The sequence below is a fragment of the Leucopleurus acutus genome (genome assembly GCF_964270905.1).
Source record: "Leucopleurus acutus genome assembly, chromosome: 21".
Lineage (NCBI taxonomy): Eukaryota > Metazoa > Chordata > Mammalia > Artiodactyla > Delphinidae > Leucopleurus > Leucopleurus acutus.
Window position 1 is genome coordinate 30,979,261 of NC_139163.1, and position 72,089 is coordinate 31,051,349.

Below are 72,089 nucleotides of genomic sequence, written 5' to 3' on the forward strand. Positions count from 1 at the left end.
TTTGTGCCAGAATCTGAGATGTTCACTGACCCACAAGTTCCATGGACCTAGACCTTGGAAGTAAGAAAAGTCAAGGCTGAACATGCAGGCTTGGATACCTGAGCATAGAATTAAGCATAGGTTAAGATCAGGTGGAAATACATAAGAATACTGAGGTGGGGAAATGGTTATAATAATGCTGCAAATATCTGTACATTTAGGTCTGAAGTAGGGAAAGGAGTCAGCTACTGAAACAGAAAAGATATATTCAGAATGATAGGGAAGGATATCAGAAAAAATAAAATATTAAAAGTGTACTTCCAGAATGAGGGGAAAAGAACATGAGAAAAACAGTATTTACTGTTACCCATTTGATAAGTGCTTTACTTAATGTTCCTCATTTATTCACTGGGATAAACATTACTATTTCCTGTAGATGTGGAAACAGAAGCTTAGAATTTTAAGCCACTTGTTTAAAAAGCCACATAGCTAATAGGAGACGGAGTAGAAATTCACACTCGGGTAGGTCAAGCTGAGTGGGCTGAGTGGAAAGTTCTGGGCTGAGAAGTCCAAATTCTAGTCCAATTCTGATGGTAATACCCAGGGTGACATTTGGTAAGTCATTTCACTCCAATAAACCTCAGGTTTTTCATATTTGCTGAGAGCATTGGACTAGATCACTTATTCCATCATGCTCTTTTTAGTTTGGGTATTTTGATGCCACACTCTTATAATGTTACAGTAAATCCTTAAGAGGCTGCATAGGGAATGGATGAAAAATAACAGGACTAGCATAAGCAAAGATACCTGTGCCTTCTTCTCACCTGAGATTGAAGGAAAAAGCAAGAAGATGATTCAACAAATTAAGTCTGACAAACTGCCTTTAGGAGGCATAAGAAACGAATCTTCAAAACTGGTTGGGTACTGGGCTAAGAGGAAGTGGTTAATTGAGGATGGCTCTTAGGGTCTAATGAACCATAAATCAATTAGGTTACTTTTGACATCCTACCTTCAAAGTTGAACGCTCCATGGGAACAGTTACAGGAGTTATCAGAGCACTTCCTGCTTTAGCTTTTATACTTATCTTAGAGAAAGGGAGGGAGGAGAAGATGTGTATAGAAAAATCAGCTTCCAAATAAATTTGATGACAACCTGACGACCTAAGTTCAGGGTCCAACTGGGCAAAAGGTAGAGTCTTCGGAATTTTCACCGTGCGGATTTATGGCCTGGAACTTATCGATGAGCTCCATACTGATGTGAATTCAAACCACGATGGCACCTTTGACAGACAGCCTGGCAGCCTGATCGAGTGAACAAAGGAATGGCTTGGAGATCAAGCTACCTCAGCTCTAGTACATAATTAGTGGAGTGACAGTGGACAGGATTATTCACATGCGTATGCCTCAGTGTACTAATCTGTACCTGGTTCATAGGTAGAGTCTTCCATCTCAGTGGTCGGTTCTCAAAAGATGTTTAATAAAAGTAGAAGGTTAAATCAAATGATCTGTTAGGCTTTTCTCAAATTCATTAGTGTCTGCTATACCTCATTTGTTAAACTTCACAAAAGTATATATTCTCCTTTAATGTCATAGAAGGTTTCAAAAACAATAATATTTCTTAAGGTAAATCAAAGCAATAATAATCTTTACAATACACTGTTCAAATACGTGCAGAACACTTCTGAGGGTCTGATGTGCGTTCAGAGTCCTCATTCCCACTCTACCCATGGCCCATCCACCGAAATATCTGAATGTAACTAACTTCTAGTTTAAATAGGTTACACCTTTGAAATAAAGACCCAGTTGTCAAAGTTTATCATGGACCAGGTTCCCGTCGGGGTGTTTTGGGATCATCGACAGCTAAAACGCTTGTTCATTTCCCATTTCCTAAAATAGAACAGATTTGTCTCTGGGTTTAAAATCAATCTTCTTATATTCACATATATGAAAAGAAAGGAGTTTCCCCCTCCCCGAGGTGATTTTGTTTGCCTGTTTGTTTTAATCAGCAGTCTTTAATAATTTACTCAGCCTTATGTCAGAGGAAGTCTATGGCAGTGTGGAATTCAACCTGAGAGCAAGGTTCTCCCCTGTTCCCGAGACAACTGTACAGCTTACTGCGAGGAAGAGATGCTGTTTTGAAGTTCCCTTACCCCGGGTCTTTGATGTATTTGGAGCAGTTGTCTCTTTGGCAGCAGCCTCTGCGCAGATACTTCAAACAAAATTATGGAGCCTCAAAGTCAGAATTTGAAGACAGCACCATCTTTGACTTTAGGAAGATTTCATATTTCTGAAGATTATGGCTTTCTTCTTCCAAATCCTCTGGTAAGGATAGGGTCTAAAGCAGGTCAGTATAGATTTCTTGAGATGCTGACTTGGGTGTTTGTTTGTTTAATTGATGTGGTCATTAAGAAAGATGCAATATAAATGCCAAGCCATTGATTTGGGACAGATAATACAAATAAGGCACAGTGTGATTACCAACAAAGGAGAAGAGACCGCAACAGCAGGGGATAGAGCAAATGGAATGTTTTAATGTCAGTTTTTTTTTTAATGGATTGTCAATCATTCCAGCAAATTCGTGAGCCAATGTGCAGTTATCAAAAAAAAAAAAAAAAAAAAAAACGAGAGAGAGAGAAAGAGAGAGAATTTAGATAAAGATCAATTATATGAGTAAATCAGTTTATCTTGACTTGCTAGTGGGAGAGAAAAGAGATCACAAGGGACCATGGCTGTGTTTGAGGTTCGTAGGAGGGATTAGATATTCACAGAAAGTGCTGAGAAGAGGAAAGAACCTTTGAGGACAAACAGTACCTATTTCTTTCTTTTTTAAAATATTTATTTATTTATTTTTGGCTGTGTTGGGTCTTCGTTGCGGTGTGCAGGCTTCTCATCACGGTGGCTTCTCTTGTTGTGGAGCACAGGCTCTAGGTGCGTGGGCTTCAGTAGTTGTGGCGCACAGGCTCAGTAGTTGTGGTGCATGGGCTTTGTTGCACCATGGCATGTGGGATCTTCCTGGACCAGGGCTCGAACCCGTGTCCCCTGTGTTGGCAGGCGGATTCTTAACCATTGCGCCACCAGGGAAGCCCCAGTACCTCTTTCTTAATTGTTCTTAAGGCTCAACCTGTAATGCAATTCCTTTACAACACTTTAATGGTCAGGTCTAAAATGTCAAAACTGCAAGAGTCCTTAGAAACCATAGCTGAAGGCCAGGGGTTCTTGCCCGAAGTTATATTACTGGAAAAAGCAGTAGTACTCAGGACCCTTGACATCTTTTTTCTACTACATTCTAAATAAGGGCCAAGCCTACTCAGCTAAGAATCTAGGGGTCCAAAGTTACAATCACTGCAACCATTTATTAGATCCAGTTTTTCCTTCTAGGGGTCTAATAGGGGGTTTAACTGTGATCAATGATCTGGCATTTAAGGAGCTTTTATGGAATACCTTCTTCTGAGTGTGAATAGAAGAATAAAAATGAAGATAGGATCTATCTGCTGATCCCCAAAGCCCTCTGTAGAGCTGTTAGTTGTGAGACCAAGTCACAGATCTGCAAGTAACTTGATCATTAAAAGTAATGACTCTAGGGTGTTATGCAGAGGAGGGTTGTGGCCCAGAACACTGGACTGTGTTCTCTGACCCTGCCACTAGGGTGATCAAGAACGTCCATTTGCTACAGGCCGAAGGGGATTCCAAGATGCAGGACTTTCCATGGTAAACCAGGAAAGTCCTGGGCAAAACAGAATTATTTAGTCATCCTAAGTTTCACTTACTAACTCTCGTGACCTAGAATGAACCACCAGCATTGCCTGACCCTCAGTTTTCACATGTACTTGGAGAGATTTAGTGCCCCCCCGCCACTGGATTGCTATGCAGTATGAAAGCACTTCCATAAATCCAGTGGAAGGATAGAAGCTAGTTTGCACAACCCTCAGTCCAGTGCTTATTCAAAATTCCATTCTGTGTGTATAACTTGATCCAGGAATATTTCTATCATCCCTAGTTCACAAGGAAGAGTCTGTCAACAGGCCAACACTCTCTTATTGGGATTAAATATATACACTGAGCTGAGAAAAATAATATTTAAAAGTATGTAAACATTGGGTAGGGCCACCACGATTGTGTTCCTCTCTTTGCTGTTTCCTTTCTTATAAATAAGAAAACCAGACGGGAAACAAGAGGAACATCAAGTGTTTGTGACTTTCTGAGGAAACACAGGACTCTATCTGCCCTGTAGTTTGGTTGATGGATACTCCTAAGAAGAAATTTCCATTCTGGAGCTCAGAATTTCCTGGCAAACTGGGCCTACTCTCGCAGTCATGTGTCAGAGTTCTGAAGAATGCGATTCTTTGTTTCAGTTTTAATTTTCTCTCACTTGTGGAAGAATTTTAAACATCTCCCTTTCTGGGAAGAGGAAAGGGAAGAGAGTTTACACCAGAATCTGCCTCAGTTTACTCAACTGATCAGGAGAGAATCTATCACCCGTCATCGGAGAACAGTGGTGTCGCAATAGATCACAAATTGTGAAATAGGAGCCGCTGACTTTGCTAAGGGCACGAGTAGGATTTGTTTGCCTTTAGGTCAGTGATGGGCTGGCTATCCCTTCATGTCAATGAGCCCAAACATACTCTTTCAGCAAGCTTGGCTGTTTACCGTAAATACTTAAAGCATGTGAGTGTCATCATGTACCACAGGTAGTAAATATTTTGTTATATTTCAATGATTTTATGGATATTGGACCAATCTGTATGCTATTTCTAATAGCATTTTTATGACTAAAACGAACAAATATCGGAAACGGTTCTGATTTTTAATAATAACAAAAAAGAAAAGAAAACACAGTCAAACTAATGAATAAGCAATCATTCTGGCTTTGGGGGAAGGGTCTGACTTGGTTTCAAGTACTCCACCCCACTGTTTCTATAAACTCTCAAACACCTCCAGGGTCTAATGTTTCAGTGAGGAAAATGTATACCTTTCAGACCTATGTCCATAAGGAAGCCACAGAAATCCATTGCCAGATCGTGTGTCTGTTGTGTACGTGTGTTGGGGTTGGTGCGTGGGTGAGGAGTAATTTTTCTTTAGACATAAAGAATGTGAGGAAATTTGCTTGGCAGGAAGGGAGGAACCAAGAGAGTTTATAGCACGAGATTAGATTGGAGTGAGACCAAGGGAACTCAAACGTTAGGCTCAGGAATTTGGATTTCATGCGTCTGGTAAGCAACAATGCCCTGGTGTGTGAATATATTCCTAGCAGAAGGTTAAGTGCAGGGTGGGTTCCAGCAATGATTCCTGAACCGCATATCAAAATTGGCTGGGAAGCTTAAAAATTACTGATGCCAGAACCCCAGCCAGGAGTTAATTCAGAACCTCTACCCTAACTAGCTTGGTACTTGAAAACGACAGAATACGTAAAGGACAGTGAAGGTCCAGGTAAGGGCTGAGGGGCTACACGTAGGAGGTTGTTTGTGGAAAGAAAGGTGTCATAACTATGAGAAACAGTGAGAAGAGCTTGGAAGTAGTTTAACTACAAAAACAAAGGAAAGGGAAAAACAAAAACAAATTGTCAGGGTGCCATGGAGCAGAAGAAAAGGAATCGGGATGCCGGGAACCTTGTTCTGTATAGCGGCCAAGCAACGATTTAGGAAAAATAAAGTCATATATAATCTCCTGTAGCAATTCAAAGCACTTGAGAGAAGCAGTGGTTTTAATTCAGATTTTCAAAGTATTAGCAAAATTTATTGATAGCATTCTCCTATGTTTCATTAAGAATGGAGTTTTTCTTATTTCCCATGGTAACTTTCTTATAATATACAATAAGAGTAGTAATTATTATTTAATAGGTGCTCACTTTGTACTAGGCCTTGTGTTAACTGCACATTTCCCATTTGAGTCTCACAGTGATCTTCATTATTCTCAAATGACTCATGTGATAATTAAGGAGTTCAGCCCTGTCTCTGAAAACTGTCTTTTAGCTGCCCACCTTTCTCTTTTCCACCCTAGTCCCATCCACCACTATTTCTCCCTGGACTATTGCCTTGTAACCCGTCTTCTTATTTCCCCTCTTGCCATAGTACAGTCTCCGCATGGCAGTCAGAGCGACCCTTTAAAACAAAAATCAAATCACATCACTCCGCTCTTTGGAGCAAAATCCTATGTTTTAGTGTCGCCTCCAAGGCCCTCTCATGCTGCTTACCCACCCCTGCAAAGTCATCTAATATCTTTCTCCTCTTTAGTTGGCAGCAATGACACACCAGCCTCTTTCCATTGAAACTTGTCTTTTATTTCACTTAAAACCCTCTCCTTCACATTCTACTCTGTCCCATAGTTTACATTCTAATTTTTATGATCATAATATTGTCACCCAACTTCCTTTGTTGACGTTCGCCAGCTTTAATTTCACTTAAACTTTCAGTTTTTAAACTTTCTGTGCTATTTTCTTAACCAGAAGCTGGTTTCATTAACTTAATCAGTGCTAATACAGTCTATTGTTTCTATAAAATACATTATTTTTTTAAAAGTCTCTTCTTTTCTAGATTATAAATGTGTTGAGAAGAATTATCCAAAACAGAGCAAAAGGAGGGCTTTTATTTAGTACCATCCGGAGCCCTGTCTAACTAAGCAGTCTCACCTTAAGATTACTTAACTACCTAAGGGATGCTCCTTTCTTGACATGCTGCTTCCTATCGATTAGGACCGAATCTCCGAAGCTGCACATTAGCTTGCAGCTTTTTGTTCAAAAGAGCTGCCAGTGATTTCCGCTGAGTAGAAAATAAAACCCTAAAGCTTACGACTGTTCTGCCATAGAGGACGTTAACCAATTACTGTGTCTTTACCTTAGCAATTTAATTTTAACATTCTTTTTATCAAAACTCTAAACACTTCAGTTTATCAAGTGCTTTTGAATCAACTGGACCATCCTGCTGAGTTCCTCATTAATAAACTAAATATATTTTGGACACACGTTCCATATTTGCATGAGTCATTTTTTTTAACTTTTTGAAAATTGTACTTTGACAGATATAAAAGTGCAGAAAAAGAATAACATAAAATAGGAAGCTGAAAAAATAGAAAAGAAGGTCATAGATTTTATTATTTGTGTCCATCCCACTTCTGGGTCTTCTGATTATTGGAATGAAGGGAAGAAAAACATGTAACGTTTCTTTTGATTTCTTGTCCCTTCGTACTAACCACCTCCGCAGTCACCGTTCTCCATGTGTTTACTCTCAGGAGGTAGTGGAAAGTACACTGAACTCTGAGTCAGAAGAGGTTTGACCTGACCACTGACCAGATGTGTAAACTCGGGAAAGTTATAAAACTTCTCTGGCTTGAACTTCCTCTATTTTGAAATGGAAATAATGAGATAATCTATCCTAACTCACAACACAAGTGTAGATAGATGAAAGATGTGAGCACCAACAATTAAACTAGAAATTCTCTAAAAGAAACGATATTGGGATGGGAAGAAATTTCTAAGCATCATCGAAAACCCAATGGCATAAATGAAAATGTTGGTTCATTTGACTACCCTGGTATGAATGGCATTGCACACCCGCAAACAAAACGCAATGACCAAAGCATGACAAATATTCAAACTCATTAATAATCACAGAAATGTAAATTTAAACAATAAAATGATAGCATACAAAATTTCTGGAAAACCACTCAAACTTCCAAGGGTCATCATTGCTAGATGAGAATAAGAATAATTTTACTTTCCACTTTATAAATTTTGTGCTTTTTGACTGTCTTGCCATAAATATTGATTACATTATTTTAATCATTTCTGTGAAAGGTATATTTTTGGGTGGTTATTTTATTGTTATTAAATATTGAAATAATTATAGAATTTTAGTGCAGATAATACATATTATATCTTTAAAAATAACAAAAAAGTTTGGTGATGCTCTGTTGTTAGAATCATAAATAAACTGGCACTCCCATTATATATTACATACTATAAATGTGATTATAAATTTATGTAACTTTTCTGTAAGAAAACCAAGAAGTAGCTCTTAACCTTTCTATGTGCAAAATCTTTAATCCAGTAAATCCACATTTATAAATTTGTCCTAATAATGAGAAAACATCTAAAAACACATGTATAAGGATGACTCTTTCAAACTTGTTAATGATAGTGAAAAATTGTAAGCAATTACCAATATTCGTTAATAGAATATTGAAATTGTATATAGGTTTTGAAATAGATGTGATAGATAAGTATTAACTAATACCAAAAGGGGTGCTATTTAGTGAAAAACTCATCAGCTGATCCTGTCCCCCCATACTGTAACTTAAAACAAGATCTGGCAATCAAAAAGTAAGTAACATAATTCAATATTTTATTCAGTCTCTAGAGGAAAATCCCATTGAAAGGGTGAGTACATTTTATTTTTTAACATCTTTATTGGAGTATAATTGCTTTACAATGTTGTGTTAGTTTCTGCTGTATAACAAAGTGAATCAGCTATACGTATACATATATCCCCATATCCCCTCCCTCTTGTGTCTCCCTCCCACCCTCCCTATCCCACCCCTCTAGGTGGTCACAAAACACTGAGCTGAACTCCCTGTGCTATGCAGCTGCTTCCCACTAGCTATCTATTTTACAGTTGGTAGTGTATATATGTCCATGCCACTCTCTCACTTTGTTCCAGCTTACCCTTCCCCCTCCCCGTGTCCTCAAGTCCATTCTCTACCTCTGCATCTTTATTCCTGTCCTGCCCCTAGGTTCATCAGAACCATTTTTTTTTAGATTCCATATATGTGTGTTAGCATATGGTATTTGTTTTTCTCTTTCTGACTTACTTCACTCTGTATGACAGACTCTAGGTCCCTCCACCTCACTACACATAACTCAATTTCATTTCTTTTTATGGCTGCATAATATTCCATTGTATATATGTGCCACATCTTCTTCATCCATTCATCTGTCGATGGACACTTAGGGTGAATACATTTTTAATGGATTATGAACTAGCTTTAAAATCCTTTCTCCCTTTCCTTTGAGGTTCCCACATCAGTGGTTTTCAAACTTTGGGGTATACCAAACTTTCAAACTTTGTAGTTTCACCTACAGGGCTTGCTAAAGCACAGGCAGCTGGTTTCAGGTTCAGTACGTCTGGGGTAGAGCCCGAGAATTTGCATGTCTAACGAGTTTCCACATCATGCTGATGCTGCTGGATGGGAAACACACTCGGAGAACCCAGAGGTTCTCAAAGCTCATGGTTTTCTTACATTTGTGGGGTGATAACAGAGTCCAAAGACTAGAACTGTTTAAAGAAGGGAGAGGATGAAGAGAAGAAGGAAGGAAAAGAAGCCTCTAGGAATCTAAGGGGAAAGAAAAAGAGATATTCAAGAATAGAGTGCTGCTTAGATTGAGGCAAAGTGTAGTATTTAAGGATTCCCATGCAAGCCAGGAAGCAGAAATCCAGGATGCTTGAATTTTTTTTTTTTTTTTTTTTTGGCTATTCATCATGGCTTGCAGGACCGTAGTTCCTCAGACAGGGATGGAACCTGGGCCACCGCAGTGAAAGTGCCAAGTCATAACCACTAGATTGCCAGGGAATTCTCCAGGATGCTCTAAATTAATTCTCAGAATACGATCCCCTCTCTAGGCATCAAAGAAGGAAGGACAGATTTAGTTACAGCTTTTCTTCAAACCCACTTTAAAAGGGGTTCTGAATACTATGAGTCTGCTTCTGTGATTTTCTTTTATAAATATTATATTCCTTTGTCTCTGTAGATGCATTCAGTTTTTGTTCATAAAACATATGCATCATATAGACGAGAAGAAAAACAAGCTGCCAGTTCAGAGTCAGTTTACCATAAATCTCTCTGCCTTTATGTGTGCGAACATTCTCAGCTGGGCCACTGTTCTGTAAATCCCCAAACTCGGGTCAATTAGCGGCTTTCTTCAATTCTGCACTACCGCTGAGCACTGCTAGGGAAAATTATGCCCTTATGCTTAAAATGTTCTCTCTGGGAGAAGAGTAGGGGGCACAGTGGACTCTACCTCTCAGAGGCTGAGGTACTGGATGCGGAATGCATGAGGAGAACGGTGTGATTTCCTCTTTGTGAATATCTGTATTGTTGGGGCCCGGGGCAAGTCACCCACGAATATGCCTCAATGCATATTGATTATTTTGGGTGAAAGTTACTTAAGAAACAGTCAATTTAAGAGGAAATTTGACCCTCTGCTCTGTCTCCCTAAAAGCAGGAAATAAATCTCTCCTATGAAAGGTACCCTCCACGCGTCTGGAGATAGGACACCCTTACCACCAGAGGTAGGGAATTCAAGCCGAGCCGCCTGAATAAATAAAAACCTGTTACTTCTTTAACTGACGACCCCAAGACCAAACTCTGTTTAGATAAGCACCTGAAGCCTAAGTTTCTTTGTCTTGTCCATTCCTTACAGATTTATTGTCTCTTTGTCTACAAAGTACAAAAGCCTGCTTTGGCCACTTCTTAGGTCCCATTTCTATGAGACCTCTGTGCGCACGAACTAACATTTCTTTCTGTTTCTCCTGTTAATCTGTTTTGCGTCAATTTTATTGGCTCCTGACACAAGAACTCAAGAGGAGTAGAGGGTAAAATCGCCCCTCCTGCACAACATCTATATTAAAATGTTAAATTACGATGTTTGGTGTAATTTGATTTGTCGAGAAGGGTAGTAAAGGGTGCCCAATTTGTCCTAAATTGATTCAGGGGCAAAGATAGGAAGCAGAGGATTAAGTAAAGTCTATAATTTTCAAAGATTGTGTATTGGATGTTAGATTCACCTAGTTTTATTTTAGAGTCTGAGAGACAGAGGATCTCCAGCAAGTGACTTATTGGTAACTTACAGATCTACAGCACTCCAAACTTACAGTTTTCAAACTTCCCTGGGTTTTGAAAGTCATTATAGTGTATTATAATACACATATTCTATATTGCAATATATTATGTTGTTTGCATTTTTATGTTTAATTTCCTCTTCCCTTCCCTCCGATAATTAATTGAACACCCACCCCTCTCCCCAAGTCATGTAACCTGAATCTTCACCATTTGCGGAGAAATTGAGTTCATAAGAAATGAATCCCTCAAACTCCAGACTTTCTCCTTCCAGCTCTTCGCAGCCAGGCGCTGCATTTGGGCTCTTCCTCTCCTACTCTTCTTCCTCACGACCCTTTACTTTTAATTATTCCCTCTCTCCTTTCTCTTCAATCTCTGCCTCTTATACACTAGCAGGCTGTAAACCACTCAAGTTTCCCATTCGAAAGTGGAAACAGCTCTCAAACACAAACTGTCGCCTTGTGATGGCTTATGGCTCTCCCAAAAAAGTAATTCACATTTCCAATCTCTGTTTTCTTCCCTCCTCAGCACACTAAAATTTGAACCCCGTTTCCATGACCCTGACCTGAATTTCTATGCCATATACGTGGAAAGACTGGTGTATATATTGATATATTAGTGACTCTTTAGTTTTGTCTTCCAAAGGGGTAACCTTACTTAAATGATGCATTTGGCCATCTGATGAATCCCTGCTTCCGAGAGATCCTCTAATGTCTTGACTTCTATAGGGTGATTCTCTTCTGGCTCATTTAGCCTCTATACATATCTCTTTGTGCTGGATTCAGTTCCTCTGCCTGCCTTGTAAGTATCCCCCCAGTGCGCTGATCTAAGCCTTCTCCCTCCACTTGGCAACTTCTCCCGAATGGTCTTGTACCCACTTGTGGTTTTTACCACAATGCAGAATTTGCACTACTATGACGCCTCCTGATTGTATATTTCTAATATTAATTCTCTCCTGAGCTTCCAACTGTATATCCAACTGCCGAGTACATAGCCATATCTTGACATTCCACAGATGTTTTAGGTTGGACATATGTAAAAACAAATTCACTATTGCATGTCCTCTCTTTGACTTCCACCTGCATTTCTGTTTCAATCTGTCTTCTCAACAATTCATTCAGTCATCTGATTCAGAAACATGGAAATCATCCTCACTTAACTCCTTCTTAACCCAGAGACACAACATTTCAGTCTTGCAGACTGTACTCTGTAAAAGGAGGCCCAGACCCTGGGGACAGGTCACGAGTTGGCAAACTTTTCCTGTAAAGGGTCAAATAGTAAATATTTTAAGCTTTGCAGACCACATGATCTCTGTTGCCATTATGCAACTCTGCCATTGTAAAGTGACAGCTACTGTAGACAATGTGGAAACAAATGAACTTGGCTGTGTCCTAATAAAAGCTTATTTACGAGTGTAGTTTGCTGCAGTTTGCCATTTCTTGGGATAGAGTCAGGGCTGCTGAAATCCAACCTGTGTTCTTCTTGGCTAAACCAACGACTCAGAGTGGGCAAATAAACTGTGCTATTGGGCTAGGGATCACCTCGCCTTTAGCCCCATCCCTGCCTCTAAATTTAATTATTTCAATTTTATTTTCCAAATATTTTTGAATACATACCTTCTCCTTTCCAAATTCACTGCCATTGCCTAAGCTTAATTTTCAGACAATATTTCAAAGGTTTCCTAATCTGACTTTATACCTTAAAATCCCAAAGCAAAGTTATCTTCCTAAAATTCAGATTGAATCATGTCACCAACATACATAAAAAATAAAGTTCTTATGTAGTCAATAAAAAGCATATTTGATCTGATTTTCTGGTCAAATCTTCCATCATCCTTTCTCTTGAACTTTATATTCTAGTGACACTGAATCATCTGTAATCCCCAGAAGCACAGTTATCTCTATTTATCCACTATCTCCTCTGTTTCACTGGCTTCCCATCTTAAAAGTTCCAACTAGAAAAGTCACTTTCAGACCCTACTACTGGCCCCAACTATCATATTTCTATGAACATTTCCCATTATTCCCTAGCACAGTTTATGGAATTAACTACTTCCTCTTCAGCTGGTTGTTAAGCTTACACATATTCTTAATTGAACATATTATACTGCATTGGGTATGTCTGATTACATTTTATTTATCCTTACTAGACCATATGCTCCCTCACCACAAGGACTATATATCAGTCACCTGTGTATCTGCAGTGCCTAGCGTAGGGTACAGCAGATAGTGAATTCTCAATATTTGTTGAATGGAATTGACCTGAATTCTGCCTTAAGACTGAAATCTGAAAACAGCTACTACACGAAGCTGCTCCCCAGAGAGCTCTAAAATACTGAGACATTTTTATTTTTTCAATGCAGAAAGAACTCCCTGATCACTATAGACCTTGGATGGAAATTGCCAACCGACTGCCTCACTTGATTGGGAGTCACCAGCTTCGAGCTCAAGTGAACGAGGTAAAAGGTATTGTATTGTTTTTTGGCGGTACGCGGGCCTCTCACTGCTGTGGCCTCTCCCGTTGCGGAGCACAGGCTCTGGACACGCAGGCTCAGCGGTCATGGCTCACGGGCCCAGCCGCTCCGCGGTATGTGGGATCTTCTCGGACTGGGGCACGAACCCGCGTCCCCGGCATCGGCAGGCGGACTCTCAACCACTGCGCCACCAGGGAAGCCCCAAACATTTTGTATTCTTCTCCTTAACCCCTTCTCACTACCCTATTTTCATCCTCACACCATTTTCCTTTTTCAGCATTGTGGAAGTGGGTCAGCTGACCAATCACTGCTGTTGAGTTTATCCACGAAACTAAAACTATCTCACCCTTCATCATGAGCAGAATGACACTTGCTTCTGGTATGACAAGTGTGTTTCCCTAAAATTTCCAGAGCCTGCACAGAACAGTTCCTGGGCACTCAACAAGCATGTGTTTAAAGAAGAAAGACAGTCTGGTTGAGAAGTGTCAGGAAACTGATGAATAAGACCTAGCTGGGGAAGGACAGGTGTGAAAATTCTCAGTGCCCTCACGCCAAGCCACATGGTCAGGGCTCCCCTCCCCATGAGTGAAGCCACATTGATTTACTGTCGGCGTTTCACAGAATAGTTGAGTCAAGAGACTTTCCCAGTTATAAAGTCAGGGCTGGCAGATTCTTCAGAAATCATTGATAAGTCTGTAAATGCCACATATGAGACAAGATGAGCAATGTTTCCCCAAATTATGTAAGGAACGGTGAAACTCCTTGGTCCTGGGAGAACTGACATGACCCCACAGGAATAAGAAGAAGGTGTTATAGGAAGAACACAGATTTGACTCAGGAGGACCTGAGTTGGACTCTTGGTTTTATCACTTAGTCGCTATAAACTTTGACTTAACGAGTTACTTATTCTGTTTCCATATTTATAAAATGGGAGAAATTCGGGGCCCCTAGAATTGTTGTGAAAACTAAATGACTTTTGCAATAGTGCTTTTGTATTTCCTGCCACACAACAGTGTTCGATATTTATATTTACACTTCCATCTCGTCTCTTTTCCATCTGTTTTAATCTCACCAATTGGCGTGCCATGTGATTTTAGACATATAAGAGGTTTTCCCTCCAAAATTCTCCTTCACTGACGTATGCATATTTCATGTCTATAATTACAAATTCATTTAAAAATACTTATGGAATGCCTGCTAAGTGCAAGCACAAGGTTTAAAACCCTGTAAGAGATGTAAGACACTGTCTTCAGTGTCTATGAAGATGGGAAACTAAGCCTAAGAATTTATTTTCCTGCTGCCTAAAGTCTCATTAAAATGACCAAAGAAATACAAAAAGAAGAAAAAAGGAGATATCTGAGTGAGGGAAAACCAGAGAAATGATGGAATAAAACCCTTAAGGACTTTCGTACCATATTAATCAAATTATATCAGATCCAGAAATGAGTCTATTGTACCCATGCCAAGCATTCAACCAAAGCACAAAGAACACCCCCGAGGCTCCCTCTCCCATCTCAGAGTAAGAGCGCACAGAGGCAAGGGGCAGTTTGCAGGAAGGTAGATTCAAGTTCAATATGTGAACTTCACGGTCCTCTGTACAAGGCTTTCCTCGGGCTTTATGTAACTCAACCTCCATAAACGAAGTGAAGAACTTGTTGAATCGGTGCTTCTCATAGGTTAAGTGTCAATGAGGAAAGGCCAGGAGTGTGCAGCTAATTTCTGGTCACTGTAAACATGGGCATGGGGGATACAGCTCAGTACAGCCATGGAATTAATCCTCCTGATACTTCTCCTGTGTTGAATAGTTTCTCTCCAGAAATTGTGTCTTGGAACCTGTGAAGATGACCTCATTTGGAAATAGGGTCTCTGCAGATGTCATCAAGTTAAATTAGGTCATGTGTGTTGTATTAGGGTGCACTCTAAGTTCGCTAGGACTGGCATGCTTAGAGCAAGAAGGGAATTTGGACACAGAGACACAGATACACAGGTTAGAACATCATGTGGAGATAGAGGCAGAGACTGGAGTGAGGCATCTACAGGCCCTCAAAGTATCCCAAGAGTTGCTGGCAACCACCTGAAACTTGGACTGAAACAGGGAACAGATTCTCCCCCGAGAGCCTCCGGAAGGAACAAACCTCACAAACACCTTAATTTCAGACTTTCATCTCCCAGAATTGTGAGAGCATAAATTTCTGTTGTGTTCCTTCTTTGGGGCAGCCCCAGGAAACTAATATAACATCCGTGGCCATTCCCTATGCTTCTAATTAGTTCTAAAACAACTAACTGGATAAAACCACTCTTTAGACTTCACCACCACAGATGGAGACTGAATCCATTGGAAAACCGTCATGAGAAGCAAATACTGTGGCTTCCAGGACCACACATAGAGCTACAGACTAAGACATTTGTCCTCTTGAGGCCTTTACTTGGCACAGACAAGACAGAAAGTGAATTTGCACTTCTAATCTCACAGTACCTCCAGGCCAACCACCTTACTCTTAGAAAGCCCCCAAGGCCCCTATCCGTATGTTGGTAAAAAACAAAACAAGACAGACAAAAACTTGTTAACTGGCTTAGACTCAACCATCTTCTTCCAGGAAGGGTCCCCCTTCTCCAGCCCTCTGGGACAAAACACTACAGACAGCTGGTGGACTCACAGGAAGGTCACAAGAGGAAGCTCAGAAGTATTCTGGAAACATGATAAGGGAAGCTCTATTAGTTACTAATTCTGATAACCCTGGCCTCCATTCCTGAACACGAATGGATAACCCCAAATGACCAAACGATATGAAGAGAATAAGCAAGTCAAGAAGGATGAGGGAGACACAGGACATTTGGTCTCCGACAGAAGCCAAAAGATGAGATCAGTGCTTTTAAAAATTGCATTAATGTCTTCAGTATATGTACTTCATAAAAATCAATAAAGTTGCTCGGTAAAAGGAACTATTGGAAAGCAAAGAAATAAACAAAAAGCTCAATAGCGACCCGAGTAAATGAGGGAAACATTGATTATAGAAAAATAATGATGATTTAGGGACTTCCTTGAAACGGTTTTATAAAGCAGAAAGCAAAAATTAAATGCCAGCATCAGAAAAATAAAAGTATATGAAAAAGAGAAATGGATGATCTAAATTCCACAAAACAGAAGTCCCACAAGTAGACTAGTGTGAGTGAAGAAAAAGCAAAGCTTTAAACGCATAAAAACAGAATTTTTCAGCTCTTATGAAAGATTGGAGTATTTCTATCAGAAAGACAGTGGGGGCGGGGGACCACCCATGGATATCCTGGTGAAACTTCAGAGTTTGTAGAATAAGATTGAAAGTTTTGCAAGTCTTAATCAGGAAGGAAGAAAAATGAAACTAGGTGACTTACAGAGAAACATAGGACTATGTATCTATGTTAATAAGTACTAAAAGGCGATTTAAAACCTATTTGAACAGCTAACTTTTTTTAAAACTCTGGCAACATCAAACACTGGTGAGGCTATAAACCAAAAGAGACTCTACTTCACCTTGCTGATGGGAATGCAGAATAGTCTGGCAGAATCTTTTAAAGGCAAACATCGACTTACCATATGACCCAGCAATCACATTCCTAAGTATTTACCCAAATAAACTGAAAATTTATGTGCCTGGAAAAGCTTGTGGGTAAATGATCCCGTAAACCGGAAACCACCAAGATGTCCCTCAACAGGGGAATGGTTAAACTGAGTACAATGGCCTGAATGTGTGTGTGGTCCCCAAATTCATATGTTGAAATCCTAATCCCCAACATGATGTTGTTATGGGTGGGGCTTTTGGGAGGTGTATTAGTCAGGGTTCTCCCAAGAAACAGAACCAATGGGAGATACAGAGATGTGTAGAAAGAGATTTATGAGGAGTGACTGACTCACATGATTATGATTATGGAGTCTGAGAAGTCCCACAATCTTCCTTCTACCTGCAAGTTGGAGGCCCAGGAAAGCCAAGAACCAGAGGAGCCAGTGGTGCAATTGCCAGTCCGAGTCTGAAAATCCAAGGACTAAGAGTGCTAATGTTGGGGGAAGATGGCTGTCCCAGCTCAACCAGAGAGCAAATGCACCCTTTTCCCACTTTTCTGCTCTATTCAGGCCCTAAACAGGGTGGATGATGCCACCCGAATTGGTGAGGGTGATGGGCTTTACTCAGTCTCCCAATCTCTTCCAGAATCTCTTCTGGAAACATCCTCAAAGACACACCCAAAAATAATGTATCTGGGCATCCCTTAGCCCAGTCAAGTTGACACATCAAATTGACCAACACAGAAGGTAATTAGGTCATGAAAGTAGAATGGGATATTCATAAATGGGATGAATGCCTTTATAAAAGTGACCCCAGGACTCTCTGGCCCTCTTCTGCTGTCACGTGAGGATGAAGCAAGAAGACAGCAGAACGGTTCTCACCAGCACCCAATCATGCTGGCACCCTGATCTGGGACTTTCAGCTTCCAAAACTGTAAGAATCAAATTTCCATTGTTATAAGCCACCTAGTCTATGGTACTTTGTTACAGCAGTCTGAACGAAGACTCCTGTATTCATACATTGGAACGCTATACAGTGACAAAAATGAATAAGCTATTGATTTATTCAACCATATGGATGAACCTCAAATACGTTTTGCTAAATGAAACATGTCAGAACCAAAAGGCTACCTATTGTATGATTCCATTCATGTGACATTTATATATATATATATATATATATATATATATATATATGGTTGGCCAAAAAGTTCGTTCGGTTAGTGAATATGTTGTTCGATAAAGTTCTTCGTGAAAATGAAAAATGTCTTTTATTTGTACTTAAAACCAAACGAACTTTTTGGCCAACCCAATGTTAGGATGAATAAATAAGTAAATGAATGGTGGATAATATTTCACCATCAGAGACGAAAGTTATAAATTAGCAAGGGGGGAAAGATAAGATCAACCTGTGACACCAGAGAAGAGTTCGAGACGTCTGACATGTTTAGCATTTTAGCATCATATATACATATGATACTAAAATGTCTATACACACACACACACACACACACACACACATATTTTGTGGATATATAGATGGGTAAACAAACATTATATGTATGTGTACGTAATACATGTATACACACACACAGAACACACATTTCCTAGCTTTGTTCACTGTGAGGGATCTAGAAACAGTGGCATTCCACTAGCAAAGAGCAAACGCAGTGTCCATTTATTGGAACTCTTTGCCAATAAATGGAACTGGGGCTTCTCGGAGAAAGAGCTGATTATAAATCCGGAACAGGGAAAAATAGAAGGTGACCCCAGAACATCTTGGGACCTTATTCCTTTACCTTGAGGCTGCACTGTAGGTAGCCAGTAGCCACTCATGGCTACTGAGCAGTGGAAATGTGGCCAGGACAAGTTGGCATGTGAGACACTCGCTGGATTTTGAAGACTTACTAGAAAAAGAGTGTAAAAATCTCGATATTTTTAATATTGATTATCTGTAAACATTTTGCATACATTGACCTAGATAAAATGTTATTAAAACTAATTCCACCTGGGGCTTTTTTGTTTTTTGCTATTTTTAAAATGTGGCTGATAGAAAATGTCAAATTACACGTATGGCTCTCATATTTCTTTCGGGCAGTGCTGACATCAGAGGGCAAGGCTGTGGTCAGCAGAACTGAACTAGCACCCTGGCTCAGTCCCTCGTGGCTCTGGGCAAATATCTTACCCGCTCTGACCCTCAGTTTTGGCCTGTGGGTTTGGGGGAAAATGGAGTATCAACCTGCTTGGGACTCTTTTTGCACCATGCCTTGGACACTTTAGTAATTGCCTTAGAGTAAGTACTGAAGAAATAACTGAATACATTATAACTGTGGTTATAATTCTCAGGCCGGTTCCTGTTAAAATGCAACATCTCAGCAATCCCTCCAATAGACACACACACACCCTAAGGCACAGAACTTTCGCGATTCGGCACAGAACTTTCGCGATTCTATCTCAGAGCCAATTTTAAGGGTGAAATAAACAGTCTGGCACAGTGAGGACAGACTCAGAAAGGCTGCCCCCTAGGGGCCAGCGGAGGAAGGATTACCATCGGGGAGGCTGCGGCTCCGGCTGCCGGGCGCTGGGCGTGGGGAACCGCGGTCCCAGCCCACTTGTCACTCATCGTTTAAGAGCCCGGAGCTTAAAGAGATACACACATCCACCGCCGCCCCTTCTGGCGCTTCGGATCCTGGAGAGGGGCACCTGGGAAGAACTAGATCAGACTATGTCTAGAGCTGGGGAAGGGATAGGGGACGGAGGAAAGCCGAGGGGGAGGTACAGGGAAGCTGGAGCTCAGAGGCTGTTGACGTCAACCGAGACAGGCAGGGTTGGCCGGGGGAAAACTGAGAAACTGGTAATATTTGCTTAGGCAGGGCTGTCAGTGATAACTAACTTGTGTACGGGGTGTTGCTTTCAACGACATCACCTTTACACCTCTCTATGACGCATCTTGACAGGGAGGGAGCGGGCGTGGAGAGGTCACAGGGTCACGGGGAGTGTTCGGACAAGAACTGAACGACCTCTTATTCCCGCTCAGCAGCCTCCCTTAAGGGATTTGATCGGATTCCTAACTCCACTGGCCTCCGTGTACTCTTTACCTACGAATTAAACAGAGTAGACAGAGACAGTAACGCCCACAGCAGCAGGGCTGTTATTAGGGTTAAATGGTACCCATTACGCAGAGGTGCTTTGATAAGGCAGGATTGTAAAAGTTGCCCCGGGAGACTCCCGTTTAATAAATGATGTCAGTCTTGGGACTGAGTTATTCTAGAACACTCTAACCAAGCTGTCAGTGATGGTGACCAGTGTCCGGCACAACCATGGGGACAATTTGGTGTAGGTACTTCGTGAACAATATCATCTGGGATACCTCCTCTACCGCAGTGTCCTAAGATCAGGGTAGAGAGGGGGGTGTGTGGATCCCCGTCACTGAAATATAACCCCTTCAAGCCACAGAACCCCTGCACCCTTCACACCCCTGCAGCTGGTAATCTCTGGAAATTCTCTTGAACAGATGCCCCTCTTGAACTGCCAGTTCCTCACGGGTTACCGGGAACAGCGGCTGGCACACCTGGTCCTAACCTTTATTACCATGGGATATGTCTGGCAGGATGGAGAGGCACAGCCCAAAGAGGTAGGGACAAAGGGATACCTGTCCTGTCATCTGGCAGGTCTGCTGCACCTGGAGGACGCTCTCTACAAAGGTCTGCTGCACCTGGCAAACGCTCTCTGTTTGCCTGGAAAATGGGTCCTTTCTTGTTCTTTCCTTTGGGTATGAGGTGAAGGAAGGGCAAAGGGCCCATTTAAATGAAAACACCTTTTTCCCCTGGCCAGGAGGTTAATTTCCCTTAGAACTGGTAGCCCTCTCATTAGTTTTCGAATTTTGTTTTTTCTGGCACTCACCCTCTTCCAAGAATTGTGAAGAGCTGCATTTGAAGGCAAGCTCTGAGGTGTCACGGAAAACTTAATGATTTCCATTTTACAGCAGTTTGTGCTCTTATACACATCCGTAATCACAGTCAATGTTCACAATCCCATAAGGTAAGTACAGCAATGCTGTGCCCATTTTACAGATGGCTGAGGACTACAGGAGTTAAATTCCTTGCCCAAGGTCAGATAGCAAGTTCGTGGAAAATCCAGGGCCACAACTCAGACCTTCTGATTTCACTAATGTAACCTTCTTTCCCCAGCGGGGAAGGGCACACATTGCCATTTATAACACTAATCTTCCTTTCTTGAATGTTGCTTGCTATCTACCAAATATTGGTCTGTGTCTCTTAATGGTTCATGTAAATCTCTTCTGAATCTTTTCATAACTTTTTACAGTTTCAATCTGAAACTTGGAACGTGAAGTCTTTGTTTCCCTAACTGCAGGATAAATTCCTATTAGCTGCGTTATTTTATAAATGGACATTCTCCAGAAATGCGGGTGTTACCCTTGTTCTAGTACTTCCTGCTTCTTGAGTCAGCAGCCTGTGCTTATCTTGTTTGCTTGGTTGATTCTACCTCTTCTCTCTCAAGTAAATACAGGAGACTCCCAGTGAGAAAAAGGAAGGAAAGTAAGAGAGGAGAGAAGAGGAAAGCATAGAGCTGCTTCAGACTCTTTAAAAAGAGTCATGTGTCTGATGTTGGAAAGTCTGAGGTCTAGGCACATACGACAGGACATCCCAATGGGCTTCCCTCCTTCCGTTCTCCAAACCACAATCCTCAATGAGGGGAAGGGGTGGGAGCCCCCTGTCACACCCCACCCCCGCCTTGGGCCATCTCTTACCTTCTTTGTATCTCCTCCTTTCGCTTCCTCACTGTGGAGACAGCTCACTTCTGCGCTGCCCTACTCTTCCACTGCCCCCCAAGGGAAGCTGGCCCTAGGTTTGAATCTGACAACTCTTTAAAGCTCTTTATTGTTTTCTACCTGAGAAACAGTTCTGTCCCAACTCTCTCTAAAAATCTAAGGGAAAACTAAGGCAGAAGCTGGACTTCTTTGAGTAGATTAAGGGGAAGGAAAACGGAAGTGGGAGACAGGAAGCATAAGAATGTTCTTTTGGATCTGGGCTAGTTTAGCCTTGTTCGTGGTTGGAGTCCCCCACTGGTACCCGCATGGGTCCGGGTAGTTTTTCTGGATTTGGGGGCATATAGGGTTCTTTAGAGTGTCCTAGGATAACTCAGGGGTTGAATGGGGACTGTCTTGAGGTGACTTACTCGAAGTTGTTATTGGGTTTGATGAAGCGTTCTATCCTTCCCATCCCTCTCCCTGAGGAGAGGATACACACACACACACACACACACACACACACACACACACACACACACGCACGCTTGCATACAAACACATACGCATATGTTCCTAAAACTAAGACTATACACAAATACACACATATATCTAGATAGCTACATATCTGTCTGATCTGTTTATCTGGAGATATATATATAGATAGAGAGAGTTTTTCCCACTGCTCATCAACTCAGCCCCCACTTATGCTTAAACATTTGCTCAGGCCCTTCTCTGCACAATATTCAGAGATTATTTTATACTCTATGTGTGAGTGTGTGTGTTCCCGTTTTGTCATTTCACACATATTTCAGACCGCGCTCATAAACAATATACCCACTGGGTTGTTAACAGAATAAATATGAGAACGAGGTGTGTCTGTGGGTCACTCATGTAATTCCAGTTTTATCCCCGGCCCAAGATTGCCAGAATAAAAGACAGATTGCTTCCTCTGCCGCATTCTTTCTAGAATGTGCTAATTGTCTGGGTTTGTATCTTCAAGGTTCTGCCGAGAACCCTTGCCCTTCCCTTGGTCGAGGTCTCCAGGACCTTGGGGCTCCCTCCTATCCTGCTTCACTCGGACGTGGTTCTGGCCAACTGGGCCACTAGGAACCCAGGAAGGTAAGAGCGGGAGAAGGCGCTTGGGATTTGCACAGATTAAAAGCGGGTAAGGGAGAGTCTTGACTTTTCCTTCTCTCTGCAGGAAAAATCCAGGCTTTGCCGGCTATGTTGTGATTAGGGATGTTCATATTTATTACCCGATTTATGGTGCCAGAGAAGGGGTGAACTTGAACGCAAGTTCAATAATCACAGTTCCCAGGAGCTTCCTCTCAACCCGCTCTGAAAACATTGGGGCAGGTAATTGCAAGTATATAAAAGGAGCAATTTCAATTGTCAGGATGGCCACAGGCTTAATGCTCTGGGGCTGATATGTAAATTGAGATCTATCTGCCTCTTTGTCGCTCAGAGGAGGACCGTAGGGGAGGAAGACCTTGCCCTTCTTCCCATTTAGGCTGCTTAGCTGGTCTGATAATCAAATTGACATCAGATAGGAGAACAGGAGAAAAACAAATTTAATTTTGTACCTATTAGATCCCCATAAAAAGACGAGACTCGAATATGCGACTAAAGCCGGAAGCTTGTATATCTTCTAGATGAGGCAGCAATGCATTTATGAAGAATTGACAAGACACAGGCTTTGGGGCTTGGGTTAGCTAACTAGGGAAGAAGTAACAAGGTTCGTTTATACAGGCTTCTCAGCCCTGAATTCCTGTCTCTGGTGATAAGCCTGTCTCTCTCTACTTCCTGGTACAGGGAGGGGGGGCCTTCACATGGGAGATTTATTTCCTACTTTCAGCGGCACAAAGAGGTCCTAGTGTCCTTTTGGCACCGGCTGTTTCTCAAGTATCCTTAATTCAAAATAATCAATCCACCTAAGTGGCATATTTGGGGTGGTCTATTCTGCTCCCCTCAGGCCCACGGTCTAGTCACAACCCGTGACATCCAAACTGTGCACGATGTGTGTGTGTCTGCGCGTGCATTTGCACACAAGTGTGAGTGCCTGTGTCCACGTGACCCTAGAAGGCACATCAGGTTTGCAAACTGATTTGTTCTCTTCTTTTTCTTTCCTTTTGTCAATAACTGAAATTGGACTAGACCCCTGGAAATCAGGTAAGTTCTCAGAAATCCTTCCCTCACTTCAGGATCCTTGCTAACTGTAAAAGCTTACAATAAAACCAACAAGCAAAAAAAGAGAAAGCATACCACATTGTACGTATACTATGTAAAACATATAAAAATGCCTGAAAAAATAGTAGAAGGAAATGTACCCCAAATCAACAGCCCCAAAGTTAGCGGTAGTTGTCTCTGCTTTGTAGAGATTAAGGGATTAATTTTCTTGACCACATTTTCCAATTTGTACATAATAAAACAAGTAAAATGCAATGTAAGAAGAGCAAAATACAAACCAAAACCCCCCAAACACCAAAACTTCACCAGTTCTCCAAGTCTCTGTGAGTTTTTGAAGTAATGATCTGAAGATGATCTCTGGTCTCACTGTAACTTCTCTGAAAGGCCAGATTGCAGGCTGTGGCTGCTACAGCTACAGAATCCCTTTGAAATATTACATAGACTGGAGCTCGTGGGGCAAGTCTGGTCCAGATGTTCTTAGACTCCTGTTTCCCCAGGGAGCACAGTTAACCTCTAAGTTGACACTGCCTCTCCGGTCACCAAACCTCAGCTCCATAAAGGGGCTCAGTATAAAAGCTGTAGCTCAGAAGATGGAGAGCTGAAGCCTGAAGACCCCATTTCCACACTAACGTGACTCTGCTGAAACCACGGGGGTCCCTGACTGAGTTATCTTTTGTGTTTGTTTTTCATGTCTTCTCATGTTTTAGAGGCAGAAGTGACTTACGGAACGAAGTTTTATGTTTTGTAGACTGGATCCGCCTCTGGGCTATTTGAATCCGTGTGATAACAGATCATTTAAGAATGATCCCTCTATAACAGTCTTCAGCTTTCACTATTATAATACAGAATTTGGGGGGGAAAATGACTAATGAGAGAGAGGACTAGCCTGAGCTATGAAACTGCTCTGGACCAGGTCCAGTGACTAAGCAGCTGGATGCAACTGGGGAAGCGATTTTGCTTCTTTGGGCCATAGTTTTCTGTCTGTAAGAAAGGAGCATGGAATTAGCTGTTGCCTGTGGTCACTGCAGCATTAAGACACTGTGCTCCTAACGGGAAGGGTGTGATGGGCCCCGGACTGGCCCTGTGAAGAATCAGCCCTACTTGTCCCCTCGTGCTTTAGCAGTTCCACAGCAGGGGCGGGGGTGGGGGTGGGGGAGATGGTCTGGGACCATCCGGGCCATGCTAGCTTAGGAGTCCTCAGGTGAACTTGGGCTGGAGCAGATCTGTCTCTTTCCTACCTGAATGTTGCTGGAGGGAAGAGGCCCGTCTTCGGGCTGCCCTGTGGAGAGGAGAGAGCATCAACCTCTGGTTCCACCTTGGACTATAGCAGTTACCTGACTCGAGGCCACCGCTGGGCCGTGCGTACTCACTGTGTCCAGACCTTTCTAACCACGTGGTCATGTCCCTCCCAAGGAACTTGGACCCCATTGTCTTATTCCCAGGGGGAGAAAGCCTGCGTGGTTTTATACTGGTGACTGTTTTGGTGGAGAAAGCAGCTGTACCCGGGATTAAGGTATCTTCCCACACACAGAACTTTTTTTTTTCTAAATGAAAAGTCAGTCTGAGCTTTGCTTCCCACCCAGGCCCTTTCCCTGCAGTGAATTCATCAATACAGGCCTCATCTTACTTGGTTAGTTGAGCAAAGAGATTTAAGTTCTGGCCCACAGAGGTATCTACCTTTCCTAAACTACTGTAAAACACGCAGTTGACCGTTTGCCCATCAACAAACGAGCATTGTTCTAGGCAGTGGGATATCTGGGGGAATAAGACAGACATTGCTCTGGCTTCCACAGAGGCTCAGGATCCAGTGGAGGAGGGTGCATCGATGGAGGGAGTAACATGAAAAAAAGTGCCGTGTTTCATGAAAAGACGTCTAAAACCTAATTCAGACTTGAAGGGTCGGGCAAAGCTTTCCAAGGGAAATGACAGGTCTGAAAGTTAATACCTGAGTAATGTAAAGGAATTAAGCAGAGAGAGAGAGACAGAGACAGAGAGAGAGATGCTGATGCCTGGAACTACCATGCAAGGGCTCTGAGTTCAAATGAACCATCCTTGAGATTACCTGGCCCTGGGGTTGTAAACTTGAATTCCTTTAGGGGTCAGGCAGGTCCCAGAAAGGTCAGGTGTCTGTCAGAGAATCCATGCCCTGCCTGAAGATATTGAAGTTAGATCTCTGTCCTTCCTCACCACCTTCCCTGGTAAGCATATTTTGGGTGCCTACTGTACCTACTGTAGGGTGACCAGATCGGGCTACAATTATTATAGCTCCCTCTTGCACTCTCAGAAGTGAAACTATGGGGTCACTTTACTTCTCATCCGTGTGTTTATTCCATAGAAAGATACAGAATAAAATACTGGTCTTCCAAATATAGCTCAGATAAGGTCGAGACTGCTAATGAAGGGGGGTCTGAGCTGAGGGCTCCACAATTCTGATTTTCTGTGAGACAGAGCTCAGGGGTGAGGCCGTCCTGAGTCAAGACGCAGGAGTCAAGACGCAGGAGTATTATGTGTAATAACTCAAGAAGCAGAAAGGAGGAAAATGACAGAGTGAGGCCCCTGAGAGGCACACGAAGTATCAGCCAGTGGAAAGATCCAGAAAGACCTAACCAGGTCCATCTGGGAGGTGACCAGGAAGATTCTCCTTTGAGAAGGACCTCATGGCCAAATGTAGTTTAGAAGCACTCCCTGGGGAGCCCTGTCACACAGTCCAGCAGGCGGAGGGCTGCCCTTCCTGGATTCCCCCATCTCTGAGGCTCACTGCATCTCAGTGGGCCTTCAGTGAATGCTAATGCATTACGAGACTGAATCTCATCCCCAGGCCCTGGTTCAGGCGGTGAATGCCGTCTTGCTGCCCAGCCCAGACTCCCTGCTCCAAGCCCTGCAGCAACTGCGGCTCTCCATTCAGGACATCACCAGAGCCTTGGGACAAATGCATGGTAAGGGGCTCCTGAAGGCTGAGGGATCGCTTGCGGGGCAGAAAGGGCCTGGAGGTTGGCAACGTCCATGAGATGGCACTGCTGTGCTAGCTTTGTTTTAGGTAACTGCCGCTCATACTATTGGAAGATGATCTCTCAGTTGGCAGGGATATTCTCCTGGTATAGTCTTTCTCTTTTCATGTGATTAGGCTAATTTCCTCTCTTCGGCTCTCATGTATTTCTTTGTGCGTTGAGGTCTTGCACGAAGCTTGGGAGGAGGGGAAGGGCACACTACATGGCTTGTACCTGCTTTATCCAGCAGTGACCTTGGTACCGGAGGACATGACTGACCTTGGCTTCTTCAGCCCTCGTCTGTGACCAGTGCAGGGATGGGTTACCACAAGTGTGGCCACTTAAGGGGCCCACCCTTGCTGCAACTGGTTACATATTATTCTGGCAACTGCCTTCCTCTCCAATGTCTGGGCAGCTCTTCAACTTCCCCTAGCAGAAGAATCTCAAAAATTTAAGGGGGAAAATGGGCGTGATCTGTTTAGCAAGGGAAAAGCAGCTAAGTATCAGTTCCCCTAAGTCCTTCTTCACTGGAAAACAAAACAGATTCTGGAAAAAGAGAGTGTTTGTAGGAAACGGGGCAGGAGGGAGGGAGCCGGAGACCGGATGGTACTCAGCTTTGTGACTTTTCATTCAAAGGATAGATTTCTTTGTCATTCCAGACTCTCTGGGACGTCCATCGGAAGTCACCGGGTTATGTATTCTTTCCATTCAAGGCCCCTGTTTTACACGTTTGACTCACATCTCCCCATTGCCCTGATTTTTAATTGTAAATTCCTCCCGATCACATCAGTAGGTCTCCTGCCAAACAAGCTCTCCCAGCTCAGGGAGATGGATTTTAGTTTTGCAAGATGGCCTGCATTTATTACTCAGGATGTGAAGACTGCTAGAGGCGCGTTGCAGGGTCTTCAGATCTTAGGCAAGAGCAGCAGTGAGTGGTTTGGAAGGTCACAGGAGGCCCTCCACCCTGTCCCAGGGCGTGTCCCAGTAAGGTGGCACAGCCCTGTCTGGCTCTCACACGCTTCCCTAGCACTCATTTTCAAAGTCACGTATTCAGCCCAGGCCAACCCTGATGCTTTCTTGACCATCCTCTGCAGGAGGTCTGATGGCCTGGGCAGGTGATGGGGTGATTTCCCTTGTGTCCCCCAAAGGCAAATTTTCCCACACAGACATCATGTATTTTATTTTATTTTATTTTATTTGCGGTACGCGGGCCTCTCACTGCTGTGGCCTCTCCCACTGCGGAGCACAGGCTCCGGACGCGCAGACTCAGCGGCCATGGCTCACGGGCCCAGCCGCTCCGCGGCATGTGGGATCTTCCCGGACCGGGGCACGAACCCGTGTCCCCTGCATTGGCAGGCGGACTCTTAACCACTGTGCCACCAGGGAAGCCTGACATCCTGTCTTTTAAAGGTTTCACTACTAGTCACTGCAGTGAAATAGATGAATGTATCAGCCTGCAGTTTTCAAAAATGGCCACAACACCGCCATCCATCCTCAGGGCTCCTTTACAATGTGGCCCGGGTATTCCTCTCGTCAAAGCCTGTGTCCTGGCTTGTGACGTAGGCGGGCTTGTGACATGCTCGCGATCAGTAGAACTCAGTGGAAGTGACACAGCGTGACTTCCCAGACAAGGCTAGAAAAAGTGTTGCAGCTGCCACCCTGTATACTGAGCCACCATGTAAAAACTCCATCTACTCTGTGGCCACCAGGGCTGTGAATGAAGATGTCAAACCACACAGGGAGGCCAACTGTAGGTGCTCCAATTAGCACCTAGCACAGGGGCGAATAAGCCCTCAGATGAGTCTGAGTTCCCACTTTCCAGGCATCCTCACTCTTCCATTTCCTCAGCGGAGGACCCAACCACTGAGAAGCAGAGACAGGCCATCTCCACTGTGTCTCGCCCTGATTCCTGCCCTGAGTCCATGAGCATAATACAATGGTTATTTTGTGCCACTGAGTTTGGAGTGGTTTGTTATGCAGCCACAGTAACCAGAAAAGTAAAATTATAAAAATGATAACAGTCTTCCCTGGTGGCGCAGTGGTTGAGAGTCCGCCTGCCGATGCAGGGGACACAGGTTCGTGCCCCTCCCGTGTCCGGGAGGATCCCACATGCCGCGGAGCGGCTGGGCCTGTGAGCCATGGCCGCTGAGCTTGCGCGTCTGGAGCCCGTGCTCCGCAGCGGGAGAGGCCACAACAGTGAGAGGCCTGCGTACAGCAATTTAAAAAAAAAAAATGATCACGAACAATAAAAACTTCAAGGGGTAAGGAATCACACGGACTTGTTAGTGATTGATTGTGGTTTATGGTTGTTGAATTTCTTCTGCCTGATAAATAGAGCCCAGCTGCACTGCTGTCCTCCCCCAAATGGAGCTTACCCAACCATTCTTCTTTCGGAGCCAAACTTTAGCACGAATTGTGTACTCCCTTCCTGTACAAACCCTCCTTTCCAGGAATTTTCAAAGTCACGCCTAAAGATGTGGTCATTCTAATATTTGAAACTGGTTTCTGTTTCCTTCTTGTTTTTTAACCTTCTCTTCCTTTTTCAGTCCTCACAGTGGTTGCCATGTTCTTTTCTATGCTTGATTTTGTTTTCACCTTGTAATGTTCATTGTCTTTGAAACATCATCTGTAGGCAGACTTTTGGGGCTAGGAGAGAGAAATATTTGTATTTGGTTCTTCCTGGTTCTTTGGAACTCTAAAATTCTGGATCATCTTAAATCATGTTGAACACGTAAGGACCCGACAACTGAACTTGGGCTAAAAATGTGCAAAAGAAAAGGTCACGACTTTTCAGGGACAGATTTTTTTTTTAATCCTCTTTGGCTTGGTGCCAAAGTTAGTTCTAATTCTGTCTCCTGTGGCAAACGGGGGTACAGGGGGGCCCTGATTCACTCGGAGTTGTGAGTATAGGCATTTGGGGCTCTGCGGATAATATGAGGAGAGTCTGGTGTAAAATTCCTCACCAAAGCTGGGACCAGGGCTCCCATCGTACAGAGAAGCCACCTAACCAGAGCCCTGGCGAACCCGGATGGGCAAGTGATTTCAGGGAACACTATCTCTGCTGGTCTTGTTTTCTACCTCCTTGGGTTTCTGCTTTCCCTTGCAATGTTTGCTCGGTGGTTCCTTGCTGTCTTTTGAGCTCTTTGATGGCCTTTAGGATGTTTTCACATTTACCCAGCTTTCTGTTGTTTTTGTCAGGGGAAGGATAGGTCCAAGTAAAACAACATTCCATTACAACAAAGGGAAGTCTCTTTCTGGAGTACTGTTGTCATCTCTGCCTTTCCCTGTGTTTCCACCATCACTTCCTCTGCACCTGGCTATCATATCTCCCGCCAGCACTCCTGCAGTGGCCTTCTCAATCCTTTCTCTCATCTGTCCTTTACCTAGTCGAATCCATGCTCTTCACAGAAGCCTGAATCAACTCTTAGGAGTGCAGATCGGTTGCATCACTTTGACTCTTAAAACCCTCCCGTTGCCCTCCTGGCACAGTCCAATATGGTAACCTCCAGCCACACACGGCCACTGAACACTTGCTATATGGACGGTGTGATTGAGGAACTAAATTTTTTTTTGGTACGCGGGCCTCTCACCGCTGTGGCCTCTCCCGTTGCGGAGCACAGGCTCCGGACGCACAGGCTCAGCGGCCATGGCTCACGGGCCCAGCCGCTCCGCGGCGTGTGGGATCCTCCCGGACCGGGGCACGAACCCGTGTCCCCTGCATCGGCAGGCGGACTCTCAACCACTGCGCCACCAGGGAAGCCCTAAATTTTTAATTGTATTTAAATTTAGCTAATTGAAATTGAAGTCGAAAAACTGAATCAGTGTCACATACTTTTCTGTTAGATGCAGCTTCATTGTTAGAAAGATTACCTTTCACTTAACTGTGGAAAATTCAGCATCGAATTAAAATGCACTCTAAGTATAAAATAAATTTTAAATCTATAAGAATATACCCAGGATTTCAAACAATTAATTTTAAAAACCACATTGATAATTTTTATATTGATTACATACCGAAATGATAGTATTTTTGATATTTGGAGTTAACTAAAATATAGTATTGATATTAATTTTTCCTTTTCTTTTTACCTTTTGAAATATGGCTACTAGAAAATTTAAAACTACACGTGTCTATCACATTAGATTTCAACCGAAAGCACTAGTTTATCCATTATTCTAAGGATAAGGCCAAAATCCTTAACCTATTCTGCAAGACCCAAGATGAACTGACCCCAGGCTATTTTAATTTTAATTTATTTCACATCATCTTTCCCTTCACTTATTCTTTCTGACACTAGCTTTTAGCTCCTGAAAAGAACTTCTTCCACTTCAAGGCTCGTGTACGGACTATTCCTTCTGCCTCAGACATTCTTCCTAACTCACCCTCTGCCTACTTAACTCCTGTTTACCCTCAGATTTAAGCCCCGGTCTCATCCAGGCATCTATAGCTGCTTAAACCCTATCAGCAATGCTGCCACACCCAGGAATGGGGCAAGGGATGGGGCCACAGGAGAAATAAACAAGACTCCCCGAGGAGAAGGGCTGAGGATTGGCAGAGCTTAGGTGTGAGCCAAGGCAGGAGGAGGGGTCAAGGGTATACACATACGTATGATTTCAAAGCTGGTTGAAAAAAGTCACGAGGCCTCTGGCAAAGATCTGTTATTTGGAAGATTGAATCAAGTTCTGCTTGGTTGGCAGATTGATTTTCAAAGTAAATAGGGAACACAGGGAAAGGAAACAATACTTGCTTTGAAACATGTCACATTTAAGGTGATGGTGAGACATTCAGTGGAAATATGTGGCTTTAAAAGTGGGAATTACGGGCTTCCCTGGTGGCGCAGTGGTTGAGAGTCCGCCTGCCGATGCAGGGGACACGGGTTTGTGCCCCGGTCCGGGAAGATCCCACATGCCGCGGAGCGGCTGGGCCCGTGAGCCATGGCCGCTGAGCCTGCGCGTCCGGAGCCTGTGCTCTGCAAGGAGAGAGGCCACAGCAGTGAGAGGCCCGTGTACTGCAAAAAAAAAAAAAAAGTGGGAATTACCCAAAAAAGACAGTTTGGTGGTCAGGTCCATCAGATGTATATTTCAGCTGTGCACCTACAGTGCTTTGTTTTGGGTGTCAGTAATGGAGCATTGACTGCCTTACCTTTCTGGGTAGGATGACCATAATGAACATTAATGACGTCATATGAAAAGACTGCAGTGGTTCTGGGTCTGTGGCTTTAGTACTGACCCAAAGCAAGGATTTGCTGAGTTTTGTTTTGTTTAAAGGCCACTTCTCAGTATAAAACCTAAATCCCTACCCCTGAAAAAGCAAGTTTCCTTAGGTTTTCCAAGCGAAACAAAAATAATGCTTATGATAGAATGAGATGAGAGTGAACTAATCAAAAGCAGACATTGTGTTTTTCTTGAGAGTCACTTAGATTTAAAAGAACAAGATACTTGACCAAAGTGTTTTGTGTTTTTCTGAACAATAACAACAGCAACTTTGGAAGACATCTAGCCCCATCCACTAAGTGCACCTGGGCTTGGCCATCGGGGCAGAAACTGCAGTCCATGGGGCCATTTTTCCACTCCTCTAGGAAGACACAGGGAAGGAAAGGGGGGAGACGTAACTCAGGTGTCTTCTCGGGTCTTCTATGCTCCCTGGAGGATAATGGCACTGGCTTTCAGGAACTGCCCTTCTCAGCCCAAGTGTACACACATCAGATCCAGAAGCAAGAGTTTTTATGTGGCTCTTGTCCCTCAGCAGCCCCACGTTAATAGATGTTCTCTACCTTCCGTCAGCCCCGGTAGGGATTCTGAGGCTTTTCCACACGTCTGTGGCTACACCTGCTCCAGTCTTTTTGCTCCCTCTTGTGGCAGAATTTCTAGTGCTCATCGTCGTGCATGCCTTCTTTGGATCCTGTAAAGCCAGGCCGGGAGCTGACCTCTTCCCTTGCTCCCCAGGGCAGTGCTGAACTCCCAAGGGCGTTTGCTTCCTCCCAGTCCCAGAGTCCCGCTGTACTTGCTTGCTACCTATCTGCAAAGGCTCCCTCTTGCCACCCTCAGGAGTCTGCCAAGAAGGTCTCTCTTGGCCCTGTGCTGTGCTGCCCTGGGCAAGGGGTGATGTGGGTAAAGTGAAATATTCTTCTTACCCTCTTCAGTGCATCTACTCTTAGATTTTTTTTTTTTTGCTCCAGTGGTGTTCTGGAACCTTTCGCTGGACTCCTGGACTTCCACAAATGCTGTCTTATCCACGGGTGACTGTCTAAAACAATGTTCTTTGGGGGAAGACAGTCGAAAACTCTTATTCTGCCATGCTGATGATGTCACTCTTGCATCTCCCTGTTTTCTAATGAGTTAACCGTCTGTGTGTCTGGGATGGGGGTGGAAGGGCCTGTGCTCCTGCGTGCTCATCGCGTGTGTCCCTGATTTGTGAAATGCATGGCTTTCCTTATTTTTGGAAATGTCTTTTATCTTTTACTCATTGCCTTTAATAAGCTTTTGGGTACACTCTGGAGGGTGATCTTTGTTAGTTATGGATTGCAAGTGTTGTGGTTTTTCTCATTCTGCCTTGTGAAAGCAGAAGTTCTTAATTTAAGTATAGTCAAAGTATTTGTAGTTTCTTTTGTAACAGTTTATTTTTAGGAAGTGTGGCATAAGATATAATTTCATAATCAGAGGTCATAGATACATTTTTCTACATTTTTTTCTGTAGTTGATGTTGTTTGTCTTTCACCTTTCACCCCTTAATACACATATAATTATTATCTCTATACAGTATGACATAGGAAATAAATTCAATTTCCCTTCTGTGAATAATCACTAACCTACAATATTAACACTGTCTTACATCAGATTTTCTTAAATGATTGGATCTCTTTCCAGGCTCCCTATTCCGTTTCATTGTCTGTTTGTCTTTCCCCACACAAAAACCATCTGTCTTAAATGAACCACAGCTTCATAGAATTTCTCATTTTCAGGTAGAGAAAATCCCCCTCACTTTTCTCTTCTCCAGGGGTGCGCGTCCTGTCTTTGACCCTTTGCTTTTCATATAAACTTAGAATCAGCTTGTCAAATCCCAATAAAAAAATTCTGTTAAGAATTTTGCTCAAATGGCATTAAATCTGTATATTAATTTGGAGAAAAATTACCTGATTTTGATATTCTATCTGGTCCTTCTGTCCTCTGATCAGGGCTGATGGACAGGTGGAGACTAATGTAAAGACATTAACGTGCTCTCGGAATCATGTCTTCATATTGCTGGGCGTTCTTCTCTTCCCACATGGCCTGAAATTTATCCAGATAGAAAACTCTTCTTTAAAGAAATAAGAAGACTTGTCAACAGAAAAAAAGAAACCAAGAAAATGGAATGGTACCACTGAAGTGCAGAAAGAAAATAACTTCCAATTTGGCATTACACACCTAGCCAAAATATCTTTCAAATTTGAAATTAAAACAAAGATATTTTCAGGCAAATAAAAACTCTGAAAACTTATTGCCAAAGGACCCACACTAAAATAAATATTCGATTGAGTTCTTCGGGCAAAAGTACAAAGATTCCAGATGTAAGCACAGAAATACAGGACAGAATGAAGAGCAAGAGATGGTAACTATGTGGTTAAATTCAAATGATTATTGAATTTATACGACAATAATAATGTAGGTTTAAAATGTACATAGAAATAAAATTAATGATAACAATAGCACAAAAGGCGAAGGGGTTAAATAGGATAAAGTATTCTACAGACCTTGTATTGATTGGGAAGTGGTCAAAGTACTAAATTTCGTAGATCTATTGAATCAAAGATATCTGTTGTAATCTCAAGAATGACTACTAAAAGAATAGCATTAAGAGGGGGAAACTAATGATAATAAGGGGGGAAATAAAATAATTTAAAACATTTTTTTCATGAAAGTCAAAAAAGAAGAAAAAAGGAAACAGAATAGGAGACAAAGACAAAATAAATAAAAGTGTATCTATAACCCAAACATATCAGTAATTACATTAAATATTTGAATATACAATAAAAACAAGATAAACAAAACAAAACAAAAAACTCTTCTTTAGATACATTTATTTTCCTGGATATTGATACTGAGTTTTCTTGTCCATGAACAAAGACACATTTTCTTAAATTACTTTGACTTATTTCAACATAAGAGATTTAGATACATTCTGCTTTATTCATAGTTACTTTATATTTTTGTTTCTAGCCAATATGGCGTCTTTTGACTGAACTAATTCCTGTTTGTTCTTGGTTTATAGAATGAAATTGATATTTAGTGTGAACCTTGAATCTAGCCCTTTGATAAACACTCTTATTCATTCTAATGATGATCTGTTGATTATCTAGGTTTTCTATGTAGAAATCATATTATTTGAGAATAACATGGTTTTGTTTTTTCATTTAAATACTCATAACTTTTTTCTTTCAATTTTTATTCTTATTCTTCAGGCGAGGGGATGCCTAACACAGTGTTGAATGGACGTGCTGATACTTGGTTTTGTCTGACATTTTAAAAGACATGTTTAATATTTCAACGTTAAGTATAACCTGCACTGGAGGCTTTCTGTGGCTTCCTTTGATCAGCTTAAGGATGTTCCCTCCTATTCCTAATTAGCTAAAATTTTTTGTTTGTCTTAATCATGAATGGATTTTTTTATATCTATTGAAAATTTGACATCAAACTTATCTCACATGTGGGAATTCCCTGGCAGTCCAGTGGTTAGGACTCTGCGCTTTCACTGCCGAGGGCCTGGATTCAGTTCCTGATCAGGGAACTGAGATTCTGCAAGCCATGTGGTACAGCCAAAAAAAAAAAAAAGAAAAAATTATCTCACATTTACTGAAGTAATCATTTGGCTTTTCCTCCTTAAATATGATAAGTTGGGTAAAACATTAAATTATCTCCAGTCATTACTGCTTCAGCAAAAATTTGTACATAGTACTTAGCATATTTGTGGGAACAGAGCACCAAATGGGAAAGACCCAGAAATAGGGCCCAGAGAAAAGTCCAGCACATGGGATGGTGTCGCAAATGAGCATGGAGGATGTGACAGCCCTCAGAGGCCCTGGGAAGCCCTGAGGCTGATGGGAGATGTGAGTTACCTGAGCCCAGGGGGCTTCAGAGAAGACAGAGATGGAAGACCAGAGATCAGGTGTGATGGTGGAAAAGGTCAATTGATGGTATAGAGATGCCATTATTTAGGTCTCATCAAAAAGATGTTTCTTTTTTTCTCCGAAACAAAGAGACATAGACAGGAATCTGGATGAGAGAAACACGTCAGCTCCCAGAGGGGCCCCATTGTGAGAAGAAGAGAGAATAACGTTCAAAAGTGGATGAAAAGAAATTCGGTGCAAACGTGAGGACGTGCTTCCTTACACACACAAGTTAACAAGCTCGTGGGATCAGTTATCCCCACGCATTGGCTTACATTCAAAATGAGCAGCATAGGGACTTCCCTGTGGTCCAGTGGTTAAGACTAGGTGCTTCCAATGCAGAGGCCATGGGTTGGATCCCTGGTTGGGGAACTAAGGTCCCACATGTGGCACCGTCAAAAGAAAACCCCCCCAAAACAGAAACAACAACAACACACACACACACAACGAGCTGCAGGGACTAATGAGTGAGCCTGTGTCCGACCAAGTGTAGCAGAGCCTGAGCAGAGGATCCTCCACTCTCTGCCCTTTGTTGACTACACAGAAATGCACCCAGGGGTTCAGGGGTCCTCTCTTCTGAAAGCCTTGAAGAGAGCAGATTCTTTCTCTCTGCTTTTCTCCTTTCTGCTTCCCACGTTCTTTCATTCTCTCTGGCTGTTTAAAATACTAATTTTTTAAAGATGGCCTTGACCTCTCTTTTTGGTGATTGTTGTTAAGTGCAGAAGAGGGAAGTAACCACAAATAGAAAAAGGCAGCATTTGGAACCGTTTAACCCTCCCGTCAGCGCCAGTGAGGGGGGCAACAGAAGGGAACATTCCTCCCCCTCCTGCTGCTGTGTTCCCTCCAGGTTTCTGTGCAGATCAGATAGAGGGGGTGTCCTGGGAGGGCAGCAGAGCCCGTGCGTGTGGAACCAATTGCTTTTTTTGCCTGTAGTAAAGTTCACATTTTGATTGCTCCTCTAGATTATGTAGATCCAGACATCTTTTACGCAGTCATCCGGATCTTCTTCTCTGGGTAAGTACAGTTCAGCTCTTTTCCTGCATGAGACATCTGTAGCCTTTCCCAGATTTATGAGGGGAGAAACAGACAGAAGCTTCCCAGAGGAAGAAACACACCAAGTAACCCTTGCTAACAAAGGAATCTCCTGGGTAAAAGAAGTGGGGAACCATTTGTGTGATAAATGACACTGAAGGATTGAATATTTAAGTTTAGAGTAATTGTCCTGAGGCCATCACTTTCGATTCAATGTACTCACCTTAGAAAACCACTGGATGACAGAGGGGAACACAGCCCAGTGTGCCACCCACAAAGCCCGATTATATGTATCTTTTCTCCCGCCTGTTATGCAGGCAGGTGGAGGCATAGGCAGTAGCTGAAAAGCTTCCTTCTAACATTCTTGGAATAGCTACAACAAAGACAGTTTTTCATACTTCTGGTGTTCTTCTTTGGTCACCTGGCCTGCAATTTCTCCAGATAGAGAACTCTACTCTTAGATACATGTCTTATTTTAAATACATTTGTCATAACATGACATGTTTTAATGAGATTGTTTTCCTATTCACATTAACTGAGAGAAACTAAGTTTTTGTTTTTGTTTTAATGGTGAAGAGTGAAAGGTGGAGGTGATGGATGGAAGAGGTGAAAATGTGAAATAGACATCATCTAAAGCACCATCTTGATAACTAGGAGGTGCCTGAAACGCTGCTGGTAGGAAGAATATGAAGCTGTGTCTGGATGTAGCAAGAGTCATGCCGAATTCCAACATCAATAGATGTACTGATTCATCCGTAGATCTAGTGGTATATTCCATGGGTGCACGAAGGGAGTGACCATGTGTATTAAGTATTTTCTCTAGATTGGGTAGGTCTGTAGTATGAGACATTCTCAGGGGAGGCCAGCCTGGGTGGGGACCCCTCATTGTAGGGGTAGTGAGTGGAAGCAAAGTTTCTAGAGAATAACTTGAGAGTAACAGGTACCTGGTTTATGGGGAAAAGAGAAGGAAAGGGGAAGAGCAAAGGAATGGAATTGAGAGCGTATCTCACAATTTACACCTTCCTATGTACCCTTCACTCCTGAACCCCCGACAAAGGGATTATTCATCCTGTGGAACTCTTTTTGCTCTCTGTATCTTTTGCATGTAGCCAGGGTCAATACAAAGATCTGATCGTAAAACAGAGATTCTAGCAACAAATATTAAGCAAAGCATGCAACTGGGCTTTGGTGCGATCAGAGCGGAGAACAAAAGGGCCATTTTTCCAAAACGTTTTAAATAGGCTGCGTTTTAGGAAGACCTAATTCTGGAAAATCTCTTTGTGCTTGTTTGCTCTCTGAGTTGGGGTTCGTTGCCACTGTTCCATAACAAATGACCACAACTTAGCAAGGCTCACTTATTACCTCACATTCCTGTAGGCCACAAGTCTGGGTGAGCTTGGCTTGGTTCTCTGTTTAGGGTCTCAAAAGGCTGAAGTCGGGACCTGCTGGGCTTGAGCTCTTATCTGGAGAATCTGGGGGAGAATTCACTTCCAAACTCATCCAGGTCTTTGGTAGAATCAGCTCATTGTGGGTTGGGAACTGAGGTCTCTCATTCTTTCCTGGCAGAATCTGCTGTCAGCTTCTAGAAGCCTCCAGTATCCTTTCCAAGTCAGCAGTGATATTTCCAATCCTTCTGGTAATTCAGATCTCTCAGAGATCTCCTGTCATCAGCCAGAGAAAACTCCCTGCTTTTAAGGTCTTGTGTGATCAGATTAAGCTCCCCTAGATAATCCAGGATAACTGCCTATGTTGAGGTCTCTCATTAGTGACCTTAATTACACCTTCAAGGTCCCTTTTACCTTGCCTTATGATATATCATATCGACAGGCATGCTTTCTTATCATATTAATAGTTCTAGGCGTTAGAATGGGAATCTTGGGACAACATTTTTAGAATTCCATCTATCATAGTTAAATGGATACCAAAGGGTGACTTCATTTTCATTAAGATAAGTTCTGAGTCAGTGATGCATTTTATCTGTGATCTACATAAAGGCCTGTTTTCTATTTCTGATCCTCAAAATTATTTCCCACGTAGCTCAACTAAGTGGCCAGTAGCCAATCCTAAATGTGTTGGTGGCCAAAAGCATCTGGGTTGTTGAGAGTTCCCAGTAGGGTTGTCTTGAAAAGTCTAAATCTGCTCCTGTGTTCTTGATTTGTCTTATGCTTGACTCATTATTTTTGTTGACTTTTTAAAAAAACATTTTTATTTAGGAGCATTAAGAAATTCCATCTGTAAATGAAACATAGTCCCTTTATCTCTCACTCACGTCAAATTCCTCAGGGAAGTTAGCCCCTATGGATAAAAGTCATCTCTTTTCCTTTCTTTTTTTTTTCTGTTTAAACTTCCCCTTTTCTGGGGTTTGCTAGAGATATGCTACAAGAAATGTTAAAAATAAACTTGCCTACAGAGATTTGTAAGGAAACTAATTCCTTTTCTTCACAAACAGCAGTTTGGGCCTGAGAATGCATGGGAGCAATCCTTGGGCTATTCAGAGAAACCCAAGTTTTCTTCCTCATATTAACCTCATCATAGTTGGAGAATATGGGTTTTGAAACCCATATTTTATTTTTTTTTGACTTTCATGCTCTTTTTTTCTCTATCATCTTCTTTTAAGCTGACCAGGTCCTTTCAACAAATACACTTGGATTTACATATTCTACGTAGATAATACCTAATTATAGAGTGCTAGTTTTTCATTCACTCATTGACCAAATATTTAGCGAGGGCTGACAAAATGCCAGGCACAGTTCTAGGTGCTGGGGATGGAGCAGTAAAAACAGCAGCTTCATTTCTGCGGAGCTTACAGTTTAATCACGGGAGACAGATAATGAATAAATAAATATAACAAAGGCAATACCATACTCGATGTGTTACAACAAGAAGAGATACAGGAAACTTGAAAGTAGGATAACAGAGCATTATGGAGTGTTAGGGGTGGTAGCCGAAGTCCTTATTTATTTATTGTGACCTGCGAATGCCACATTTCTAAAGGATGCTTAAGCAGATATGTGAAGGAGGTGAGGAAGAGTAGCAAACCACCCAGGTACCTGCTCTGCCTGAAAGGAACACGCATCATAATGACCCTGGGGTGGAAGCACTTTTGGAGGAAGAGCTGCACCGAGCCCAGCAGTGCTCGCAGGGAGTAAATGTGGGGAGAATGAGAACTACAAGCGGTGGGGGGACCAGATCACGTAGAGGCTCGTTGGCTCCTTTTCTGAGTGGGGTGAGCACCACAGGCAAGTTTTGAGAAGAGTGACATGAGCTGTGCGAAGTCGCAAATCGCCACGCTGTCTTCTGAGTGGGGAATAGAATGGACTGAGGAACGCACCTAAGAAACTCTGACTACAGTCCAGGGTGGTGGCCTGGACTAGGCAGGAGCAGAAGAGGCCTTGAGAAACAGGCAGTTCTGGATGTGGACTGAAGTTATCTGCTCTTGGATTGCACGTAGAATGGAAGAGAATGAGGTCCTTCAGAGAGGACTCGAGGTGTGTGGCCGGATCCATGGAAAGAATGGAGCTGCCATTTTCCTTTCTCTGAAGGTGGAGACATGGGTCTGGCCAAAGGAAGGGGGAATCGAGAGGTCAGTTTGGGATGTGTCCCCTCCTATGGAGATGTCTAGTAGGCAGTTGAATACACGTCTCTGGAATACAGGGCAGAGATCCAGGTCCAGGTGCACATTTGTCAGTAATCCTAATATAGTTGGCTTTGAAATCCAGGAGACTTAGATGAGATCACTTGGGAAGTGAGAGTAGTGAGAAGCCCAAGGACTGAGTCCTGAGAGTGTCCAGCACTTAGAAGTGGTCGTGAAGGGAAGGAACTAGAGAAGGAGACCAAAATGACTATATGAGACCATCAACAGGATTACAGAGAAAAAAATCTGAACCAGTACAGCCATCGTGTTTGGTCCACTTACCACACAATAGTGGTCTGGTCTTCAATATTTCTGCCCCATAAAATGTTGCTTAGAAATGTTATTGGACCAGTGTCCTGAACTCTGCGGAGTCAGTAGACCTTTGTGGACTCCACTTGATTCTTCCAGCAGCTTCAGGAAGTAGGTACAAGTCAGGAGAACTGAGACTCAGAAGGGTTTGTACAAAGTTACAAAAGGAGGGAGCAGAGGTTCAAATTCACTGTGAATAATATGATAAAACGGCTAATATTTATCAAATGCTTAATAGTTTTCAGGCACGGACCAGGTATTATTTTAATTAGTTCTCACAACCCAGTAAGGTAGATACTAATATTACTGGGATGAGGAAACTGATGCTCCAGGAAGTTAATTAACTCACCCAAGGCTCAGAGTTACTAAGTATCAAAGCTGAGATTCCATTCCATATCTGCTTAAGATAGAGCGCTCTCTCCTAAGAGCTACAGCAGGTTGTGCTCTTAGACTCAGAATCCTCCCTGGTTTCCTCTAACTTGTCCCCTGCCCTGCTGTGCATGTGTCATCTCTTTCCATAGTGATATTGCTACAACTGCAAAGGCCACTACGATATTCATCCAGTGAAACCACAGAACAGGCAACGCAAAACAGCCCCCAAAGAAAACAATAGCATTTCCTACCTCAGGGAAGTATTTGGAAAAGGTCACGGATGCGAGTTGAGCAGTCTGTCTGCGGCTTTTGTGTGTGCGAGATGTGTGTGTTTCCCTTCTCTCCAGCAGAATGACTTGTAGAATTACAGGAAGAAGGAGAGACATCAACATAAGCCTGTTATTTAAAACCGTTAACAACAGGGTTCCCGGCAATAAAAGGAAACGATTCTGTTCTTTAGTAAAAGTAGAAATTTACCCGTGGGTGGTCTTGGGAAGTGAAACTAGAAAATGACAAGTTTGGGGGTCAAGTTCTGGTTCCCTCTCTCTCTAACAACGTGGTCCTAGAGACTTAGTGCCTTGAGTCTTTCTTTCTTTACCTGTAAAATGGATTTTAAAATGCCTGCCTTGATCTACTCCAAAGAGGACAAACGAGAAAATGGATGTCAATGTGATACGTAAACTGTAAAGCATCGTAAGGGCAGATGTGGTGTGTTCTTGGCGCTGCTGACTGTCTCATTGTGGAGTCACCCACATACACTCTGTGACGGTTCAAGACCCTATAAAAAGTCAGACAGCGAACTGAGTAAAGTGGCTTGGGTCCTCAGGAAGAGGGGGACTCAAGGACAAAAAGATGAAGACGTGGAATCAGGGTGACAGAAGAGGAGAGAAAAGAAGAGAAGAGAGGAGAGAGAAGGAAGGAAAAAACATTTAATCTGAGCCTTAATTCCGGCCCTTCCTCCTGTCCTTGACCGTAGATTCTGGTGATCTGCATGGCTGTATTGTGTTCTCTTTGCTGCTACCCTTATTATTAACACCTACCATCAACAAACTATCTGATAAAGGCATTCCCATGAAGTTAGGTAGCATTTAGAACTGAAGTTTAATGTGAAAACTGTTATAGCTGTAACTTTTAGGGAAGGGAAAAGATGTGTGTGTATTTGTATGTATATTTGTGTGTTTGTGTCGGTGTTTGGGGTGTGTGTGTGTGTGTGTGCACGCGCATGTATTTTCAAAACTCTACTTGTGGAGTTACGGGCATCAAGGTCATCAAGGTTGAGATTAGCAGAGGGAGTGAAGATTGTTCCAGATCCCCTATGTTAATGGTTCCTGTTGATCAGCACTGACGTCATCTTTATAATTGAATTTTTCCAAAAACATGCCATAGGACCGATGCCAATGATTTCTCTCTAAATATCTTTTACTTCTCTGGAACAGTCCTTTATATGAGCAAAGAGAAGGGCTGGACTGTTAGGAAGTTGGGTCAAGATAATGCTTAAGTACACATCCTACAAAGACATCCAGCCTCTTGCCCTAAAGTTGCCATTGAAATTGTGTTCACTTTCTCGCTCAATCTCTGTTTCCATATCAGAAAATATACTCTTAACTCCTAGCACCCACTTCTTCTCTGTGACTTTTACTCTTGCCTAGCTGGAAGGATAACCCAGCAATGCCTGCGGGGTTGTTATATGAAGGCGTCTCCAAAGAGCCCCTGCATTACTCTGGCGCGAGCGCTGCTCAGAGCACAGTGCTGCATGCCTTTGATGAATTCTTGGGTGTTCGTCACAGCAAGGAAAGCGGTAAGTCAGACGTTTTTCTTTTTCTTGTTTTTTCCTTAACAGGGAGGAAGAACAGTGGTGTTTTTATCAACTGATATGTCCAAGTAAGTAAATGAAACTCTCAGGAAGTCTATACTTCTCCAGATCAACCAGGAGACGGTGCACCTGCCATCTGGGACTGTTAAGCCAATCAGTATCAGAGCTCAGCTGAATATTGGGTTTTATTTCCAAACCTTAAAACATTCCTATATTTCCAGCTGTTCCCTGTAACTTTGTTTGGGTCCTTAGGCAGTAGCTTGCTTCTGTAGAGTGGGGGAGAGATCTGCAGATCCAGGGCTGTGGTACTATGTTGCCAGGTCTGGATGCAGCTGCGGATGGGGATTGGCTCCTCCCGTGAAGCCCATTCCGTAAAAATGGTGTGGCCGCGAGCCAAGGCTACGTAGACCAGAAGAGGGGTTCTGCCATTTTACAAGCCTGAAATGGCTCTTTTCCTTACCTGCCGGCATCAAGCCTAACGTTCAACAGCTGCAAAAAGGCACTTCCTGGCACAGAGTTTTCAAGGTGGATTAAGAAAAACTCAATGACTAGAATTCGGTGTCATAGGGTCCAGTCTCATCCACAAAAGTCTGTTCTATAGAACCATGATCACTTTTCACAGACTTTTGGTTTGATGAGGTTAGTAGTTGATGTACCATGCCTAATATTAATCCCATAATGAGTTTCCTGTAAATGATCTCTCGTCTACCTGTATTTCCCATAAATAGCTATTGATTTGATTTTTAAACAATTTGACTTCAAGAGGCTGCTGCTAAAACAGTTGATCGTTTTTTATCTTCCTGTCCTTAGAAACCCTATTACTTTCCTCCTCCTTAGCACTCCCTCTACAATGAAGCACTCAGGAAACAAAATTCAGCAGAGTATTTAGCTCATCAGTTTAAGGGTTCATGCCTTACATTTGTAGATATACCTCATGTGTAACTAGCAAGATATGTTGCCCACATGTGGTAGATGATAAATATTTATACCTTGGCCGGTAGAGCTGGTTCCATCTTAGTTATTTGTGATGGGCTTGCTTCTTTTCCTGCCTCATCTCCAGTCTACGTTTGGAGGATCTGATGTCTGTATGCAAAAGAGCCAGCCAAGTTATTAGACACCATTGGGACGAGTGGTTAGGAGGGCAGCAGCAGCATCTGCTGTGCTGATGTCTGGGAAGGCAGACAGGCTCTCTTACCTTTCCACGTGGAGCTCCAGCATCGTTCTGCCTTGTTTCATGACATTGCTCTGCCTTGTTTCTTTCAGCTGATTTTCTGCACAGAATGAGGGATTACATGCCTCCTTCCCATAGGGCCTTCATAGAAGAAATTCACTCCGCTCCTTCCCTGAGGGACCACATCCTGTCCTCTGGAAACAGCCAGCTTCTGACAGCCTATAACCAGTGCGTGGAGGCCCTGGCAGCCCTGCGCAGCTACCACCTCGCCATGGTGACCAAGTACCTCATCACGGCCGCACCCAAAGCAAAGGGCAGGAAGACGAGCCATCGCCCGGGGCCACCTCAGGCCTTAGAAGAGAGGGGCACAGGCGGAACGGCAGTCGTGAGATTCCTGAAGAGTGTCAGGGATAAGACCATAGAGGCGATTCTCCACCAAAGTGGCTAAGAGACTGCCCTTCTCCCCAGCAATGCAAACCACACAGGTCTTTCCTTATCCTCCTTTCATTGGACAGCAGGTGGGCCTGGAGAATGAGGACGAGGGTTCTGTCTGGAATAATCTGAAAGGGACCTCAGACCTGTTCATGTTCTTGCTGCACAGAGCACCATCTTCTCCTATGTTGAGAGAATTTTCATGGCCAGGAACTTGTCTTTCCCTCCCTGATCAGCTCTGGAGAGCCCCTCATTCAGAGCCCCACGGAGGAGTGAGTGTGCCCCTATTCTAGAAAACTGACATAATTTCACAAATCAAATAAAATTGCTTGTGGACAGATCACCTTGCTGATTTCTCAAAAAAAAAAAAAAAATGTAAATTCCTGCATTCGTTGGTTCACTTACTGACTTATTCAGCCCATACTGAGTCCTGGCTTAGGGGTTACAGCAGGGATTTTACAGTCCTCTCTCCCCACGTGCGCAGAATTTGGGGGCAGAAGTTTGCAGATGCTCCAGTGGAGATGTGAAGGGAAGAGGCAGCTGCTGATAAGACTCTGAAATCACCAGTGTGGACACGAGAAGTTAGTGATATGGGAACGGGTGAGGCTTAGCCACAAAGTTCAGAAATTTGTACTTTCTATTTTGGTTTCTTTCTTTCTTTTTAGAAGAATGATTCTTCCTCCTTACGCTGAAAGTTTGTATTTGTAAAATGAATAAACCCTTTGGAAGTAAATGAGTGAAATGGGAATACATGGGAAATCCACATGTGTGGTGGGCAAATAAATGTCACTTTTTATTGACTTGGTTTATATCACAAGATCTCACTCCGCCTGGCAGTAGAAAACTAGAAAATGTTAATCTTAGGATGAATTCCATTAATTTAGGGTTGCCCTCACTGTGCACACACACGTCCCTGGGCTAGTTCTAAATTCCGGAGGGCTGATCTATATCACAGCATCAGGGAGAGGCACCTGATCATCGGGCTGGTGGGCAAGTGAGCACTACCTCCCTATGTGGGTAGTGGTCTAATGGAGCCCGCAGCGTGCCTCATCCTGTCTAAGCCAGAAAAGCTGCTCAGCCCTCACGGTCCTATCGCGCCACCTGGAGAAGCACCGACGTATTCCCACAGCCCCCAGGAATGTCGGGCGACTACCAGACCGGCTCAGAGCATCTGCCCAGAGCTGTGGGCACAATCTCCACTCTTCAGTGCAATGGGGGGTGGGGCAGGGGTTTCTGGACTCTCCTCAATGCCCAGGGCCCTTGGTGAGAAGTCACGAACCAGTATATTTCTTGGGGTGCCAGGAAGGCTCCTACTGCCCCACGTCCTCCCAGGGCGTGGCCTTGCCAAAAAAATGGGGAGGTGGGCATGAAGGGGCCAAGAGCATGCGGTCTGAGTGGACCAAGGGAAACTCTGGGTCTGATGAGGTCCTCTCTGCCTACCGTTTAAGTCAGACTTGCAGCTCAGAAGACCGAGACTCTCATCACTCAAAAGGCCTTTTCGGGCTTCCCTGGTGGCGCAGTGGTTGAGAATCTGCCTGCCGATATAGGGGACACGGGTTTGAGCCCTGGTCTGGGAAGGTCCCACATGCCACGGAGCGGCTGGGCCCGTGAGCCATGGCCGCTGAGCCTGCGCGTCTGGAGCCTGTGCTCCACAACGGGAGAGGCCACAACAGTGAGAGGCCCGCGTACCGAAAACAAACAAACAAACAAACAAACAAAAAAGCATGCCAGTTCAGTCTAGGTTTTAAATCTAGGTTTGTATGAATAAAAAAAAAAAAAAATTTCCCTGAGAGTGACAGGATTAACAGAGATTCCTCTTCCCTGGTATCCTTTCAACAGATCCAAGTCCACACAAAGAGACCACAGGGCCTGGCTCTGAGCAGGTTTTCAGTAAATGTTAAAGAATTAGAAAACCAGATAGATTAAAGGGGGCTGAAACGGGAGTGAACAAAGTGTAGTCTTTCAAAGCTTTCAGAATGTTTTGTTTGTTTGTTTGTTTGTTTGTTGTCTTTACACAAGAATGAAATCAATGCAAACCAAAGAGCTCCTTTGCCAAAGAACCAACTCCTAATTCACGTTCAAGCTTTGATTTCTAGGGCCAGTGAGTTCCATGTGCAGCGTTATGGCATAGTGTGAAAATAAAGCTTCCAGAACAAAAGAGAATGCATTTTCCTCAAGATTTCTAGAGATAAAGGGAATCCGTATCAGTGGGAAAAATAACTAATGGTAGAAATGATTTGACCATGACCATGATGAGGTGAGGATGTTAACGCAAGCTCGAAGAAAAGGCCAAAGTGAAGGCTTAGAAACTCTTTCTACATCTGTATCTATACCTATACCTACATCTACATATATATCTGTATCTGTACCTATATCCACATCTATATATATCCCAGGCTGAAGACCCAGGGAAGACCCAATGCTGTGGTTCAAGTCTGAAGGTCACTGTTGGAGAATTTCTTCTCTCTCATGGGGAAGATCAGCCTTTTTGTTCTATTCAGGCCTTCATCTGATTGGGCAAGGCCTACCCTCCTAGGGTTAGGGCAATCTGCTTGACTCAAAGTCCTCAGAATTAAATGTTAATTTCATCCCCAAACCCCGTCCAAAACATCCAGAATAGTGTTTGACCAAATATCTGGGCATCATGGCCCTGCCAAGCAGATGTCTAAACTTAGCCATCTCCAGCTTCCTTGAGAAGTTATGGTGTCTAACGCCACACTCTCCCCACACTCTGTATTAGCAGAAGAATCTTCCTTTGTAACGATGGCAAGGAGGTAAAAAATGGTACCAAGTAGAGCTATTCTCTAAGACATGCCAGGGAGGGATGCAGCAGTGGACTGGGTAGAAGCCACTAGGGGGAAGCAAGGAACACCACCTAGAAGAAGCTGACTTAGGGCACAGCTAAAGGCTCCACCACGCTGGGTGATCTGCGTGGAATGGCACCATTGCCTCACTTATTTATTTATTTGTTAGTTTGTCTATCTGGCCACCAGGTCTTAGTTGCTGCGTGTGGGATCTCGTTCCCCGACCAGGGATCGAATCCGGGGCCCCCTGCCTTGGGAGCCCAGTGTCTTAGCCATTGGACCACCAGGGAAGTCCCCATTGCTTCTCTTAATAACAATAAAACCCCACTGCTCCGAGGTTGAGAATGTAGGACAAATCTTCACCTGAGAAGGAGGGACGAGGCCTTCAAGTGCTAAGCCTCGTACACGAGACTCAGCTTCCCTTTGGCAGCTGCCACCGCCCACCACTGCTGGTGACGAGGAAGCACTGAGTCCTTTCCATCCTGTGCCCTTGTCTGGCTAGGATGGGTGTGGTCATTTTTTAAGAGACTTTAAAGATTCAGGCTTTCAGACTACAGGAAGTTTTGTAACCCCCCAAAAATGTTGGTTATTTATTTATTTTTGTCATGACAATTTTATTTTTATTTTTGATAAAATTGTCATGACAAAAATAAATAAATAACCAAAAATGTTGGCTATTTATTTATTTTTGTCATGACAATTTTGTTTTTATTTTTGAAAAATGAGTGTCCTTACTTAGACGGGGCCTCAGGGACATGAAGGATTAGCCACTGTTTCATTCAAAATGATGCGTTTATTCGGGGCAAGACTTAATTTTATTTGTCTTTTTCAGAAGAAAGAGCGACAAGAATGCCTGAAAGAAAGGGAGGACTTGAAGACTCCGGAATGATTTTACAAGAAAACAAACACAGCTAACATGTCATGCTCTCTCTGTGGGCTCACAAGCCCCACGCCAGCCTGATCCCCGGCCTGCCTTTGGGTCATACTTGGATGCAAAGATCTGCAAAGGTCTCTCAACTTATAGGATATCAAGACAGAGAGGTTCAGAGACTGAGTTCCCCAGAGACTGAGTTCCCCTTTCCTCACTGTTAATCTGTACTTTGCTTTCCGTTGTTTCCGAACCAGGGTTAAAATCAAAATGAAACTAAACTATGACAACAGAGAAATGTTTAAAGCCTGTGAGATCTTATCTAATTTAAGATCTGGGATAGAAAACTCTCTGTACCCACAAGCCAATTATTCCTTCCACGACAATGAATTTCACCCACCAAATTGTGTGTTGCATTTCCTTGTGCACAGATGTCCTATTTGCTTTGCTAATGGAAGAAATGTTTTTCTCTTTGTTCGCTTAACAGTAAACTTAATAAAGAAGTCGGATATCATCGCTTTCTGAAATGCCATCTCTTATTTTTGCAGCTTAGCATCTGCCTGCCTGCAACATTAAAAAACTGAGTTCTTAAAAAAAAAAAACAAAAAAAAAAACTGAGTTCTTGAACATAAGCATCATCAAAAATATACTTAACTGTGGGAATAGTAGTGGTTAAGAGTAGGACTGATTAAACCAATAATATGTAATTATTCTCACTTTAATTATCTAAACTTTTCAATAGGGTTCAGTAAACATGATTGCAGACACTGTGAAAAATCAAACTCTCTTACTGTCTCAATACAAAGAAGACACCATAGTCAGTCCACAGGCAAAGTCGGACAGATTGTGAACACTTGGAATTATAAGGCACATCCCTCGGAGTGAGCATCCGCGGGGGACCTATGGCTGTGAACCACGGACCACAGTTGCCAACATCAGTGACCACGACTGCAGAAGAGGGATAATCTACAACACATCGGTTTGACGTTGAAAACAGTGTTACTTTCAGCTCCTATTTAGGCGACTGTCACGTGCGTTTTGCCCTTCTCCTTTAATCTTTGGACACAAGATTGAAAAGTGAGACTTTTCACATCCCAATGAAGGGTTTCCCAGGACATGGAACTTCAGTGTTGAGAGCAGGACAGATGCAGGCAACCCAGTCAGGTCACCCTAATTGCCCCCAAGAGTCCACACCACTTCCACCACTGCCACCTTCTAGATCATGCTCTGGGTACGAGAAACACAGAATCCTTGCACAAGGGGTCCCAAGACTGCTTCTGAAACCTAGTCCTCTGCTGGGTTTGGTCCTGATGGGGTCAGTGCTGTTCGTTCCGTGGACGCACAGCGAGTGCGTGGGAAGGAGGGGCTCTTTGCAGAGCAGGGATGGGGATGGTGTTTGGCCAGGAGGCTGGGGTGTTATGGTGCGATGGTGCGGTCCCTGGAGATGTGCAACAGAGCGGGGCTGGGAAGAGTGAGCCACGCCTGACACCCACTGTCTCCAGGCCTCCGGGTTTCATATGGGATTCTCAGGGGTCTGGGAATTTTAACTTGAAGATGGGCCCCCAGCTTATTATGAAAGTATCTTTTTCGAGGTGGGATGATGGAAACCTTTTTAAATAATTTGATATCTTGATTTATCACTTTTACATATGTGTAGACATGACATGTGGATGTCCATTTACCCCAAAGGCCCTGGCAGACATCCGGGGTGGGGATTGCCTCGCTCTGTCCCAGGCTTGAAAAGTTTAAACTTTGCTTGCAAGTCTGCCCTGTCACCACCAGAGGGCAACAGAGACCTGCAAGACAGCACCAGCCCGAGCAAGGGTGGTTTCCCAAGTACCTTACAAAAGCTTTTCCTATGTTTTAGAATTAACTCTTTCTCCACCGTAGGACTTGGGGAATTTTGAGAGGTTATCCCCCAGGGCCATGGCACCAGACAGAGCCACAGTAATCCACCCAGACAGCTCTCTGTGTGTCCAAAAGCAAATCAGGGCTTCTCTGGTGGTACAGTGGTTAAGAATCCGCCTGCCACTGCAGGGACACGGTTTCGAGCCCTGGTCCAGGAAGATTCCACATGCCGCAGAGCAACTAAGCCCGGGCGCCACAACTACTGAGCCTGCGCTCTAGAGCCCACGAGCCACAACTACTGAGCCCACGAGCCACAACTACTGAAGCCCGCGCGACTAGAGCCCGTGTTCCGCAACAAGAGAAGCCACCGCAATGAGAAGCCCGCGCACCGCAACAAAGAGTAGCTCCTGCTCGCCGCAAGTAGAGAAAGCCCGTGCACAACAATGAAGACTGAACACAGCCAAAAATAATAAATAAAAGCAAATCTTATTTTATTTATTTGTAAATTTTTTAATAGGGATATTCTGGGTGGTAGAACTGTGGATAACTTGGATTCCTCTTCTTAAGAGTTTCCTTTATCAAAAAGAAAACTCTAATCCCGTTGTTTTGAAAGTTGGAGAGGAATTCTTCTTCCTACCTCAGTGACCGCTGTTATACGAGAATCTTCACTGTCAGGGAAGCTTAAATGCTGGCAGATTGGGAAAAGAAGATTAATAACACAACTAAGGATTGAAAAGGAAGATCACATAAATACTGCAAACAGGAAAAGCCAAATAACTGCCTTGGGCTTAGAAAGAGACTAGTTGGGGCTTTGCCTACAGGAAAAGAAAAACGTCATCACTGATGACATATTTCTCTCCTCTTTGCCTCCTTCTCCCCCCCCCATCCCGATCCACTGCACGCGGAGCCATGTGTGACTCCTGTGGAATTCCTACTGTGGTACGAACACAGGGATGAAATCTGCACGGGCAAATAGACGCTTCACTTAAACGTGTCCTATCAGGACAATCACTGAAATTGTATTCAGACTCTGGAGGGGAACGTTCGGGTGGACAGAGACAGGAGAAGGAACAGACAATGTGACATCTAACCGATCTGCTCCTTGTCACCACGTTCACCCTTCTTCTAAAATACAAAACAAGCATAAAAAGAAAACAAACTTAAAAAGTCCGTATTTATCATCTCCCTTGTCCATTAATTTCCAATACAGAAATTAAAACAGAGAATCAATTCTGATGTGAAGCTAATGAAAAAAGGCAAATGTAGACTCTATGCTGCAAAATGCCCCGTAGCCACGTAGTAAACAAATCTGGGATTAGAGATTTCGATACAGAGCACGAAGCCCACAGAAATCTCCTCATAACATCCTCCTTTCCATGTCACTTGCCTGGGTACAAATTCCAGTTCCTCCATTCAATGTGTTTGTGACATCTTTGTGAGTCAATTTCAGGGTGATGACAATTCATACATTATAGGGTATGATGATTATATGAGTTACTATACTGTATATAAAACATTTGGACCAGTGTCTACAAAGAGCAAACACTATGTAACTATTTGCTGCTATGATTGGTGCTATTAGGAATTTCCAGGGACTGTTAGACTCACAGTTGAACAGTGTGGAAGGAAACGTGACTTTCTTAAACCCGAGACATAGAGTCATAGAAGAGCTCTGCTCATTTCTGTTCTCTCATTGCTGTTCACCTGGAAGGGAATTTTTGCCCTAAGAACCCCAGAGGAAGGCCGCGGGGAAAACTGAGAAATTTCTATGGTATTACATTGTCATCTTTTTAGAGAAATATTTTTCTGACTGTTTGATTACTGTCAAGTTCACTATAAAAGACCTTCTCCAATCCCACTCCTAGATTTTAAATGACATAAAATATCTAGCTTTAAAACATATAACTGAAATCATGTCAGTGTTGTTGTGAGACCTTACAACACTCTTTGAGGGAAGTGGAGATACTATAGAGTTTGAAAAACTAGAACAAGTACTTACAGAGTTAAAGACTCATGAGCTGGTTGGCAAGGGGGAGCTAATTTTCTGGGAGAAGGAATTTAATATCCTACTGCTTGACAGGGTTGGCTAAGCTGTAAGTAGGAAAATTTAGCTTCCACACTCCTAATCCCCCCTTTCTGTGCTGTCCACTCCCATCTTGGCACCATCTTTTATATCATGTTGTATTTTATATAATCAAAAAAAAATCCCAAGAATAGAAGTTTGTTTCTCTCTCATGTTTTAACATATCTAGGAATGGAATGCTGGTTCCATTCAGTCATTAATAATTCAAGTTGCTCTCTCTCCACTCAGACATCTCAGGACATTTCTGCCGCCTCATGGTTTAATATGGCTGCTGGAGCTCCAGCCTTTATATCTGCCTTCCAGGTGATGGGAAGAAAAAGGGAAATACGGACAATTTCTTTCTTTTTTTTTTTTTTTTTTTGTGGTATGCGGGCCTCTCACTGTTGTGGCCTCTCCCATTGCAGAGCACAGGCTCCGGACACGCAGGCTCAGCAGCCATGGCTCACGGGCCCAGCCGCTCCACGGCATGTGGGATCTTCCTGGACCGGGACACGAACCCGTGTCCCCTGCATTGGCAGGCGGACTCTCAACCACTGCGCCACTAGGGAAGCCCCCACAATTTCTTTTTTTAGAAGACTTCCACGAAGCCCTCTATGGATGTTTTACTTTCTGCTGACTATATCTTAATCTCATAGCTTTCCCAGCTACAACAGAGGCAGAATTGCCGTATACCTAACAAAAAATAGGATTCTGTTAAAAAAAGGAAGAAGGCATGAATGCCTGTTGAGGTAGGCAACAAGACATATTTTTATTATACCTTCCTTAAATAGTCTAATTTTCTCTGTGTCTTTCATGGTTCTCCAAACTTTTCCTCAGAAAGGAGTCCAAAACTCAGTTCATTGTATAAGAGATTGGTAAAGGATGAAAGTATTCCTCCCTAAGGTATTTGACGTATAATAAGATTAAAGCCTTAAGTATAGTTATTAAATGTTACTAGTAAACTTTCAAGGGAGGGAGAGGCAAATACAGGGAGCAGAGGCAGTGTCTGATAGGAGCAGAGTATGAAATCACCGCACACTGACAACTCATTCCTCCCCTCGGGCCAGTCAGCCTGCACTAAAAGCTGTAATATTATCTTCACCTTGCAGCTACACTGATATGGAAAAGGTCCTGCCTCTGTAAAATAGCTGCTCTCAGATTGGAAGAAATTCTACCTGTTCTCATAGTCAGGAGTAAATTCTTAAATGGGTTGTATTCCTTAGTTTCCAGCAATCTATTGGGTTGGTCAAAAAGTTCGTTTGGTTAGTGAATATGGTGTTCAGTAAAGTTCTTTGTGAAAATGAAAAATGCATCTTCTTTTTTTTTTTTTTTTACACCATATGCGGGCCTCTCGCTGTTGTGGCCTCTCCCGTTGCGGAGCACAGGCTCCGGACGCACAGGCTCAGCGGCCATGGCTCACGGGCCCAGCCTCTCTGCGGCATGTGGGATCCTCCCATACCGGCGCATGAACCCGTGTCCCCTGCATCGGCAGGCGGACCCTCAACCACTGCGCCACCAGGGAAGCCTGCATCTTTTATTTTTACTTAAAACTGAACGAACTTTTTGGCTGACCCAGTATGTCTCAAACTTTAGGCTTACATCAGAATTGCCTGAGATTTGATAAAACATGGGGTTGGAGCACTCGCAGGGTTTCTGATCTGTAGATTTGGAGTTCAACCTGATTATTTGCTTTTCTAACAAGTTTCCAGGTGACGGCATTATAAGCTAAAGTTTGAGACCCACTGGTTAATGGCGTTCTCCTCTTTCCCTTGTTGGCAAGGAGACCATGAACCATTACCTATAATTCACCTCACATTTAATGAAAAAGAGTTTTGTTTTCTGAAGCAGAAAACATAAATTCTTTATCATCATCTGAATAAGAAGCAAAAAATGCCTACGTCTCTTCTGATAGCCTGGCTACCCAACCCTCTCCAAAAACTTGCATAAAAGTGTTTGTTTTTATTATATAAAAGGCAATTCTTTCTGATCATTCTCTTGCACCATTAAGTCTCAACTGAAATAGACACAAATTCAAGTTTCAGAAAAAAACAATACTACTGTTAAACGAAGGACATAGTAAAAAAAATGCAAGACAGCTTGGGCCAAATGACACAGGAAAGGAGATGAAGAGTTTCCTCAAAATGGTAAAATTCCAAATCAACTGCTGACTAACCATGATTTTATCTGAGGGGAGACTGATTCTGGTACTTGAGTTGAAACAAGTTTGGCGTATTTCTTAAGTGGTGCTAAAATTAATGGATAAAATACGCCTTCAAAAGTTCAGACAGAGAAAGACAAATATCATATGATATCACTTATATGTGGAATCTAAAAAATGATACAAATGAACTTATTTACAAAACAGAAACAGACTCACAGACAGAAAACAAGCTTATCATTACCAAAAGGGGAAGGGGGGGTAGGGGGGAGAGGGATAAATTAGGAGTTTGGGATTCACACTATATATAAAATAAACAACAAGGACCTACTGTATAGCACAGGGAACTCTGCTCAATAATCTATATTAATCTATATGGGAAAAGATTCTGAAAAAGAATGGATGTGTGTGTATATATACACACACACACACACACACACACACACACACACACATATATATATAAAACTGAATCAGTTTGCTGTACACCTGAAACTAATACAACATTGTAAATCGACCATACTCCAATATAAAGTAAAAATTAAAAAAGAAAATGTTAGTGAGAAAAGACAGCACTGGAAAAATGTTCCATATAAATCAGGATTCTTCTGCAAATAAATATAAACTGCCTGGTGGGATGGTTGTATTACTTCCCTCTGCCTGCCCATCGCAGGTAGTCACCCCTCCTCACTGAGAGTCAGGGTCCTCAACTGTGAAGAGAGTGAGCTGGGCTGGAGGATCTGCAAGGTTCTGTAGATTGCTTTGGGTAGTTAGTCATTTTCACAATATTGACTCTTCCAGTCCAAGAACATGGTATATCTCTCCATCTGTTTGTGTCATCTTTGATTTCTTCCATCAGTGTCTTATAGTTTTCTGAGTACAGGTCTTTTGTCTCCCTAGGTAGGTTTACTCCTAGGCATTTTATTCTTTTTGTTGCAGTTGTGAATGGGATTGTTTCCTTAATTTCTCTTTCTGATCTTTCCTTGTTAGTGTATAAGAATGCAAGAGATTTCTGTGCATTAATTTTGTATCCTGCAACTTTACCAAATTCATTGATTAGCTTTCTGGTGGCATCTTTAGGATTCTCTATGTATAATATCATGTCATCTGCAAACAGTGACAGTTTTACTTCTTTTCCGATTGGTATTCCTTTTATTTCTTTTTCTTCTCTGATTGCCGTGGCTAGGACTTCCAAAACTATGTTGAATAATAGTGGCGAGAGACGACATCCTTGTCTTCTTACTGATCTTAGAGGAAGTGCTTTCAGTTTTTCACTGTTGAGAATGATGTTTGCTGTGGGTTTGTCATGTATGGCCTTTATTATGTTGAGGTAGGTTCCCTCTTTGCCCACTTTCTGGAGAGTTTTTATCATAAATGGGTGTTGAATTTTGTCAAAAGCTTTTTCTGCATCTATTGAGGTGATGATATGGTTTTTATTCTTTAATTTGTTAATATGGTGTATCACATTGATGGATTTGCGTATATTGGAGAATCCTTGTGGCCCTGGGATAAATCCTACTTGGTCATGGTGTGTGATCCTTTTAATGTGTTGCTGGATTCTGTGTGCTAGTATTTTATTGAGGATTTTTGCATCTATATTCATCAGTGATATTGGTCTGTAATTTTCTTTTTTTGTAGTATCTTTGTCTGATTTTGGTATCAGCATGATGGAGGCCTCGTAGAATGAGTTTGGGAATGTTCCTTCCTCTGCAATATTTTGGAGGAGTTTGAGAAGGATGGGTGTTAGCTCTTCTGTAAGTGTTTGGTAGAATTCACCTGTGAAGGCATCTGGTCCTGGACCTTTGTTTGTTGGAAGATTTTTAATCACAGTTTCAATTTCATTACTTGTGATTGATCTGTTCACATTTTCTATTTCTTCCTGGTACAGTCTTGGAAGGTTACACCTTTCTAAGAATTTGTCCGTTTCCTCCAGGTTATCCATTTTATTGGCATATAGTTGCTTGTAGTAGTCTCTTATGATGCTTTGTATTTCTGTGGTGTCTATTGTAACGCCTCCTTTTTCATTTCTAATTGTATTGATTTGAGTCCTCTCCCTCTTTTTCTTGATGAGTCTGGCTAAAGTTTTATCAATTTTGTTTATCTTCTCAAAGAACCAGCTTTTAGTTTTATTGATCTTTGTTATTCTTTTCTTTGTTTCTATTTCATTTATTTCTGTTCTTATCTTTATGACTTCTTTCCTTCTACTAACTTTGGATTTTGTTTATTCTTCTTTCTCTAGTTCCTTTAGTGTAAGGTTAGACTGTTTATTTGCGATTTTTCTTGTTTCTTAAGGTAGGCTTGTATTGTTATAAACTTCCCTCTTAGAACTGCTTTTGCTGCATCCCATAGGTTTTGGATTGTCGTGTTTTCATTGCAATTTGTCTCTAGCTATTTTTTGATTTCCTCTTTGATTTCTTCAGTGATCTCTTGGTTATTTAGTAATGTATTGTTTAGCCTCCATGTGTTTGTGTTTTTTACATTTTTTCCCCTGTAATTGATTTCTAATCTCATAGCGTTGTGGTCAGAAAAGATGCTTGATATGATTTCAATTTTCTTAAATTTACCAAGGCTTGATTTGTGACCCAAGATGTGATCTATCCTGGAGAATGTTCCATGTGCACTTGAGAAGAAAGTGTAATATGCTGTTTTTGGATGGAATGTCCTATAAATATCAATTAAATCTACCTGATGTATTGTGTCATTTAAAGCTTGTGTTTCCTTATTAATTTTCTGCCTGGATGATCTGTCCATTGGTGTAAGTGAGGTGTTAAAGTCCCCCACTATTATTGTGTTATTGTCGACTTCCTCTTGTATAGCTGTTAGCAGTTGCCTTATGTATTGAGGTGCTCCTATGTTGGGTGCATATATATTTATAATTGTTATATCTTCTTGGATTGATCCCTTGATCATCATGTAGTGTCCTTCCTTGTCTTTTGCAACATTCTTTATTTTAAACAGACCCAGTCCATTAGCCTCAGCTTTCTGTAGCTTTTTCTCCTGTCCCAGGGTCCATTTCTGAGCTTCTGTGCTGCTCTGGCCGCCGAAACACAGAGACACAGGGTCCCAACGTGATGGCCCTAATTGGTGACTCTTCACTAAGGGCTTTGGGGAGCGATTCCCCTGCAGTGAATCACCCACCAATCGCCAGTGAGTCAGCCCACTTGACTCCATCTTTAATTCATACTCCATAAACAGTGCCAGTTACTTCAGAAGCCTTTCATTTAAAAGTCGGGAGCAATGGCAATGCCCATTGCCAGAAGTCCCCTTACAGAGAGAAAAGAGAACAGAAGAGGAAAGCAGAGGTCCCCTTTTGTTCTCAGTAAAAATCACCATTAATATAGCATCTTCTCCACCATGCCCATCCTTGTGGTCACCTCCAGGACTCCTCGATGGTGAGAGAGGTAGTAATACAGAGTGCCTTCGTCATCTGTCCTCCTGGCTCTGGGATAAACCAAGGACAGGCATCACCATAAATCACCCTTTATTGCAGCAGTGACAGAGGAATTCCACAGATGTGGCTTTGAAGTATGTTCCCCAGCTTTCAACAGGGCTGCCCTGGGTGGAGAAAACAGAGCAAGATTTGGTTCGGGGCTTCTTTGTGATAGCAAAACCTCGGCCTCTGTGCAGCAGAGCTGAATTGAGTCTTGGAGACAAGAGTTTTGGATGAAGTAGAGGAGGATAGCTTTATTGCTTTGCCAGGCAAAGTGGGGACACAGCAGACTCATGCCTCTCAAAACTCTGTGTCCAACTCAGGGGGATCTGGTGAGGAGTTTCATAGGAATAGTTCCAGGGCGGGGTTGCTGGTAAGGATCAGGGTGTGTGCAGGACCTGCACTCCTTTCGTCTGGCCTCAGGTGGTCTCCTGATGAGCTTGTTGTGTTTATCAAACTGTGACCTTTTCTCCGGAACATCTTCCATCTGGTGGGGGATTTGTGCTGCAGAAGCACAAAGACATTGTCACTGTATCCCTTGAGGCGGAACCAGGGCCTGCCCCGAGGCTGCACTATTGTTTCGTGGCTGCTCCTCCCTTGTCTCCGCATCCCCTCCCTTCCCTGATGAGCAACTGGTTGAACGGCCCCCTTGCCCAGAAGCCCCACAGGGTTCTGCATGGTTCCATTTAGTGCCCATTTCTGAAACCCTAATGGTATTATCAAAAAGCTATATACCTCGATTATTCTGTCCAAAGAGGAGAGGAAGGCTTGATTTCCTGTCCCAAGCACAGAGGGGTAGATTCTAGACTGAAATTCTCAGCCACACGGTCAAAGAGCCGCCTGAGGTGGGTGCTGCCTACAGCTAAGGGACTGAATCAGTGTCAGCATATAATCTTTCATATAGAGCCCAGTAAAATCATCTTGTGATTTTAGAAAGGGCTAAAAACGATAGACACGGGCTTCCTTGGTGGCGCAGTGGTTGAGAGTCCGCCTGCCGATGCAGGGGACACGGGTTCGTGCCCCGGTCTGGGAAGATCCCACATGCCGCGGAGCGGCTGGGCCCGTGAGCCATGGCTGCGGAGCCTGCGCGTCCGGAGCCTGGGCTCCGCTATAGGAGAGGCCACAACAGTGAGAGGCCCGCGTACCGCAAAAAAAAAAAAAAAAAAAATAGACACTAGATTTTATGCTTCCAAACCAAAGACATACTTCAGGTGCCTGTCTTTAGAGCATCATTTCTGTATCATCTTATGATAAATTTTAAAGCACCTTTTACATGTCAGGCGCTAGATTATATACGTTCTATACTCTATACATATAGCATCGTCTCAAGACATGTCCTCAAAGAGCTGTGATCCTACACAGAAAGTCAGATAAAGAGTGTGGATCTAAAGCAATTATACTCCAATAAAGATGTTTAAAAGAAAAAAAGAAGAGTGTGGATCAACTGCTAGTGTTATGGGGCAACTTTCAAAGCACCAGAACTAACTCTGTGCCTTGTCTTGTATCTAAAAACCATGAGATTCAGGCATAAAATGATGCTTTAAGCTGTTGGTGGTGTTATCCGGTGAAAAGCTCCAAAACATCCTTCACTCCGTGAGTACTAAGTATTTTAATAGGACTTGCTCTATGAGCTGTACTCCTGACCTGTTCCTTTGCTATTTCACACATGTTTGAAGCGCAGCTAAAAGCTACTCCAGGGTCCAGATTTTCAGTTTCTTCACTTCAGTGCTGAGGAGTATTCCAGGCTGGCCTAGCACATCTGTCTTCCATTTCTTCCTGAGTTGGATGACTTTTACTCCATGTCAGCACTCCCTAGGGGTGACTGTTAAGTGCAGAGACAGCCTGGTGTGGACACAGGGAAACAGAGCTCCCATGTTTCCTTCTTTGATCATCTGTGTCACTCTCCCAACGTGGCATCTGTATGTCAAAATTGTTCCCTGTGTGGCCTCCTCCTGAAACAGGAGGGAAGGGGGCAGGGCACAACCTTTAAAAGAATGACATAGCCTGAGGACACGATATAAACTGACTAGGACCAAATAAGTCCAATATGGAGGACGAATCCACTTCCACTAGACCTTGAGCCTTACTATCTGCTCAGTGCCACACATCAGCATGCTAGATGACATACCCACAGGTGACATGACAGTTCCAAGGCCAACCATAAAGGTCAAAAAGTGGGCTGTGGCTCAATTTCTGGAAATCCCCACCCTTTCCCCAAAATAGCTGGAATACTCTTCCCACTAATTAGCCTATGGAATTACCCACTCCTATAAAAACTGACAACCCCGTCCCATGGGGCCTTCTAGGTGGCCCACACTCTGTCTGTGGAGTGTGTTTCTCTCTAAATAAATCCACTCCTTACCTATCACTTTGTCTCTCACTGAATTCTTTCTGCGATGAGACATCAAGAGCCTGAGCTTCATTAAGTCCTGAGACCAGGTGTGTGATCTCAGTTAAAAGAATGTGGGTTTGAGTCCCAGTCTGAGTTGCACGGTTTCACTCCCACACACATCTTTTCTGACAAAACGCTGAAGGAAATGTTTTTGGCCTGCAGTGCCCTCCCCCATCTATGTTTACTTTTATGTCATCCCTCAAGCATTTTAACGCTTTTATGCCCAAGTCCTAATTCCCCAGACTGGGTCTATCTTACCTGTAAGAGCACCTTCCAGCCCCATGAGTCATTTAAGGTCAAGGTGAGAGTGGCTTTTTTCCATTTCATGTATTACAGTGGAGCCAGTTGCAATTCTCCTGCCCACAGAGGTGGATAGGTGACGTGATCACATTTGAACAGAGTGTTCTGTTACCCAGGCCAGACCCACAGGGCCAATGGACACTTTTCTTACTTTAGATATCTGGGTGCTGAGAGAAATTAATGGAAGAGTCACCTTGGGGATGGCCGTGGACAGAGCCTGTCTGAGAACAAAACCAACAGAAAAAGAGAAGGGAGTCAAGAGGGGGAGGGGCAGGGCCTGAAGAAGTGGGAGGGAGAGAGAGTGAACCTAGAAAACACCTTCCAAGCCATAGCAACTGAAGCCAGCTCTGCCCTTGGACTTCCCGGTTACATAAGCCAATAAATTCCATTACATTAAAAAAAAAAAAAAGTCTAGACACAATGAACTGCTGTCTACAGCTATTTCTCCTCACTATGTACCTGTCCTGGAATTTGTACATGGCTTCTTTCTTAAACTCTGCTAGATGTGACCTCAAAGCTATCAAGAGAATTTCACACTCACAGATTCCAGGATAAGGTTTTATATCCTCCCTGGTGATAAGCAGGTTTCTCATGCTGACCACGCCCTTGGCTCTGTTTTTTCTTCATAAGTATGTTTGAGAGTCTCACTTGCCCCCATGACCCCAGCCCATTTAAGCCCACCAGCCCATTTAAGCTCACATTCTATCTCATCCCATTCCTGGTTTTCTTTACTTTTCTCACTTGTCCTGAAAGCACACAGATTGTGTCTATGCATGGACAGATGATATTGAATCCCCATTCAGAATATCAGGTAACCCTGGAAAAGAAAATACCCTAATTGAAGGCGTATGTCCACATTAGTACTCCAGTGGTACGTCTGCATTCTGAAACCCAAGATGTGTTCAACTGAAAAGGAGTACAGATGAGATTTCAAGCAGTGCGACAGGTCAGCGGGGTTGGAAGCTTTCCCAGGCTTCTCCAAGCAAAGCCACGTTCGTGATGTTGGTCATTTCCTGCTCTGTTCACATTCCCTTCTAAGGAAATCTGCTCCACCTATGGTTTCTGATAACTAACGGGTCATGTTTTGTATTGTGTTACCCTGTCCTCTTGGGATCCGGAGTCAAACAGGTGACAGTAGAAAAGACAGAGAAAAGCACCTACATTTTGAATATTTGATTCATGCCGAAGAAGGAACAGTAGACAATTTCAAAGAAAGTCCGTGAATAATCACTTTGACTCAAAAAATACAGTTTGAAGATCCTGATTTTGGATATCTATGGAAAGCCCATTTCCCAAACTACTTTACACGAAAGAAATTAATATTCTCCAACTGAGCTCCTGGTGCCTACCTAACGCAGTGACTCTCTGCCCCTTGCAATCAACCATAAAAGTCCAGTAAGTGTTATAAAAATGTAGTGTCTTCTTTACCAAAGATAAAGATGACTGTGATTGTCCCGACAGACGAAGACACAGTGGCATGGGGTGGGATCTGGCGGTGAGGGTGTGTGTGTGAAATGTATAATTGTGTTCAGCAGAAAGGAAAACACGAGTCAAATTTAACACAACCTGACTTAGAAGAAAGAGACAGGTGACTTCTGATCCCTTTTTCCAATGCGTATCTTCTAGAAGTTTTTTTCCTACTCACCCTTCCCAGGGTAAGATGAATCACTTACATCAATGTTGCATATCAGGATAATTCAGATGAAAGCAAGACATGCTATATTAAGCAAAAGAGGGATTTATTGAAAAGATATTAGGAATTAATGGAACTGAAGGAAGCCTAGATAACCAGCTCTGTCAAAACTTTATTTATATACTCACAGAGTCACAAAACGTTGCAAAGGTAGTACGGAAGGGTTCTATGGAACCTACACCCAGTTTCCCTCAAAGGTTACATCTTATGTAATTAACAGCGCAACATATTGAAACAGAACATTGAAATTGGCATATTGGTATGGTCCTACCTACATTCATGCAACCACCACTGCACTTAAGATACAGAACTATTCAGTCGCCATCAAGGGATTCCTTTTATTTCTTTTTATGGTCACACTCATCCCCCCCCTCAACATCCCTAACTCCCAAAAGTCACTTACCTGTCTTCCATCTCTATAATTTTGTCTTTTCAAAATTGTTATATAAATGGAATCACACTGTATGTGACCCTTTAAGATTGGCTTTCTTCACTCAGCATAATGCCCTTGAGATCCATCAGAGTTGTTGTTTGTCAAAAGCTAGTTTCTTTGGATTGCTGTGCAGTATTCCATTATACTGATGGAGCACAGTTTGCTTAATCACCCACTCATTGTGGGTGATGTTAACTGTTTCCGGTTCTTGGCTATTACAAATAGAGCTGCAAGGAACAATCTTTATACAGGTTCTATAATTTGAGGGTCTTTTTTGTTTGCTTTGTTTTTTGGTACAGGCTTTGTCTGATTTTCGTTTTAGGTAAATACTGGTTTCATAAAATAATTGCATAGTGTTCCCTCTTATTTTATTTTCTGGAGCAGATTATGTAGAAAATAAATTTTTAAATATTTGATAGAATTCTCTGGAAAAACCATCTGGGCCTAGAGATTTCTATTTGAGAGTGGTTTGTTTTGCTTTTGGTAACTGATCTCCTCAATAGTTATAGGGGTATTCAATTATCCTTAAAATATATTTTCTATTGGATGAGTTGTGCTTTTCAACTCAAACCACTGGATGGTTTATGCTTTTCAAGAAATTGGTCTTTGCTCAAGAGTGTACTGAGCAAATTGGGGTGACCAGTAAAGGAACTTAGCATTGTACAAAACAAGTTTGTCCACCTGATTATTAAGATTCCCTTTTGCAGTGGTGAATTGCTGGTGCTAATTTATGTGAAATAGAATGTTGATTTTATTTAGAGTGTCAAACCATCTACCTGACAAAACTGTACTTCCCAGCTGCCATTGTACCTAAGTGTAGCCATGAAACTAAATTCTGGCCAGTGAGATGGAAACGGAAATACCATAGGGAATATCCAGGGAGATTGCTTAACAGAAGCTGACTCAGCTGAGACATGCTTCCCTTTTTGCGTTTCTCCTCTTCTTTCTTTCCATCATGATGGCTGGAGTTCCAGCAGACACCTTGGACCAGGAAGTAACCATGATGACCGTGGAGCAGTTGTATCAGTCCTGGACACTCACCTACAAATTCTTTTTTATGTGAACAGAAAACAACGCAAACCAAAAACTGACTTTCCATGTCGTTTGGTTACTGTTTTGTAGGGTTTTCTGTTGTAGTAAGCTGCAACTAATCCTAAATATGTAATATAGGATCTATTCATCAAGATCCGTCGGTATACTTCTCAAAAGGTCCTTGTCATCAATTCCCTAACCAGGATCCTTCCAAGATCCTCATTGTCTGAGCAGACTGTTAGCCACTGCCCATGTTTAAGGCAGGGTCTCGTCTCTGACCATCTCTCCTAATCAAAGCTGATGAAATGAGCTCTTTAGAATTCGGCTCATGGAAGTATTTTCTTTTTTCATTATGCTTCAGGGCTATGCCAGAGGGAAGTTAAAGTGATGTGAGGATCACAAGAATAATCTCATAGCAGGGAAACTTGATGGAAAAGAAGTGAGATTAACACATTCCAACAATGTTCCACTACCTGCATCAGACTGTCAAGATTCAAGTTCCTGAAAAAACAAACAAACAAACAAAACGTATTCCAATTGTCAAGTTAGATCTTCTGTCCACATTTTGTCAACATGAGTTGATTGAAGGTAAAATCTGGTCCTTTCAGCTTCTTTAGTAAAAGGTAGAAACATGGGTTCATTATCCCAACAGCTCCAGATACACGAGAAGAGGTAATCTCCCACAAAAAAGTAAAATGCAAAATCAAGGTGTTGATAAGAAGGGGGAACAGATGCTATACAGACAAAAAAATGACAAATGTCTATTAGATAGACGCTTTGGCAATTAGATGCAGTAGAGTGTTATCAGGGTGCTGATACAGCTGCAAGGTCAGACAGAGTTGGTGTAGGTCACAGTTCTACTACCTAGTTTCTGATTGTCTGTAGCAAATCGCATGACCTTTAGGAGCTCCAATTTTCTCATCTGTATAAAGGGGCTATAGTACCTAATTTATTAGGCACACAGCCTAAATTTTAACTGAGACAACTTACATAATAGCACAGCATCTTATGACAGCTGTTGTTAGTCTAAGTCCCAGTTTTTAAAATGATGGCCCTAATTTCAGCCTTCTGTAAAGTATTCCTGCATGCATGCTAGTAAGGTAATTAACAGCAAAGGATTTTGAATCAAACAGACTTCTGTTTACCAACTATAAGATACTGATCAAATTACTTACTGCTCTAAATTTCCATTTCCTCATATGTAAACTGAAAATTACGATAAATGCTTCAAAAGCTTAATTCAAGGAATAAATAAGATGATGCATATATAAAACATTTAGTACAGAGTCTAACACACAGTAAAGGCTCAAAAATGGCAGGTGCTAGCATATTATTATTATTATTACATAAGAGAGGTTGACCCAAGCTATACAACTTTCTGGAAATATTCAATGCTATATGAGAGAAGAAAAATTTACCTCAATTCTACAGTATTATTACAAAATGAAAAAAAGCTGTATTTGATATGACACTTTGAAACAGCCTTAAATGGATAAAGATAACAATGAATGATCGTACCCATTACTCTATTATGGTTTTATAGAATGTATTGCGTGCCTACAGTGTACCATAGATAACATAGCTGGTACTTGCCCGTGGGGACTAACTGGCTACACTTAAGATCACAGACAAGCTCTTATTCAATTAGGGAATTTGTCTGGAACCTAATTATAGCCCTGATCTCCCCCCACTATCTAATTCTTCCTAGATGCCTCAAAAGACTAATATAGAACAGTATACGGATAAAGGGTATATGCCAAAATGGAAAGCCCAACTCAAATGATGCTGTCCCAGTCTCAGGAGTGCAAACTACCATGAAAATCACTTACACGAGACTATAATCACTCAGGGGGTACAGCGTGAAGCCCTCCAACAGCAAGGTGGGAGCATACCCACAGGCTTCCGTAGTGATTTGTTCTTCTCTAGGCACATTATTGATCCATTAATTCACATTTATGGAGCACCCACTATGCACAAAGCTAATTATTCAGGAAATATATTCATAGCATTAGCCCCAATCCTTCAAACTGGAAGAATTATGCATATATTCATGAATCCACTCCTGCGTGCATCCACACACATTTAATGAGACTCAACACATATTTAATGAGCAACTGCTAAGTGCCAGAGCCTCTACTTAGGAAAGGGATATGAAGATAAAACAGACAAATTTAGTCAGATGCCCAAAGTTTGATCCAATATAACGCACTGCCTGTGAAACTCATTTGCCTCCTTGTGCCTGCGAGTTCTTCCTGCTGGGGCCAAGTGCGTGGTGGAGCAGGGTTCAAAGAGTCAGTTAAGGTAGTTGGGGGTGAAGAAGAGAGTAAGCTGGTGCCCAGTGGCGCTAAGCAGGTAGCCACCCTTATCCCCGGGGAGAGGGGAGAGAAGGACGCGAGTCAGAAGCACACATCTCTTGGTGGAGATGGCATTGACATGCATCAACGAAATTGACCTTTGGAATTTAGAGAAAGGCCCCTTGAACAAACAAACATTTCAGCAACTCTGGGAACACTGGTTTCAGGAACCCGTTGTGCAAGAGTTGACCCAGGACGGTTGGTGTGCCGCTCCTTGGCGTTTTGCTGCGTGGGGATGTTTTCTCCTGTGCACCGTCCATCCTTGTTCATAGACTCTGCAATTAGATGTGTATGTCTGGAAGTTAATGCCCTCTTGTGCTGCCGGCTCTGTCTGCTTCAGCTCTTGAAGTGGTGATGGCCATGGTTGTTTGCAATGTCTGTCCTCCCCCAGGGAATCTAGGCAGTAATTCCAGCCAGTTCTGATAAACAAAGGACAGAGAGAACTGGCACAGAGGTAGGAAACTGCTTGCTCTGTGCCAGTTACCAGGCTGCCACAGGCCAGTGCCCTGAGGGGGCCTGGGTATCTATAGGAACACTGCATTGGGAAGGACAATTATCTCCAAGCTTGGCATTTGATGGACAAGAAGGGCCCAGGGTAGAATGGGTGACCTTTCAGAGATGAAAGGGGTTCCGAAAGATCATCTGGTAAGGAGGCAGGAGGGGAACATGGCGGGAGAGTGTCCTTTCCCCATGTCCTTCCTACTTGTTATGGATTTATCAATATCTTGGATTGGTTTTCTCCAAAAGAAGTCCCTGAGGCAAAGGCTCGGGTGCCCGTAGTTTATCTGTGACGTAATCTCTAGAAGCACAGATGAGAGAGTGATGACCATTAAGAGGTGCGCTATTGTGGGGATTCAGCTCTGCAGGCGGCTGAGCTCCACCCCGATGGAGACCCTGTAAGGAAACATGAGAAGGGAACTCACCTCAGACCTGTGCCACCAGAGAGGGCGGAAGCTTGCATGATGTCTGCAGCAGCTTCTGTCCCCATTAATTGGGGATTGCTCCCAAAGTCACTGAAACCCCTTCCACACACTGCTGGGTTGCACTGGTATGCAGACAGCGAGCACAAGGGGTGCCGAAGAAATCCCGGGGGAGAGGGGAAGAGACATGGAGGGACTTGAGGTGGAAAGTTCTCGACATTCTGGAAGCTGTCTACTGCCACCACAGGTGGACTCAGAGGTGGGCCATGGGGACAGGGAATTGGGGCATCAGTAGTGTCTGCTGCAGTCAGCAGATACACACAAAATTTGCATCTGAAGAGATACCTAGAGGGGAGGAATTTCCGTTATATGAAAGAGGAAGCCAGGGCAAGAAGTGTTGTGATATAAACAAGGCGCTTGCGATGGAACGATGGAACGGGTAGTCACTCCACCACTTTCTTTCTTTGTGTCTCTACACTGTTGCCTGAGTGTTTTTAGATCTCAATTTCCATGTCTGTGAAATGAAATCTGTAAGATCTGTGCGGTCTCGCTGGCAGAAGTTTTAAGATAACAAAATGAGAAAGTACTTGTGTAGATATTTGCATAAAACCAAACAGTATTATACACTGAATTTATTTATTCCACCAATATTATTGAATGCCTGCCTACTACATGTCAGAATCTGTGCTAAACATTAAAGATAGGACAGTAAATAAGACCACTATAGTTCTCGTTCTCATGGAGCTTGTAGTCTGTTGGAGGATATAAATCAAGAAAAGAAAGGAAGTTTAATGAAGTGTGGTCACAGCAGAAGTGTAGCCATAATGGAATAAGTATAAGGTACTAGAGGCATGCAAATAGGAGCACATTATTCAAGCTCGAGGAGGCTCAAGAAAAGCTTCCTGGAAGACGCAGTGTCTAGGCGGAGTCCTACAGGAAGACGAAGAGTTAGCCTGGTGAACAGGGAAAGGAGTGTTTCAACAAGGGCTGATGGAGAGGCGTGGGGACAGAGGGGACCTGAAGCATGCGAAGGCCCAGCCTAGATCTAAGGGAATATAATATAACTAAGGATCTGAACACGGTCCAGGAGGGCTGGAGTGAGCAGTTAGGGAGTGAGGGGTGGGAAAGGCAGGAGAGGGTGGGACCTAGAGGTCCCCAGCGTTCTGATGACAAAGACTTTGGAGCCGTATCGGGGGTGTGACTTTATCTGGAGGGCAATAGGGACTCAAGGACATTTTTTTAGAAAGAGGAGACGTAATTCTGTTTTGTAGCACAGAAAAATCACCTTGGCTGCGGACAGAGGAAAAGCTGACTATGGATGTGACTGTCCTGATCCCATGGCTTTGCAGCGAGGCCACCACTGGAGCTGGATAACCAGAACTACCTCCCACAGAGCATCTCTTCTGACACAGGGCTGCCTTCCCCACAGCTCCTGCAGACCTCACACCAACCAAGATCTTTATCCTTGCTTCATACAGTTGATTTACCATGTTGTGTTAGTTTCTGGTGTACAGTAAAGTGATTCATATATCTATATGAGTATTCTTAAAAATGTATATATATATATATATATATATATATATATATATATATATATATATATATATACGTCTCAGGTGGCTGAGATACGGTCTCCATCCACCATGCTGCAGGCCCACCCTGGTCTGGGTGACACAGGACCCACGTGGCACCTTTCCACAGAGGCTCCCAAAGTCAACTCATTAGCATTGGACATGTAACTGGGGTAGAGGGGAAGAGACACGAAAGGTAAAGCCTTCCCATTGTTCTGCCACAGTCCAGCAGAGCCTGGGGCGGGCTTTTGCTCAGGTATGTTGCCTCATTTCTTTACAGGCTTTTTTTTTTCAGTCAAGACACATTTCCCACCCCCATCAGTCACGAGACTGTTTTCTTACACTCCCCACAAGTTCAATCTTATATTCCAATCAAAATTTTCCTCTGCACTTTTGCAAGCTGACTCAAGTCTTTCACAGAATGAGACACAATACCAACTTTGGTACTTAACCATAGTACTTGGATGTCAGAATATAAAATATATGATTTTAATTGGAGATGGACATCCTACAAAGCCGATACTGTTATAGTTTAAAAATACTTCCAGGCTCTAACAAAAACTTTATTCTAATTTCTGTCAATGTCTAATGAAACCAGAAATCACCATCACACGTCCAAAATTTATGGGTGATGAACTTTCTCATAAGGTTATCAAATCTTAGTCTCTAAGGTAAGAAGCAAGTAAAGGGGAGCATTGTTCCACTCATGGGAAATAACTTTGCAAGATGGAAACATGTGACCACTTTGTCACTCCGATTTCAACGTAAAAAAAAGACATTAAAACCACAGCGCCCAAGTCCGGAAGTCAGCGTACCAGCAATTGTCCAGCAATTGTAACAGGTTGTTAGAATGTTTAGTCCAAGGCTAGTTTCCTTGGAGTTTCTGGAGCAAGCAGTCTCCAAAACAAACACCAGTGGTTTCTGCAAATGAAGGCACTTGTCTGCACACACTTCCTTTTAGAAAGTGCTAGCAGCAGGTGATTCAGCCTGGTGACTCTTCAACGGGAGTACCTTTTGCTTTCAGGAAGGGCTGACTAACTCTGTGACACTTCAGGGAAGCCTGGGGCTTTTCACTCCCAGACCTCAGAAGAAGCACTTAGAAAGGGAAAATGAATGTCAGAGACCTTCCCCAAGAGTCTGAAACAGGCAAATCCCCTGTTCCCTCAAGGTTCCCTCTTTTGAGCCCAGAATGGAGATGTAGCTGCAGTGAGGCGTGTAGTTCCCGACTCTGAGAAAGGGCAGGTGAGGAAGTGTGAAGGGTGATGAGATTTAGAAAAGATCCTCCCCCGACACACACAATTCTGGAAGAGGCTTCTTTTAGCAACAGATGTGGCAAATCATACGTTAGAGGGCTTATGATTTCTCCTTGTGTTTTAGCCTGTCAATGAAAAATTAATCAGTCTATCTAAGAAAGAAATGGAAAATTTTATTCCAGCCAAATTTGAAGATTATGACCCAAAAAGAGCTTCTCAGAAAGCTCTGAGAACTGTTCCGTCCATTATATAAGTTTTTTGAGACAGAGGGTTGTACATCAAATGATGTATGATTGACAGTTCACATAATCCAGATCTAAGCATCATCATGGTGGGTCATGTGACCCCTTGCAAGATCAGGAAGGAATGTTACCTTTTAAGGAGTTGTCTTACTGATGCTAGGAGAATGCTGCTCTTCATGGTTGAGCAGGTATTTCTGCCGATGGGGGAGGTTTGGTCGATGCCTAATGCAGATACACAGTGCACAGTGCGGGGAGAGAGGAGGCCAAAAGGCAGAGAAAAATTTTTATGTTTAAATTTCTCTTTTCTTGCCATAAAATATGAATTTTACTTCACAAGCCCTTTTAGACGTTTGTTGTATGTATACATTGTATGAATGTGTGGGCAGTTCGGACAGAACCTGCCTTAGAATAATAGAGAGTGTCCTAAAGTCAAGAGTTAGGAAGTTTTGAGTCAGACCCCTCTGGCTTCAAAGCCCGCCATGCAATCAACTGTTCTGTTGCTCAGTCGACTCATCTGGAAGCAAATAGTATGGTATTATTGTCCTCACTTTTCAGGTATGAACACTGAAAACAATAACATCCACCACAGTATTTAACACACAGTTAGCTGAAATAAGTGAACGAATGAAATAAATGAATGAAATGATATGTAAAATGACTGATACGCAGGCATTACTCAATACATGACAACGTTATTATTTGTAGTAGCAGTAGCAGCACAGTCTACCTGGGCTTGCTGATCTAAAGCGTTGCGATCTTGCCATAAAGAGATTGTTCTCCGTTTTGGGATGTGATTTACACCTTGTCAGCGGTAGAGTCCCAGAATCAGGAAGTTATCTAACAGGCTCCTCTGGGGGCTGTCTCTAGGATAAAATGTGGCAGGATTACGCAAGATGAAGAATTATTTCTGGTGTACACATCCCAGACCATCATTAAAGGTCAAGGTGGCAGATTCGAAAGTAACCATGAGAAAGCATGCTTTCCAGGAAAGGAGAGTTAGATAATCAGTAGTTTAAGGGCTCAACTCGACTTTCAAATATTTATTTATTTATTTACTTTGCCTGCGCCGGGTCTTCGTTGCAGCTCGAGGACTTATTAGTTGAGGCATGCAGTCAACCTGACTTTTGAAGTCAGCTATCTTTGAATATTACATTATTTTGACATTCATCTGGCCATACGAATTTATGAAGTACCTAATGTAAGTTGGGCTCTGCATATATAATGATGCATAAAGTAGACTTTCCCCCTAATGAACGGGATTGACATTTTAAAAATAAAACATACACACAGTTGCCCATTGTGTGACATGCAGTTGAGATACGGGTTTTATAGTTAGTTCATCATGTCCGAGATGGCATCTCTGAGGAAGGTCTGGTGAAGTGGATATCGGAGGACCAAGTGGGAGTCAGCTGGGAAAAGGAAAGAGGAAAAAGCATTCCAGACACAAGAACCCATACACTGAAGACCTGCAGGAAGGAGAAAGCTGAAAGAAGGTTGGGGTGATGTGAGCACAGCAGCATCACAGAAAATCCAGGCAAAGAAGAAGAGATGAAGCTGGGGGAGGTCAACCAAGTCAAAGCTCACGCGTGATGTCCTGGTAGCCAGGAGGGAATTGACTCCTGATATGACTCAATCTTGGGGGCTGGGGCAATGGTGTCTGAGTAGCCGAGGGGTTCTGAAAAATGTGCCTTTTTTCAGGCACATTTGAAAAAGCAATATGTAATCCAGACTCCTGCATAAAGTCCAGAACAGGGGAGGGTTGCTCACGGACTGAAAGGAAAGCTAAATCGTATCTATCACTAACTAAAGGAACAGACAAAATCCTGATTACTTCCTGGAAATATAACTGGGAAAAAATATTCTGTGGGAAATGGAAGCCCCAGTTTATGCTCTAGATAAAGCAGGAGAAAAAGCTGGCATAAATACTGGTCCCATAAAGATGTGCTGAGATCCTGATTTAAGGAAACAGGATCCTTCAGGAAAACAAAACACAACAAAACGTTATTTAGGAGGATTTTTCTCCTAGCATACACACACACACACACACACACACACACACACA

The 72,089-nt window shown here is 42.9% G+C and overlaps 1 protein-coding gene across 4 annotated transcripts; it reads left to right on the forward strand.

Annotated features, from left to right (window-relative positions):
- The first annotated feature begins 2,071 nt into the window (after positions 1–2,071).
- IDO2 (indoleamine 2,3-dioxygenase 2) lies at positions 2,072–45,105 on the forward strand. Of its 4 annotated transcripts, none has more exons than XM_082864003.1 (11): positions 2,234–2,300; positions 4,331–4,552; positions 13,168–13,263; positions 20,331–20,450; positions 22,588–22,706; positions 23,742–23,756; positions 25,188–25,287; positions 26,593–26,710; positions 36,867–36,918; positions 42,901–43,049; positions 44,328–45,105. In XM_082864003.1, exons 3-11 carry the CDS (start codon positions 13,198–13,200, stop codon positions 44,681–44,683), a joined length of 1,095 nt encoding a protein of 364 aa, XP_082720129.1. In that variant the 5' UTR covers positions 2,234–2,300; positions 4,331–4,552; positions 13,168–13,197; the 3' UTR covers positions 44,684–45,105. The 4 variants fall into 4 exon arrangements, with proteins under 4 accessions (XP_082720127.1, XP_082720128.1, XP_082720129.1 ...); XM_082864004.1 differs by lacking the exon at positions 4,331–4,552 and adding an exon at positions 11,534–11,606 and having other exon boundaries at positions 2,235–2,300; XM_082864001.1 differs by lacking the exon at positions 4,331–4,552 and having other exon boundaries at positions 2,072–2,300.
- Positions 45,106–72,089: the final 26,984 nt, after the last annotated feature.

What these genes read in the sequence shown, in the direction of transcription:
- IDO2 (XM_082864001.1), top strand. Translation starts at nt 2,202, where the DNA reads ATGGAGCCTCAAAGTCAGAATTTGAAGACAGCACCATCTTTGACTTTA. An exon ending in GAGAGGCACAGCCCAAAGAG is followed by an intron (nt 20,451 to 22,587) that starts GTAGGGACAAAG and finishes TGTATCTTCAAG; the next exon opens with GTTCTGCCGAGAACCCTTGC. An exon ending in CAGCTGTACCCGGGATTAAG is followed by an intron (nt 25,288 to 26,592) that starts GTATCTTCCCAC and finishes TCTCATCCCCAG; the next exon opens with GCCCTGGTTCAGGCGGTGAA.